The sequence below is a fragment of the Phocoena phocoena genome, chromosome 15 (assembly GCF_963924675.1).
Source record: "Phocoena phocoena chromosome 15, mPhoPho1.1, whole genome shotgun sequence".
NCBI classification, from domain to species: Eukaryota; Metazoa; Chordata; class Mammalia; order Artiodactyla; family Phocoenidae; genus Phocoena; species Phocoena phocoena.
The window spans coordinates 4,580,947-4,651,657 of record NC_089233.1 but is presented as its reverse complement, the minus strand read 5'-3'; the positions used below and the strand labels follow the sequence as shown (position 1 = coordinate 4,651,657).

Below are 70,711 nucleotides of genomic sequence, written 5' to 3'. Positions count from 1 at the left end.
TGTGAGCCACAACTACTGAGCCCATGTGCCACAACTACTGAAGCCCGTGCTCCTAGAGCCCATGCTCTGCAACAAGAGAAGCCACCGCAATGAGAAGCACGCACACTGCAACGAAGAGTAGCCCCCGCTCACTGCAACTAGAGAAGCCCGTGCGCACCAAGGAAGACCCAATGCAGCCATAAATAAATAAATAAATTTTAAAAATAATAAAACAGTCAAACTCATAAAAGCAGAGAATAGAATGGTGGTTGCCAGGGGATGGGGGAAGAGGGAAACGGGGAGGTGTTAGTCAAAGGGTGCAAAATTTCAGTTATACAAGATGAACAAGTCCTAGAGAGCTAAGTACATAGCATAGTGCCTGGAATTAACAACACTGTATTATACATGTAAAAACTTGCTAAGCGTGCAGGTCTTAAGTGTTCTTATAACAAATAATAATAGTAAGTAAACGAGGCAGGAGAAACTTTGGGGCTGATGCATATGGTTAGGGCATAGATGGTAGTGATAATTTCACAGATGTATATTTATCTCCAAGTTCATCAAGTTACGTACGCTAAATATGTCTAACTTTTTGTACGTCAATCATACTTCAATGAAATGGTTAAGAAAAAGAAAGAGGGACTTCCCTCGTGGTCCAGTGGTAAGACTCCCTGTTTCCACCACAGGGGGCACGGGTTCCATCCCTGGTCAGGGAACTAAGATCCTGCATGCTGTACTGTGCAGCCAATAATAATTAATAATAATAATAAATAAATTTTAAAAAGAGTTAAATAGGACGAGCTCCAAGGTGGGGGGAGGCACAGAGCTTCCATGCCCTCGCCTCATAGCATCTAGACACTCCGCCCTCCCGGCATGAAGGTGTGTTCACCAACCCAAATCTCCTCCAGCCTCATGGTCTCAGGTTTGTATCACACAGGCACAACTGATTAAATCACACTCTTGAACCCAATCTCTTGTCCCTGTCCTACCTCTGGAGGTTGGGGATGGTGCTGAAGGTTCCAACCCTCTACTCACGTGGGAGGTTTTTCTGGTGCTTACCTCCACCCTGCACACACCTAGGGACCCAGGTCTGAGTCACCTCATTGGCATAAACTCCGGTATGGTGGAAAAGGTCTCCTTATGAGTAACAAAAGACACTCCAATGCTCAGGAAATTCCAAAGGTGTTAGGATCTCCGGGCCAGGAACTGGACACAAAACCAGGTATATTTTTTGTTATACCACACTTCCTGCTCACGAATCCAGCAGCTGATGCCAGCTATTGGCTGGACCACTTGAAGCTGTCATTCTGAGCACCTGTCTGTGGCCGTTTCAGGTGGCCTAGGCTTCCTCACCCTGTGGCGACTGGGTTCCAAGAGCAAGAGATCCCAGGCAGACCAGCAGAGCCACTTCTGTCAGAGACATAATCCTGCCCAGGCTCAGGGGTGGGGACTGTAGATCTCATCTCTCAGTGGGAGATGTGTCAATATCAATTTGTAAGCGGGGACTGTAGGATAGGAGATCTTCCAGTGGCCAACTTGGAAAATATAACCTGCCACAAGTATGGAAACCCTATGGACACCTGTCCTTTCAGATCCAGGCCACGTCTTCCTGTGGACACGTCTGATGCATCTCCCTGGCATCGTGTTTATCTTCCAAACCACAAATGGTTTCTTTTTGTGAGCGTATTCATGGCCTTGCTATCCTGGAAGCTTCTTGAAGGCAGGGACCAGACCTTTAAGAATTTATAATGAAAGAATGAATAAATGAAGTAGCTTAGTGTAGTGACTAAGACAGAAGGCACTGGCATCCAACTACTTTGGTTCAAAGTGTCATTTGCAAGAGACATAATCTTGTACAAGTTACTGAATGTCAATATGCCTCAATATCCTCATCTGTGAAATGGGTATAATAGTACTGTCTCATCCACAAGCTGTTTTGAGACTTAGAAAGAACACAATAAAAGTATATGCAAAAAAAAAAAAAAAAGTATAGTATATGCAGTGCTTGGTAAATTGTATGTGTTCAATGATTAGTTGGGTTTTGTTCTTGTTATTAATGAGCAATTATTATTATTAATGATGATAATAACACATCCCCCTCAGTACCCATATTAGTAAAGGTGAAGGTTAATTTTATGTGTCAACTTGACTAGGCCATAGGGTGCCCAGATATTTGGTTAAACATTATTCTGGGTGTGTCTGTGAGAGTGTTTCTGGATGAGATTAACATTTGAATGAGTACATTGAATAAAGCAGAATCCACTGTAGGCTTGAGTAGAAAATGTGGGGTAAGGGAGAATTTGCTGACTGTTTTCAAGCTGAGACATCAGTTTGCTCCACTCAGACTGCAACTTACGCCATCAACTCTCCTGGTCCTTTGGCCTTTGGACTTGGACTAGAGCTACCAGCTCTCCTGAGCTTCCAGCTTCCAGCAGATGGCAGACCCAGGCACTTCTCAGCCTCCATAATTGTATGAGCCAATTCCTCATAATAAATCTCAGCCTCTTTCTTTCTCTCTCTGTCTCTCCATATTTCTCCTATTGGTTTTCTTTGAAGAACCCTAAGACAATAAACAGTACTGCATTTTTTAAAATAAATTTATTTATTTATTTATTTTTGGCTGCATTGGGTCTTTGTTGCTGTGCACTGGCTTCCTCTAGTTGCGGCGACCGGGGCTACTCTTCGTTGCGGTGCACGGGCTTCTCATTGTGGTGGCTTCTCTTGTTGGGGAGCGTGGGCTCTAGGTGCATGGGCTTCAGTAGTTGTGGCGCACAGGCTCAGTAGTTGTGGTTCGCAGGCTCTAGAGAGCAGGCTCAGTAGTTGTGGTGCACGGACTTAGTTGCTCCGCAGCATGTGGGATCTTCCTAGACCAGGGATCTAACCCATGTCCCCTGCATCGGCAGGCGGCTTCTTAACCACTGTGACACCAGGAAGTCCCTTAATGCATTTTAAAAACATTTCCAGGGAGATAAGCCAGCATGACACACCACACCTAGAAACCTTAGGAAACAAAGGAGCAAGCAGCAGCTGGCTTGGGGTCTGGAGGGGTGGGAGACGATCCTAACATCTCTCCCACCTGAATTCTGGGCAGGACTTTCACCTTCAGGCTTCTACCTGTCCAGATGTCAGGGACAAAATCGGTGAACCCTTCAAGGAGGCTGGGGCCCAAGCAAACAGCCTGCCCTTGGGTCAGAGGCCCAAGCAGGTTGGCTGGTGCTGCCTTGGTCACTCTCTGTCCAGGCTCAGCACCTGCTGGCCTGGGTGAGCCTGATGAGTTATCCTCATCTTACCCAGGAGAATCCAGAGATGATAGTAAGTAAAGCAAAAAAGAGAGGGACAGTACGTTACTTAAAGTTTTACTGGTAACCAAGAGAAGAACTGAAATCGTGATATATGCAACAAAGGGGGGAATGGTGATAGCAGTGAGCTTAATCTTTATCTATCACAGCACAAAGCCAAGATATCAGGTTGACAGTTGATCAAGCAAGAAATCGTGGTATTGGCTCGTTATTTAGAGATTGGGGAAATCGCTGCAGGAAAACTGGTAAAACTAGAAATGTACATTTAGGTTTAATGCCTTTTTCTTTCACTTGTTATATTTCACAATTAAAAAAAAAAGTGGTTGGTCCTTAGGGGCAGACTTGGGGGTAGGAGATCCAAAGAGAAGTTGGGCTGAGCACCGTGGTCTTTAGTATAAGCTTTGCTGTACTAGTTGCTGGGTTTTGTTTGTTTGTTTGTTTTGTTTTTGCGGTACGCGGGCCTCTCCCTTTGCGGAGCACAAGCTCCGGACGCGCAGGCTCGGCGGCCATGGCTCACGGGCCCAGCCGCTCCGCGGCACGTGGGATCTTCCGGGACCAGGGCACGAACCCGTGTCCCCTGCATCGGCAGGCGGACTCTCAACCACTGCACCACCAGGGAAGCCCACAGTTGCTGTTTTAACGACGTGCATGTGGCTTTACTTGCCAAAAAATTCCAATAACGTAATGAGTGATCGGTACAGCTTGTATCCTCCTCATGGTTACAGCCCTTGCTGGAATTCTGGACCCATAGAACTGAGAGCACAAGGTTCATTGTCATTGTGCGGACCAGCAAAAAAAGGTTTGGTGAGTCAGCAAAGCCACAGAGCCCATTGGTGGCGAAGCTGGGCATTCTCGGGCTCCTATTCCAGCGTTCCTTCCACTGTGCCAGGCTTTCAGCATCAAATGTCAGCAAGTCTGACATGATGAAGACAAGGCAGCCGTTTCTCTGGGCCATGGGTGCCCCTTATTGAAGGAATCTGGACCATATCCTGGGGTTTTGCTTCTTTCCATCAAGATAGCAAAGTACATCCACACCCTTGAGATCTTTTTGATTTCCTTCTTGCAATCTCTTAACAGCAAGTTTAATTTTTATTCTGATTTTGAGCTGGTATTCCATGCACATAGGATAAAATATGAAAGGAACAAGGGTAAACAGTGAAAAATCTCCTTCACAACCCTTTCCCCAGGTACCGAGACCCCTCCGCAAAGCCAGCACTGTCACCAGCTTCCTGCGTCTCCTTCCAGAGAGAGTCTGCACGTAAATAACCATGTCTATATGACAGAATTTTTCTTATTGAGGCAGATTTGTGAATTTTTTTTCTGCATTACTGTCCAGAAAAATCAGAAGACTCTTGCTGAGTTATTAGTTAAAAGAGAGGCATGGTGATAATCAAACACACCAAAGTGTTCAACATCATTTGCATTTCCACTAGGAAAAGGTAAATTAATGAGATGCTGCTAGAAACCACCAGAATGACTAAAATCAAAAAGACTGATTAAAAAAAAAAGTCAATAACACCAAGCGTTGGTGGGGATACCTTGATGATGGGAATGTGAAATGGAACAATTGCTTTGGAAAAAAAGTCACAGTTTCTTTTTTTTTCTTTCTTTTTTTTTTTGCGGTATGCGGGCCTCTCACTGTTGTGGCCTCTCCCGTTGTGGAGCACAGGCTCCGGATGCGCATGCTCAGCGGCCATGGCTCACGGGCCCAGCCGCTCCGCGGCATGTGGGGTCTTTCCTGGACCAGGGCAAGAACCCGTGTCCCCTGCATCAGCAGGCGGACTCTCAACCACTGCGCCACCAGGGAAGCCCCACAGTTTCTTTTTATTTTGAGCACAAAACTAATTTATTTCCCTTCAGCCACCCCTGTTAGCGCAAGCTGGGTTTGGTTCAACAATTGCCCACGGCGGTGAGGAATGGTGGGGGCACTGCCTTACTTCCAGCTTGAGATGATGCAAATTGTCCTCTTCTCTCTCTCACCTTCCCAAGCTGAACAGAGTGTAAAGCGTGTTTCTGTAAAGCTTGTTTCAAGTCCAGAAGCTGGCCCCGACGTGAGTGGCTAGAGGCCACCGTCCTGGAGATGGCCTAGGGAAAGCACGTGAAGCCCTCTTTCTAGGGTTTGGGCCACACATAATGCAGAACTGAGCATCCTTGTATGGACTTTCCCACTTGGGGTTTATAATTTTCATTACTATTATTCTTATGACTCATCTAATGTTCATGTCTAGTCAACCTCGTTAGGGTGAAGTCCAGTCTGCTGTGATAATTTGTAGGGACCAAGTATATCTTTTTTTTTTAAAAAAATATTTATTTATTTATTTATTTCTGGCTGTGTCTGGTCTTATTTGTGGCACACAGAATCTTTCGTTGTGGCTCGAGGGCATCGCATAGGTTCTGTAGTTGTGGCACACGTGCTCAGTAGTTACAGCACATGGGCTTAGTTGCCCCACGGCATGTGGGATTTTAGTTCCCTGACCAGGGATTGAACCTGAGTCCCCTGCATTGGAAGGTGGATTCTTAGCCACCTGGACCACCAGGGAAGTCCCAGACCAAGTATTTCCATCAGAACTGACTCGCAGACGCCAAGTGAAGCTTCTGGCGCCTCCATCAGGGGGATGGACAGTGAGACCCAGTTCTTCTGACATCCATTGCCTTCTCCACTTGAGCCAGATTCGGTCTCAGCTGCATCTCAAAGATCCTTTCCAGTTTGATTTTACTTTGGTTCTGGAGCTTCTGAACCAGGCCATCCTCAACCAACTCACTTCTCCTTTGCTGCTGAAACAAGAGGACAGAGTTTTCTCTCTCCCAATCCTGCAATAGGGTCAGACTGTGCCCAGTATCTGAAATCCCCCGCCGTTGTTGGAGAAGCTTTGAATGCACTGATTAGGATTCTTTCGGAATGAAATGGGAGGGAAGACATGTTCTTTTTGTTTACCAGTTTATTGTGGAAAGATATGATAGGGACTTCCCTGGTGGTCCAGTGGCTAAGGCTCTGTGCTCCCTATGCAGGGGGTCCAGGTTCGATCCCTGGTCAGGGAACTAGATCCCACATGCATGCCACAACTAAAGATCCTGCGTGCTGCAATGAAGATCCCGTGTGCCACAGCTAAGACCCGGCGCAGCCAAATAAATAAATATTGTAAAAAAAAAAAAACTGCCCTAAAAATAAAATCTATTTTTTTTAAAAAAAGGGTATGATAAAGGATAGAGAGGTGAACATCCAGATGGAAGAGATGTGTAGGGCAAGGTACGTGGGAAGGGGCACGGAGCTCCCATGCCCTTTCTGGGTGTTTCACCCTTGCAGCACCTCCACGTGTTTACCAACCTCTCACAGTTTCTTATAAAACAAAACACCTATCCTATGACCCAGCAATTCCACTCCTAGGTACTTATCCATGATATGTGAAAATACATGTCTAAAAAGATTTGTACAAGAATATTCTTAGCAGCTTTATTCATAACGGCCAGACTTGGTAAATGGCAAACTTAAGATTTGTGTATTTCATTGTATGTAATTTTTACTTTAAAAAAAGCAAACTATAAGCAACTGTAATTAATGATATGCACGCTGAATTGTTTAAGGGTGGAATGTCCTGATTTCTGTAACTTGTTTTGAAATGCATAACATTAGATGAATTGTTGAATGGATGAATGGTCAGATAGCAAGAAAGCAAGTATAGAAAAATGTTAACTATAGAATTTGGATGGATATATGGGCGTTCACTGTATATGCCTTTCAACTTTTCTGTGCGTTTGAAAATTTTTACAATAAAATATGGGTGGGGGAAAAAGAAAAAAAGAGAAGTATGGGTGGGAGTATACTTCATATCCAGAAGTAAGTACTTTTGTTTCATTTTTACCGACTCACTGGTATCACATCCTCGCCCTGTCATCAGAGCTGAGCTGGTCAACACAACTGCAGTACTGTTTGTCTTTCACTATCTCCAGCCAGTCACCCTGAGGGAAGTGGCCAAGAATAGGACTGTGTGCGGTTTCTGGCCGTGAAGTTTCCCTGCTCTGAAGTGGGCTGATCACACAATAGACACTATGCCTGGGGTTGGGGAGGTTGGGGGGATTGCCCTCCGCTCTGCTCCCATTTCTGCCTCTTGTGGTTTATTTCCTTCTACTGGAGGAACACATGTGCCAGTAGCTTCCTGAGACATGATGTGCGGGAATGTTCCTACTTTACCCGCCCACTGGATCCATAGTTTAGCAGTGAGTAGAATTCTTGGTGGAAGATCATTTTCCTTCAGAATCTTGAAGGTGTGGCTCCACCAGTGTAACTGTTGGGAAACCTGAAGCTGTTTTATTTCCTGTTTCCTTATGACTTGTGTTTTCTCTTTGGAAGCTTGTGGGATCTTATCTGTTCCCATTGTTCTGAAGTTTCTCAGCGATGTGTTCTGGGGTGGGGTATTTCTGTTTGCTGGGCTGGTGCTTTCCCTCTGTAAACGCCTGTCCTTCAGATCTGGGAAACTTCCTTCACTTTTTTCATAGATGTTTTCCTTCTTTGCTTTTTCTTTGTTCTTTCTTTTCTATTACAGGATATTATTAGGGTGGTTGGACCTTATGGGCTGGTTCCCTGATGTTCTCACCATTTCCTATTTTCTCTCACTCCATGTTTTTGGGTCCTCTGAGAGACTTCCTCAACTTGCTGTTGCAGCCTTTCTGCCGAGTTTTTTCAGCGGGCTTGTTTTTAATTTCTGAGGGTTTTTTGTTGTTGTTTGTTTTAATCATCTGAACGTTCCTTTTTCTAAAAATAAAAGCACTCCCTTCTTATTCATGGATGAATTATATTATCTTGAGTTATTGATAGTTTTTTGGGTTTTTTTTTTAAGTTTCCTTCTCGCTGCTCTGTTTTTGTTTTCTCCAAATTTACTTATTTTGATTTCTACCTGCCATTCTGGAGGTTTACCTCATGTCTTTTTTTTTTTTTTTTTGCGGTACACGGGCCTCTCACGGCTGTGGCCTCTCCCGTTGCAGAGCACAGGCTCCGGACACGCAGGCTCAGCGGCCATGGCTCACGGGCCCAGCCGCTCCGCGGCACGTGGGATCTTCCCGGATCGGGGCACGAACCCGTGTCCCCTGCATCGGCAGGCGGAATCTCAACCACTGCGCCACCAGGGAAGCCCCTTCCCTCATGTCTTTTAACCCATGGTTCCGTTGCTGATCAGAGGTGGGAAACTAGGGGGTAATGGGAAGGTGTAAAGGAGTGGGAGGCTTCCTGAAGACCCTCCCCTGTTTGGTCTTTCCTCCTAGACGGGACAGTTTCCCCAGAGAAGAGCTCCCACCCTCCACCCTCCTACACTGAAGTAACCTTCCAGCCGGAGCCCAGAAGGAGGGGGTTAGGGAGGTCCAAGATTCAGCCTAGGCTACTCAATCCTCTGGTCTTTGTTTTGTTTTCCAGACCCTATGCCTGGAGTTACCCACCCCTGCCCCCCATACCCTCTGGTTTACCCTCTCTAGAGAGGGACCTCCAGTCCTTTGTAGGGGAAGGCGGTCACCCTGCCTGGTGCATGATAGGAAGCCACACAGGCTGCTGGCTCTTGCTTCTCAGATCTCATCCCATCTTCCTTACTGTAGGCGCCCAACACCGCCAGTCCCAGAAGTGCCTGGGGCTGCCAGTTCCCAACCCTTTGACGAGTCTCTGCTCTCCATCTGCTGTTGATCACCTTTTCCCACTGCTGGTCTAGGTGGCTAAACCAGTCTGTCCCCTCATTCCACCTTCCACTATCTCTCGTCTTCTCCATACTTTCTGTTCTAGAATTACAAGTCTTTTTTACTGAAATTCCTTTTCTGAAATTCTAGTGGAATTTTGGATAGAAGGGACGTTAGATACAGTACTTGCAACTAATCATGTCAACCTGGAAATGAATACTGTCTGTTCATTTGCCTGTTAAGCATCTTCCCCAACAGACTGTAGGTTCCCTGATGGCAGGGATTCGTTTTGTTCATTTCACACTTTCAACATCTGGACAGTGACTGGAGCGGAATAAATGACTGACCTTGAATGAAGGACCTAAGTAGGATATATGGTTGCATACGTAACAGGTACTTGAGAAACAACTATGTAGCACATTCAGAAACACACATGGTCTGATATTTGCTTATTTAATTTTTTTAAATTGAAGTATAGTTTATTTACAATGTTGTGTTAGTTTCAGGTGTACAGCAAAGTGCTTCAGTTACATACACACACACACACACACACACACACACACATTCTTTTTCAGATTCTTTTTATTTAGTTTTAATTTTTAACTTTTTTGGACCGTTCATTGCCATGTGGAACATTGTAAATGGCCACTCAAGGCCAAACTTGGAGAAGTTTTAAATTAAGTTTTAAACTAACTCCGTGTTCATTTAAAGCTGATTTTCATATGTGGTGTGTACATTAACTTTATTATTTTATATATATTATTATTTTATATTCCTGGTCAAACTTCTCATACGATGGAATTTCACTTTATCAATCTAGAGAAATAATGAGTCACATGTTTGCTCAAAAACTCCTGTCTTATCAGAATAAAGTCCACACCCAGTCTGTAACTCAGCCTGCAGTTACCTCCAGGATTCTAGACCTGGAGCAGCACAAGTGCCTCTGCGTCAGGACTGAAGACGGCCCTGGGCCTCTAAATTCCTGGACTTTGTTCTTTCCGTGGAAAACTCTTTTCTTCTTCTTTTTTGTTTTTAATTTTTCATATTTATTTATATTTTTGGCTGCTTTGGGTCTTCATTGCTGCGCGCGGGCTTTCTCTAGTTGCGGCGAGCAGGGGCTCCTCTTCGTTGTGGTGCGCGGGCTTCTCGCTGCGGTGGCTTCTCTTGTTGCAGAGCATGAGCTCGAGGCGCGCGGGCTTCAGTAGTTGCAGCACGTGGGCTCAGCTGTTGTGGCTCGTGGGCTCTAGAGTGCAGTCTCGGTAGTTGCGGCTCACGGGCTTAGTTGCTCCGCGGCATGTGGGATCTTCCTGGACCAGGGCTAGAATCCATGTCCCCTGCATTGGCAGGCAGATTCTTAACCACTGAGCCACCAGGGAAGTCCAACTCTTTTCTTCTTATTCCATCAAGACCCATTCTACCCAGACCATCTTTCAACTCTCATCTCTTTGAGGAAAGCCTTTTTATTAGCATAACTATAGTTTTTTGCCTCCTGATAAGCACCATATTGTCCCCCACTTCTGTAACCGAGCAGGACCCTATGAGGCTTTCCCATAATAGATCCCCCACGCATGTCCTCCGCCACCTTTTGTCCGTAGAAAAACTTTAGTCAAAGAATAAATTTAATCAGAGAAGCAAGAAAATGCAGAAAGAAAGGAAAACAGTCAAACAATACAAAATAATAATACTTTAGCCATTAAACAAAGTCAAGGACCTTTAGTTCCTCCTCAAGGGCTGTAGATACTGCTCTGAGCCATGTCCTTTGAGCTGTTTTGCACAGACTGAAACTCTCACCAGGTGGAAGAAGTTAAGTTAACTGCATGCTGCCCACAAGCACGTAGACCCCAGACCAGCTGGAACCAGAAGGCTGATGATGTTGAGTCCCCGTTACCTCACCACCAACCAATCAGAAGAATGTCCATGAGCTGACCACGCCCTCCTCCTTGAACACTGTAAGACTCCTCACTACTCCCTCCAGGGAAGGACACACAGTCTTGAGGGCATTATCCTGCTGTGGGCCTGGCGAAGCAATAAGAGCTACTCTTTTCCACTTCACCTAAGATTGTGTCTCCATGTTTCTATTAGGCTGAGTTTCGGCAACACTTCCAGCACTGAGCTCAGAAGGACTGAAATCCTGGCAACTGTGTCCTTGTCTGGTTCATTTCCTATCAGTCCATTATGCAACAACAGCACTGAAATATTTGTTCAGTTAAATTGTTGACTGGAGGCCCCACCCTTTTACTTGCTCCTGATCTAAAGATAGGAAGGTAATTACACTTAGTAGTTGAGGTTTTACATAGATTCGCTGGACATTTCTATCAGCAAAGGGACCGCAGTTGCTCTACAGTCCTTGAAATCTCAACTCCTCTTTAAGGGGGATCTTTTTTTCTTGAACAACAGAAATTTATTTTCTCAAAAGTCTAGAGAAACTATGACTAGAAGTCTAGGATCAAGGTGTCAACAAGTTTGGCTTCTGAGGCCTCCCTCCTTGGGTTGCAGATGGCCACCACCTCACTGTGATCTCACGTGGTCTCCCCTCAGTCTATGTGTTGTCTGTGTCCTAATCTCCTCTTCTTGAAAGGACACCAGTCATGTTAGATTAGGGCCCACCCACAGGACCTCATTTTACCTTAATTATATCTTTAAAAATCCTATCTTGAAATACTCACATGCTGAGGCATTGAGGGTTAGAAATTCAACATATGAATTTGGGAGAGACACAGTTCAGCCCATAACAGCCCTCTTCCTTGGACTAGTATTATGTCCTCCTAACCAGCCTCTCCACACCTCCAATACCTTCTAGGGGGGATCTTTTTTTTTTTTTTTTTTTGAGCAGAGAAAGGTTTATTGCAGGGTCAAGCAAAGAGAACGGGGGGTGGCTCGTGCTCACAAACCCCGAACTCCCTGATGGTTTTGGGGGAAAAGTTTTTTTTCTTTTTTGCGGTAGGCGGGCCTCTCACTGTTGTGGCCTCTTCCGTTGCGGAGCACAGGCTCCGGACACGCAGGCTCAGCGGCCATGGCTCACGGGCCCAGCCGCTCTGCGGCACATGGAATCTTCCCGGACCGGGGCACGAACCCGCGTCCCCTGCAGCAGCAGGAAGACTCTCAACCACTGCGCCACCAGGGAAGCCCAAGGGGGAAAAGTTTTTATAGGCAAAATTTGGGGTGAGGGCTGCAGGGGGCGTGGCCTTCCTCTGATTGGTTGGCTGTGAGGTAACAGGGCAGTGTTCCAGGAATCTTGTGCTCAGCCTGAAGTTGCCATCCTCCACCTGGCTGGGGGCCTTAGTTCCCAGCCAAGTTGTCAATGACTTGCCGCGCGCAGTCTTAATTTGAATATCCGGTGGTCGTCTGGGTCAATCTTCTCGAGTCCAAAGAGATAGAGCGATAGGATAATGAGAAGGATTGAGAGGAGAAAAGCCTTGGCCTCAGTGGGCTCCTTCACAGCCAGAGAACTTGTCTCTGCCAGATCTTGCAGGCAGTGTCAGTCACCACCTAAGGGCCTCCTTGAATCTACACAGCTCAGGAGAAGTCCCAGCCACCCTTCAGAGGGGAAGCCGAAGCCCAATAGGCAGATCGAGATTCTGCCCTTTGAGTTCCCACGTTGGGCACCAGAAAAGATGCTGCAGGAAAGAGAGTGCGGGGCGAGAGGATGGTCACGTCCCAGGTCTCAGGCGAGTCCCTGGGGCGGCTGCCAAGGGTGGGTTCTTGGCTTTGTGCAGGAAGGAATTCAAGAGTGAGCCACAGTAAAGTGAAGGAAGGTTTATTCAGGGAGATACACACTCCACACACAGTGTGTGGGCCATCTCCGAAGGTGAGAGACGCCTTCAAGGGGGATCTTAATGAACAAAGAAGAGATGCCCTTTGCTCTGGAAACGTTTATTTTGAAATAATTGCAAGACAAAAATGTTTAAAAAAAATTGTATAGAAAAGGTCTGATTTCAGAAAAATTGTTATAATACTGGACAACTGAATGAGTTACAGGAAGAGAAGACCTACAAGATGAAAATATTATTGTAAATAACTCCTCCGGAAGATCCGCTCTTAAACAAGGTAAGGGGAGTGTGAACTGGTTATCATCTTGCAGAAGGGCATTGCAGCAACACGTATCAAAGCTTTAAAAAACTATTCACCTCTTTTTTTTTTTTTTTAACATTCACTTCTTTTAACCCAGTAACTCCATTTTGGGGGAATGCAGTCTAAAGAGATAAAGCTACAAAGATTCTTGTACACACATGTTCATCCCAGCATTCTTTCTCAAATAGGGAAATATCGGCTGTCTGATAATACAGAAATTGGTTAAATTAAGGCACATGCGTATAATGGAATGAAAAGTAAGCAGTCATGAAAAATGTTCTAACAATGATTCAGCATGATTTCCCAATTTTGTTTAAAAACATGTTCATTATATATATACAGATGTAACTAGGAGATATACCAAAATATTCTCACGTTAATGGTCTGCTAAGAGGACATTATCTCCAGAACTTGGTGCAAATCAGTAGGACATAGTAAACGCTCAACGCATTAAAAATAATTAAGGGGACTTCCCTGGTGGCGCAGTGGTTGAGAATCTGACTGCCAATGCAGGGGACACGGGTTCCAGCCCTGGTCTGGGAAGATCCCACATGGCGCAGAGCAACTAGGCCCGTGCGCCACAACTACTGAGCCTGCGCTCTAGAGTTGGTAAGCCACAACTGCTGAAGCCTGCGTGCCTAGAGCCCGTGCTCCGCAACAAGAGAAGCCACCGCGATGAGAAGCCAGCGCACCGCAACGAAGAGTAGCCCCCGCTCGCCGCAACTAGAGAAAGCCTGCATGCATCAACGAAGACCCAACGCAGCCAAAAATAAATAATTTAAAAAATAAAAATAATTAAGAATAACTAGAAAATGCATATGCAAAGGAGGAAAGTTCAACCTATTTTTGGCTGAATGAACATTAGTTATCTTATTAATGGTACCATGTATGGTCTTTATAGTTCTAGGTTGCGAATTTTCTAGAAGGGCCTTGTCATCACCTAAATTATGGGGATCACAAAGAACAGATGTCCACCCCTTGGGCAGCCTCCGACAGCAGTTGGTCGCGGGCTCGGGGAGCCGGCTCCTGGAAGCCGGGGCCCCCCCTCGAGGCCAACCTGGGCGGGCGGGGCGGGGCCAGGACCGCGGCCGAAGCGCACAAAGATGGCTGGCGGCCCGCCCCGCTCCCGGCTCCCGGAGTCCGGAGCCGAGCGTTCCCGAGCGTTCCCGAGCGCTCCCGAGCGTTCCCGAAGCCTAGAGAAACCCCGGGAGCCGCGCGGGCGGGAGCGGCCCCGCCCCGGAGCCTGGGAGCGGAGGCGCCGGGGCGGGGGAGGGGAGGCCGGATGTGAGTGGAGCGGCCATTTCCTGTTTCTCTGCAGTTTTCCCCAGCTTTGGGTGGTGGCTGCTGCTGGGCTCCGGCTTCCCATCGGCGGAGGGCAAGGCGGCGTGGACAGCGGCCCCGGCACCCCGCGCCCCGCCGCCCGCAGCCGCGCGCCCGCCCGCCCGCCGCGCCCCGAGCTCTCCGCTCTTCGCCTCAGTGCCCGGCCGCCGCCGCCGCGGCCCAGAGAGCGGCCCAGATGCAGGCCATCAAGTGTGTGGTGGTGGGAGACGGGTGAGTGCGCGGGCCACCCCGGGGGTCGAGGGCCGGGGCTAGGGGCCTGGCGGGCGGGCGGGCGCCGCGGGCTGGCCTGGGGCCTGGCCGGGCCTCTCCCGGGCGGGGGGCGCGGGGCGGGGGGCGTGGGCCGCCACCCTCCCCGAGACCGGACGGCGCGGGCCTGGTTCCGGCTTTTTTTTTTTTTTTTTTTTTGGTGTGTGTGTGTGTGTGTGTGTGTGGTGGTGGGGGGAGGGAGGGGATCGGCAATCGGCGGCCGGAGGGAAAGTGAACTCCACCCTCCCGCTTTCTCCCCGGCCCGCTGACCGCCCGGCAGAACTCGCCCCGGGCCACCACCCTCCCTCGTTTGCCTGTAGTTTGGGTGGGTTTAGGGAGTTGCCTTTCTTAAAAAAGGACCTCCTCTTGATTTTCCCATTAACCTCGAGTTTCATTGAGACCTTTCGTGGGTCCCGGCGGTCCCAGCTCGGTCGTAGGGGAGGAATAAGTGCACGGGCTGGTTGGGGGTGGATCCTAAACTGATTCGCCAGGGGGTGCCTTCCGCTTGTACTTAAGCCACTTTTCAGATTTTTTAAGGGACTCTCAGTTTGCTATTAAGGTGGGGAAACTTTTAGGATTTCTAGCTGCGAGGAGCTGGGTGTGCTTAAGACGGTTCCTTTCTCGGAATGTGGTGTGGTCATACATTTAAAAAAAAAAAAAGGTCATACATTTAAAAAAAAAAAAAAGAAGAAGAAAAAGCTGGCCTTCGCCTCATGCGTTAGGTTTGGGATGTAGCAGAACAGCCTCCCTGAGCCGGGCCGCCCTGTGACTCAAAACAGTTCTTTTCACTACTGTCTGTGGTGGTTCCCGGCCCTAAAGGAAGACTTGTCTTAGGCAGTTTTTTCCTCCCCTGGAAACAAGAATCTCAGTGTAATCCGAGCAAAATCGTGCGTCTCAGTATGGTTCGAGTACATGAGCATTAACAAGGAAGCTCCAAGAATTACTACCAGTTGGAGCAAAGTCAGAATGCAACTGGTACCTATTTGGAGTCTTGTAAAGTCGAACGAAGAGTTCTGGCATCCCTGTACCCTAAACTTGTTATAAGGGCTGGTTTGCTTTTATGCCTCTCGATGAATTTATGAGTTCTCGGTTTCTTTAGATCATTGTAAATCAGACATTTGACTTGTTTCTATAACTAATTCAGATCCACGAAGGACAGACAACTGATTTTTTTTAAAAGATGCCCTCTGTATGATTTGTCAGGCTCACAAATGTGAAAGATTATTGACACTTCATAGTTCTGCCTATATAATTAAAAATTGTAAGTTTCTATTTAGGAATATGTATAGCAGTTTTGTGTTTTTTTAACCCTTTAAAAGAAAGCTTTAATTTGGGGGAAAATGTTCAGTTAATTGGTTTAACAGTGAAATCACTAAATTCATTTAAATGAAGTTTTGATCCTTTTGCTACTGAATTAACTGAGCATATGTCACTGTCTTAGGAACATTTTGAATTATCTGAATTTCTTTTAAAAAATAAGAACGCGGAATCAGTAATACATACTAGTTTTTTTAAGTCATATTGCTGATAATCCATTACCTAATCCTAGAATGTAATATTCTTATTTGAAAAATTTAAAAACATAAGCACAGAAGACATATTCAGTTTACTTAATTATCCTTACAGACTGTGGACCTCTACTGTTTGCTTGGCTTGTTTATCTAGTTAAATACTTGTTGAATGCCTACCGTGGGATCTGGATCCTTCCTTCATATCCCCACCTCACCACTTATGGGGAAACCCTGAGCATATCACTCATCCCCCAAGAGAGGTGCCTCAAGGGGAAATTGTGAGATTAAACAAGATGCTGGCTATTAAGTGCCTCACAGGTGCCTGGCCCCTACTGAGTGCTTAGTGAGTGCCAGCTGCCAGTATTTTTATTATTATTGCTGTTTCTATTACTCTGAGGCACTGCTAGGCTCTGTGGGAGGAGTGTTAGGCATAAAACACGGTGACCTAGAGTTTTCTGTCAGTTTTTTAGTACTGTATTTGACATTGATGTTGACATTAGAAGTGAAGTGTACCTTTACGAAAAAAATTGAGCTGTATTACTTTATATCAGGGCTAACATGTAGCAGACATGGCTTAAGTGAAAAATCTAGATATATACTTTTTCCATCAAAAGTATTTTCCTGCTTTTATCTGAATAAACTATATTCCTGGAAATGTTTTGTTAAAAAATTGTTACAGCTGTAAGTGCGGGTCTAAATTTTGTGGCGTGAAAGTTGCTTAATGTTATGGAATTTCAGGCAGTTAGGGGCAGTTTAAGCAGGGAAGGCAAACTGGTTGAGGTTCCACAAATTGGAGGCTTCCTTATTTAAAAAATATTCTGGTTAAAGGCTCTGTCGTAACTGTATTATAATTAGCACCAATTAGCCTATATCTTCTTCTTCTTTTTTTTAGAACTTAGCTTCTGCCTCTGACGTTGTTTTTTTTTTTTAATTAATTAATTTTTGGCTGTGCTGGATCTTTGTTGCCATGCACGGGCTTTCTCTAGTTGCAGCGCACGGGGGCTACGCTTCGTTGCGGTGCGCGGGCTTCTCATTGCGGTGGCTTCTCTTGTTGCGGAGCACGGGTTCTAGGCGCGCGGCCTTCGGTAGTTGCAGCACGTGGGCTCAGTAGTTGTGGCTCGTGGGCTCTAGAGTGTGGGCTCAGTAGTTGTGGCACACGGGCTTAGCTGCTCCGAGGCATGCGGGATCTTCCTGGACCAGGGATGGAACCCATGTCCCCTGCATTGGCAGGCGGATTCTTAACCACTGCGCCACCAGGGAAGTCCCCAAGCCTATATTCTTCTAATGGATTATTTTCTATACACCAATTCAGTTGGCATTGAGTATCAAATGTGAGGTAAATTTTGATACTTTTTAATTGTGTTAATCCTTCTGTTGATCCTGATTCTGTTAGTCCTTCCTGAACATGGGGTTTGTCACTTTCATTTGGGGAACTTCTGCCCCACGATTTTCTCTCAGCTTTACTTAGGTAAGACAGCATCTCACATTTATGATCAGCCACATTTTAAATTTTGGCTGCACTGTGCGGCACGTGGAACTTCCCCAACCAGGGATCGAACCCGTGCCCTCTGGGTGGAAGCGCAGAGTCCTAACCACTGGACTGCCAGGGAGGTCCTGAACAGCCACTTTTAATCATGTGTTGTTTTGGCTTTGCTTGACTGGGAGGTTGGGGGTGAGTGACTTGAGCCCCCGCCCCCCATTTCACTCCAGGTGGCGTTAGTGGTCTCTCCAGCCCAGTGTCTGATTTAGACATTGCTGTCCAGGAATTTTTTTAGTTGAGCATGATAAATGCCTTCCATGATGTCATCTTGATAGGAATGTATACCAGTTCCTGCCTACTTCCATTGAACAAGCAGTAATGGTGTGATCCATAAGTTTAAGTTTCTGCATTGCCTTCCAAATTTATGTTTAGTATTTGAATCTGATCTTGGTTGGTAAAATTCTGTGTGATGTGTTTTTTGCTGTTGTTGTTTTAATTTCAGGTGATAATTCCAGCTAAAAGTTTGGGGTTGGGTTCAGTGAAGGAGTATCAGGAGTCCATTTTTAGAAACCTTAAAGCCACCCTTTTATAGTCTGTCTTTTGCATTAGTCAGTTAATGTCTTTGTACTTGCTACTTTTCCACCTTTGCATCATCAGGTAGCTCTAACTTAGAATTGTAGTCTTCCTAGAAAGGAGATGTTTTACCAGGGATCCTGCTACCAGGGCAGTTACCACGTGTCACCAGACGGGATTTTTTCTTCCACCATCTTAATGTGAAAAATGTCAAACATGGGAAAGTTGGAAGAATTGTGCAGTGAACACTCATATGCCCACCACTTAGATTCTGTAATCAAGAGTTTGCTCTATTTGCTTTATCACATGGTAACGTGTTCCCATTTGGGGGCAGTAGTTTAAGAGGATTTGATACAGAAGCTGATTTTGGAAGGAGAATGGGGGTGACACACAGATATAAATTCTTGGTTTTGAACTCTGCAGCTTTAGCTGACCCATATAATCAGCTACCCCAGGGTTAGGCTTGGTGGTTCTAGAATGACAGTCTGGAGTAACGGCTGCTTCAGATTTGAACTCTATCGTAGGTGGCATCTTCAGCCTTGAGTGTTCTAGTAACCTAAGTGTTGAGAATCTGAACTCTTTGACGCCTCCAATGGTGATAATGACTGGCTTTCTCTAAGTTGGTTGGAATGTCCCCTGTTGGTGGCAGAACATCAGAATTTCAGTTAGGGTTTTGTGTTTTTGTAGCACTAAATTGCTCTATTAATCCACACATTTTCTGAACTTACTCTCTGCGTAGTTATACATTTACTGAAGGGCTGGTGTCTTCAGTAAATGTATAACTGAAGTCCCCAAAACCCATTTCTTGGCATAACTTGAGGACTTTCATTCAGGGTCTTTCATTAATGCAATAAGTATAAATATATATTTGATACTTATAATTAACATTCCACTACATTCTATTAATTTGTTCTTAAGATCCTAGGTACTTTTAGGGGTTGGGGGGGAATTAGAAGGGAGTCAGAAGGAACAAAATTCCAGTTATAAATAAGTACTAGGTATGTAATGTACAACATGATAAAGGTAATTAACACTGCTGTATGTTATAGATGAAAGTTGTTAAGAGAATAAATCCTAAGAGTTCTCATCACAAGGAGAAAAAATTTTTTCTATTTCTTTAATGTTGTACCTTTAAGAGATGATAGACGTTCACTAAAGCTATTGTGGTAATCATTTCATGATGTATATAAGTTGAATCATTGTTAAACGCCTTAAACTTATATAGTGCTGTATGTAAAATATACCGCAATAAAACTGGGGAAAAAAAGATCTAGGTACTTTTAGACAGCAATACAGGCTCCTTAGTTTGGTTTACAATAGTCATTGGAGAAATCTGGTTTTTCTGTCCTACTAAGATCAATTTATCTTTTTTATTTTTTTTTAAGGCAATGCAGAATCTTCTTTTTGAGTTGCCTGGATCCCTTACTTTTTTCTTTTCTTTCTTTTTTTTTTTTTTGTCTGCTCTGGGTGGTGTGTGGCATCTCATTAGTTCCCCCATCAGGGCTCGAACCCATGCTCCCTGCAGTGGAAGCACAGAGTCTTAACCACTGGACCGCCAGGGAAGTCCATCCCTTACTTTTTTAAAAAAATTAATTAATTTATTTTATTTTTGGCTGCATTGGGTCTTGTTGCTGTGCGCGTGGTCTTTTCTCTGGTTGCAGCGAGTGGGGGCTACTCTGTTGCCGTGCGAGGGTTTCTCATTGCAGTGGCTTCTCGTTGCAGAGCAAGGGCTCTAGGCGCATGGGCTTCAGTAGTTGTGGCATGTGGGCTCAGTAGTTGTGGCTCACAGGCTTCATTGCTCTGCGGCATGTGGGATCTTCCTGCACCGGGGCTCGAACCCGTGTCCCCTGCGTTGGCAGGCACATTCTTAACCACTGCACCACCAGGGAAGCCCCATCCCTTACTTTTTTAACGTGAGGAAATTGCCAGTGTTTACAGATTTATCGATTTTTATGTGCTTTTAAGTTTTGGCTTATAGGTTTCAGGAAGTAACACTGAAGTTTACCAAAAATTTTTTAAGGAAAAGTTTTCCTTGAGGTTCTCCTAATGGAAAAATAAAGGACATAGTAGGAACATAATTTACTGGCTTTGGTCTTGATTATTTCTACAGGATAGAGCAGAAGCATAGGTTAAAAAAATGTGCTCAATTGCCGTTAGATTAAAATGTTGTGTGATGACTCACTGTCACTTAAAGCTTAAATAAATATTTTCTATCTACATTGTCAACTTTGTAACCCGTAAAGAAACTAGTAACAGTTGCGAGTATCACAAATAAGATAGTTCTTAAATTAAAAAAAAAATGTGTTTATGTGAATGTTCTTCTAGTAGACTCGTTCACTTTCTAGAGTTACAGCATCTTTCAAAGATTAAAAAGAGACCGAACCGAATAGTTAAATATATAAAATTGGAAATTCCAAAGCAAATAGTAACTTCCAGAAATGATGCAGCAGCATCCGTCAAGGCTGACCAAATAACTGCTTCTGTTCTTTCTGTGGGGAAAAGCCATGACTTGATCTAGAGCCGATGTTGACTTTGGCCTCTAGCATTTATTTGTGGAGTGTGTTTAAAAGCGGTGAGTAAATACACTAATGGGAGGTAAATAACCTTTTCTTTTTATCTGTTTTTTAAAATTAAGTAAACATTTAAATCAAAGGTTGGACATGTACTTATTTTTTAAAAAGTCAGAATTTTATACTTTACTAATTTTCTTATTGAATACAGCTTTTTAGCAAATGATGATTGGTAATAAAATTTCATTTATTATCAGGTGATGCCAGTACCTTGAATTCCTTTACAGTTAAACCTTTCAAAAGATGAAGGCTCAGCTGAAGGTGGAGTTTCAGGAAAAGAAATTTTGGAGCATTTAAAACACAGTTGGTGGTATTTATAGTGATGGCTTTGTTCTTCATGCACATAGGAGAGACTTAGGACAGGGTCTCGAAGTGAAACTGTGATATTTTAACATAACAGTTAAAACTTTTAGAGCTTCTTATTTTTGACATTAAGAGGCAATAACTATTAACATTTTTACACAGCAACATTTGTAATTTTGAAAAGAGATTCACCTATCATGGCCTTAGAGTCCACTCTCTTCCTCAGCTACCACATCCAGCCCCTGGCCAAGCCACGCTTGTTCTGCCCCACATCTCGGTAGCTCTTGGCCCACTTCTCTGCACCCTGAAACCCCCTCCACGGTCCAGGCCACCAGGGCTGGTTCCTGGAACACAGTGGCAGCTGCTTCCTTGTTTTCAGCCTCCAGTTTCAACTTCGTTGGTCCTCTTTCCACACCGTCATCAGAGGCTTCTTCTGAAAATGCAAATCTAATGGTTTCTCGGCAACAAAAATCTTCTGTTACTTCCCAAGTAGCATCAAGTTCCAGGCCCTTAACGAGAAGAGAAGACAACTTCTTCAGATTTCCCTCTGCCACTTGCCCCTTCCTTCCTCGTCCTTCAGTTTTACCGGGCTTCTTGTAGTCTGGGTCTCGCCACGTGCTGTTGCGTTTGCCTAGAATGTTCCTCCTTGCTGTGTCCCCACTCATCAGTCTCAATGACATTGCTGCCGCCTCTGCCCCCAAGACTAGGTTAGATCCCTTTGCTGTCCATCTCCAGAGCATCTTTAGTAACACTTATCACACCTATAATTTTGTGTAATGACTGCATTTTTCAGTTTTTAGTTTAGTAACTGCATAAGTTCCATGAGATCTTGTTCGTTGCAGTGTCTTTAGCACCTAGTGTACTTCTGGCATAGCACCCAATTTGTTGGTATAGATTGAAATTGCATTAATGCTCACAGTAGTTTGGTGATGGAGTTGGTAGTTTTGTATCCATCTTACAATTGAGAAAACTGAGGCATAAGGAAGTTGAAACTTAAACAATTCCAGCCAGTAAGTGGTAGAGTTGGCTATGGGTCGCACATCTGGGACAGTGACTTCAGATATCTCAGACTCCTACTCATTCAGGTTTTTTTTTTTTTTTTTTTTTTTTTAACATTCTAAGCTTTTAACAAAATGTATGGCCAATGAGTCATTTCTGTTTAGAAAGCCTTTAGGAGTTGGACGCTAACTCCTGATGATGTCATGTTTGACTATGAGGTCTTTGGGGTGAGGGAGTTCCAGCTTTTGTTAGGCCTTGATAATGTTATGAGTGCAACAAGTATTGGCAAGACTGCCTGGACCTATATGTAATCTGCTCTTGTTGAGAGGTTTTTGCTAAGAGTGCAAGGAAAATAGAAAAGCACTTAACTTCTTTATTGTGAGTCCTAATTTATAGTAGTAGTTGAGATTGAACAACAAAATCTTACGACTCAGAACTCCAGTGTATCTCGTGACCTTGGTGAGCCAACAGAGGACAGCAGGGAGATGGGCCCGTGTAAGGAGCATTTATTTGGTGAGCCCTTGGGAGGCCAGGGACTCTGAGAAGCCCCTGAAGCCACCCTGTGAATGTTGTAAAATTTAGAGAATGTGTGTTGGCTACTGGTGCAGTGGTCGTCTTAATTTTTAGGTGATACCCCCCTGAAAAATTTTCCAAGTGGTTGGGAGACTTTCATCACCGCCCTGGCACCCTGTATCTGCTTCCAGTTGTGCGGGAGGCCCTCTTGTCTCTGGAGTATTTCTACACTCTTCTGTTACTTCTCCTCTTTGCAGCTGTTTGGGAAGTTTACTCCAGCGTCCCTGAGCCATTAATTAATATGTCTGGAACGTAATGTGTTAGCTGCTCTAAAAGTTTATGGTGGGACTTCCTTGGTGGCGTAGTGGTTGCGAGTCCGCCTGCCGATGCAGGGGACGCGGGTTCATGCCCCAGTCCGGGAAGATCCCACATGCTGCGGAGCGGCTGGGCCCGTGAGCCATGGCCGCTGAGCCTGCGCATCCGGAGCCTGTGCTCCGCAACGGGAGAGGCCACAACAGTGAGAGGCCTGCGTACCAGGAAAAAAAAAAGTTTATGGTGGATGTGAGGATGTGGCAAGGTGGCACGTGAATGCAGATGAATTAAAGTGAGAGCAGTTGTGTGTGGTGGTTGGTAACTAAGCACTCTCTTTAGAGAACAGCTGTCACTGATGGCCAGAGGGAAGGCTTTAGGAAGGGGGTGGGATTTGAGCTGCCACTCGGAGGCAGCAAAATATATTAGCAACAAAATGGAAGCTGGAGAGGAAAGCTATGTTTGCATATTAGTATTCATCAAAATAATTTGGGGATAGATTTGCAGATTCTTGGATGAAAGCCTTCTAGAGATCTTCACAGAAGAGACTTTCAGTTTAAAAATACTTTTCCCGGGGACATCCCTCATGGTGCAGTGGTTAAGAATCTGCCTGCCAATGCAGGGGACACGGGTTCCATCCCTGATCCGGGAAGATCCCACATGCTGCGGAGCAGCTAAGCCCGTGCGCCACAACTACTGAAGTCCACGCGCCTGGAGCCCGTGCTCCGCCACAAGAGAAGTCACCAGAATGCCCATGCACTGCAACGAAAAGTAGCCCCTGCTTGCCCCAACTAGAGAAAGCCCGTGCGCAGCAACGAAGACCCAACACAGCCATCAATCAATCGATTTAAAATACTGTTCCTGTTCAACCTTGTGCTTATTAACAAGTATTTCCTGACTACTAGTGCTAATACCTAAAGCAAAAGCAGAGTATGACGCCTCTGGACTCTGCCTTTCTGAGTAGTTCTAGTTTGTTTACTTTAAATTTCAGGCTAAAACTATGTGTAGTGTTAAATAAAAGGTTATAGAAACTCTTTAGGGCTAAGTACTTGATGTATACTTCTTGATTTTTCTGTAAGTTATTTTCACCGAATAATGAAATCTCAGACTGCATTCATGTGGACTAAGCAACTTACACCCTGTTTTTCTCTCTTTAGAGCCGTAGGTAAAACTTGCCTCCTGATCAGTTATACGACCAATGCCTTTCCTGGAGAGTATATCCCCACTGTGTAAGTATCCTGAGTTAAACTGGAAGTTAACTTGTCTGTGATACTTGCTTTGGATTCTATTGACCTTTGTTCTGCTCTTTCTTTTTTTTTTTTTTTTTTTTGTTCTGCTCTTTCTTAATCCTTATGCAAACAGATGTGATTAATTTTCCTTTCAGTCACTGAGGTCTCATTATAAGGTATTTGGACTTTTAAAAAATACTTAATGCGGGGGCTTCCCTGGTGGCGCAGTGGTTGAGAATCTGCCTGCTAATGCAGGGGACACGGGTTCGAGCCCTGATCCGGGAAGATCCCACATGCCGTGGAGCAACTAGGCCCGTGAGCCACAACTACTGAGCCTGCGCATCTGGAGCCTGTGCTCTGCAACAAGAGAGGCCGCGATAGTGAGAGGCCCGCGCACCGAGATGAAGAGTGGCCCCCGCTTGCCACAACTAGAGAAAGCCCTCGTACAGAAACGAAGACCCAACACAGCCAAAAACAAATTAAAAAAAAAAAGTAACAAATGTTCAAGTACAATTGGTGTCTTTAAAAAAAAAAAATCTAACGTCAAGTTTCTGCACAGTGATGAAGCACACAGCTTTCCTAATTGGTTTTTAGATATTCAGGAAGTGAAAGTTAAACCAACTGTGAAGTACAGAGACTGGATAATATAAGAGTTTTGGATAAGTTTGGCTTTCTGGGCTCTGTGTGAAGGGTCAAGGAACTGGAGCAAAATACTCCATTATGTTTTAATTGGCCTTTTCTGGCGAGTAATTCAACGGTTACATGTCACTGTTGAGTTATTGGGCTTTGGAATTGAAACCAGGGTGTGTGTGCGTGGTGGGGTGTAGAGTGGGGGGACGGATGGGAGGACGGAATCAGCTACTGAGCTGTTTATTCCCTGTTGGCAGCAGAACTGGGCGGGGGTGGAAAAGTGCTTTTCTGATGATGGGGTTACCAGGGAGCCTCGTAACGCACCGCCCTGCTGCTGGGAGCTCTGTCCTCATGGCTGCGGTGCTGGTGGAGAGGAAACACCTCACTTCCCGCTGTGCTCACCCCCCCAGTCACAACAGGCACATCTCGGTGTCCTGTGTGTGTTTTAATGTAAGTGGGATCACACTCCTGAATTTATGGTGGGGACTTTCTTAATCTCCACATGTAGCTAGAGCTAAATCATTCACAGCTGTTACTGACTAAAGTGCTGTAGCGGACTTAACCACTGGTCACTTGGCATTGCAAACGGCTGGCTAAATATCATTGCACATGTCTTTGTGCACATGTGATAGATAATTAGAGGAACTGTGGCAAAGCAAAGGAACGGACACTTTACGCTTTGATAGATGCTACACAGTTGCTGTCCCACAGGCTGTCACTTTGAGCAGCTGTGACTGAAACATCCCCTTCATACATACTGTGGTTAACATGAGTTAAAAAAAAAAGTGACCTCATCATTTGCATTTCTGGTCACCGGTGAGGTTAAAATCTTTTGAATGTTTACTGTCCATGTATAATATTCTTCTGTGAATTGCCTTTTGAAATCCCTTGCTTGTTTTTCCACTAAAAATTCTTCTTACTGTTGGAACTGTGTGTATGAGAAATATTTATCCCTCTGTCATTTGTCTTTGAACTTTGTTATGGTGTCTTCTGCTTTTTTATGTAAACATGGCATCCTGCCTTTTCCCTGAGTTTAATGTCTTATTAAAAATGTTCTGTAGGATTTTTGTAGCTGAAGTTTTTATTTTTCATTCATTTAGAGTTTATTTTTTGGTATGGTATGAGGCAGGAACCTGATTCTTCTTCACAGGTTGAAAAGAAAAAAAGTCCCAGTACCGTTTATTGAATAATCTATCATCTTCCCACTGAAGCAGAAATACAGCATATGAGACCTTTTCTTTATGAAAGCTGGTTTGGTCATTAACTTTTATAAATCACAATGGAACTTACTCAGACCATGACTTTGCTGTCACAGTGTAGTGTAGTAAGATCCTAAGTTTTAGTCTTAAGTATGCAAAAATTAATTCTGGAATTCTATTTTAAAGGCTGATGTGTTGTATACTGCTTGGCACTTACCCTGGTTTACCTTGTGATGCCAGATTTTAATGAGCTACTTCATGGTACTCGCCGTAATTTTTTAATGTCAACCTTATTTTCCCCCTGTCAGCCTATAGGCCTTCTAGGCTTCCTCTTCTTATAGATAAACTAATTTGTGTGTAGCAGCCTCAAATTAATTTAAATACCTGTGTGAACTCACTTTGAAAGTGTTACACAATAGCTTCTCAGATCCAGTTTGCTTTGCATTACCCTGCACTTTGGTCGCAAGGTGGATGACCAAGGCTCAGCTTGGGGGGGTGGTAGTGTTCTGGAAACACTGCCAGTGCAGCCGTCCTGGTGTGTCCCGTAACTGAGAATGACTCACACGTGTACATGGAAAAGTCAACACGTGGGGTTTGAAAGAGGGATTAATTTTATACTTTATTTCTTCCTAGGGAGAAAAACTTTAATGCTGTCTTCATTAAAGGCAAGCAGGTTTTTATTGCTGACAGCGATTTGTTTTGGTTAAATTTAGTAGCTTGTTCCTGTTTCTCGGGTGTTTTTCTCAAGTGCTGCCTTTGTTTCCCTTACACTCCAGTTCCCGTTTTCCCTCTGCTTCTCAGCCCTTGGGAGCCTCACCTCGCACCTGCAGGCTGGGCTGGGCACCTGCTGGCCTGGCCGCCTCTGGGCCTGCCTCAGCCTCCTCAGCTTTCTGCCCCTGCGACCCCAGCCTGGGCACCACTCAGCTCCCAGGTCTGTGCCTTGTGTTCCACAGCTAGAGACTAACCATTTTCACTCTGTTCCACAGCTTTGACAACTATTCTGCCAATGTTATGGTGGATGGAAAACCGGTGAATCTGGGCTTGTGGGATACAGCTGGACAAGAAGATTATGACCGATTACGTCCCCTATCCTATCCTCAAACGGTAAGGAGCATGACTGATTTTTAGTTTGTCCTTTACAATTCCTGATTAATTAATTCATATCACCTCTGGATTTGCTTATATTGCCATCTTTTGGGTATATCGAGTAATAACAAATAACGTTAAATTAGTTCAATAGTGAATATCCGCCTGGATGCAAACCACGGTTTTGCTTGTTTTTATTTTTTGAGCATTACCAGTTATTAACTACGGCGCTGTGCGTTTTACATTCTTCTGTGTAGTTTTAGGACAGCCGTCTGAAATAGGTATTGTTTTGTTTTGGCTAAATAGTTTTAAGAGCAGTTAGTTTCTAGATGAGTTTGCTTTGTGACAGTTTTGTACCACAGAATCAAATTAAGCAGTGAAGGTTAAGGTTTCTTTAGATCAAGTTAGTAACTAATCTTACAGGTTTAAGGCTGTTTTTCTATAAAATACATGTTCATTTTTTGCAGCTTTAGTACCTAAATCTTCTCAATGTAGATTGAGGTTTTAGCTTTATAAAAATGTGTCCACTGTGTCCAGTCAGAAAATTGTTAGATTGGGTTTGCTTGCCTATCAGCTAGTAGCTCGTCTCTTTACCAGAGCTAATTTTATGGAGCCGTAGCTGGTGGACACGTGGTCAGAAGCCACTTTTCTCTCAATAAGCAGTTGTCTTACTTGTATCATTTGCTTCTTGTTACATGTCTGTTCTTTGTTTTAAAAGTGCTTTTTAAAACAGCTTTGGAGAGTTAGTGACTAACTGGCCAGGGCAGTTTGCACAGAGGCAGTTGAGCGAATTCCTCGGGTTCAAGTTCTGCCCTCCCCTTCCTCGCCCTGTGACCGGGCAGGTTTCTTCACCTCTAGGCCTGCCCCGTTCCTCGCAGGGCTGGATGAGTATAGATGTAGAGCGTAGAGCACGTAGAACAGCCCCAGGCGTGTCGCTGCTGTTGGGACGACTCCTTGTGTTTGTGTAGCTGTGCTGGTAGATGTGGGGAGGCCCTCAGTTCCGAGCTGCATCCAGAGGAGAGGAAGATGCAGGACTCGCTCTCAGCAAGCTGGGCAGCCAGAGGGGTTGGGGTCAGGGAAACATCCCGGAGAAGACAGGCCTCTGCCCTTCCACTGATTTAATTATCACTTTGTTCTGGGGGGGAGTGTGAGTGAAAAGAAGTAATTAGTTCTAGTCTACCCAAATCTTGTTTTTCTGCTTTTGAAATATGGCTTTTTCCAAGCAAAACTTACTGTCTTTTCCATTTGCTTTCTGCTAGAGGAATTGCCAGGTTTCTTTCTTTCTTTCTTTCTTTTTTTGGTCCCGTGGCATGTGGGATCTTAGTTCCCGACCAGGGGTTGAACTTGCACCCCTGCATTGCAAGTGTGGAGTCTTAACCACTGGACTGCCAGGGAAGTCCAGGCACAGTTTCTTTGAGCTGTAGATTTTTGCTGATTGTCCTTGCGCTGAATTCTGGGAAGAGTGCTAAACAAAGACCAAAACCATAAAATGGGAGGCTTGAATTGGCTGGCTTCTCAGTTAATCTCCAGGTAAAAGTTAACTGTGATTATGTATTAAAAATCAGCCCATAGGGCTTCCCTGGTGGCACAGTGGTTGAGAGTCCGCCTGCCGATGCAGGGGATGCAGGTTCGTGCCCCAGTCCGGGAAGATCCTACATGCCGCGGAGTGGCTGGGCCTGTGAGCCATGGCCGCTGAGCCTGCGCATCTGGAGCCTGTGCCCTGCAACGGGAGGGGCCACAACAGTGAGAGGCCCACGTACCACACACACACACACACACACACACACACACACAAAATCAGCCCATAGTCACCAAATGGTTTGAATTCTTCAGTATTTTTCAGTAGAATAGTTTAGGAAACTGTTCCATCCCCGGTGGATGCTTGCTGAGTCCAGGTTTCAAAGGCATCTGCGTTGAGTGGTAGAGTAGGAGTCCCCAGTCAACTGGGTACATCTGGGAGGGCGGCGTGTCACTACTGAGAAATGAGAACCATCTGCTGTGATTCGGGGGGTCCAGGGCAGGGTGCGGCTTCTTCCTTTGAGGCGGTCACTCGCAGTAAGTGCAAGGTGACTTGGCAAGATCCCCACTTTACATGCTGAAGAACACCTAGATAAGTGACACATTGAATCAGGCTGTAGTGTGTGAGGCCTGAAGTCCAAGTGGGTGTTGTCCTTTCGGGGCCAGGACTTGAACTTTTCACATCCCATCTGGGGAAGGCAGTGGACCTGCACCGCAGTGTGTAACCCACCCCTCACCAGCTTAGGGGCAAAGAGGGGCGGGCACCCAACTAGCAGTTAAAGCTGTGCCTGCCTGGACTCCTTTGGAGACGAGAGGGTTATCTTGGCTACTGAGGGCCACCCCGAGTGCTGAGATGCTGGGGCCTGGAGGGTCTCCTTCCTTGGGCCATGCTGTCCTGCCAGGAGGAGCAGACCCTGGAAGTGACAGGCTGGCACCTGGATTTCTTCTTGGCAAAGAGAAACCTCTGAACTTTGTATTAAATGAAACCCGGTCTCTGGTTTGCAGGCTGTTTCTGTGGCTCATCCATGACACTGCCCTGACCCATGCCTGAAGGGCCAGCTGGATGATTTCATACAGAGATCTCCCCACTCTCTAGGTCTTCATGACCTACAAAGAGACGTGTATTTCCTGTGGTCATTTAATCCTGGCATCCTCTGTGTGGCTGAGTTAAAACTGTTTAAACCATTAGCTTCCACTTGGTTCTCCAAAAGGTGGTGGGCACGGGGTCATCATTCGGAGCAGTGAGGTCCAGCTCCCTCATTCTCCTGGGAGAGGCTGGTCCATCTGCGGACGGGCAGGAGCGCTGAGGGCTGCTGTCATTTCCTGTGAGGGAGATGGGGCTGCGGCACAGGAGTCAAGGTCGGTGGAGGCCCAGGGGCGTCTGGTGTGGGGAGGACAGGCCGCCACGGAGGGAGAGTAGCCTTCAGACCAAAGGGGAGATGGGCCTGAGACCCAAGACAGCAGCTCAGGAGGAATGACACCGCTCCAGGACACGGGAGTGACCCTATGAGGAGGGCTGAGGACAGACGGACAGCACGTCAGGTCGGAGAGCAGAGGTGGGAGGGACTGGACGCCTGACGGTTAGTCGTCAGAAGCGCTAGAGGCGTTTTCTTCGAGCCGAGTTTGGGCTGGGGGCAGAAGGAAGAGGAAGGAACAGGCAGACGGTGTCACGTTAATGTGGGACAGAAAGCATGTTCTTCTCCATCAGAAAGATGTTCTGAAAGATGCAAAAGGGTAGAACAGATGTGGTTAAAGGATATTTTGAAGCTGAGTTTTTGTAGCCAATCCCCATGAGTCCCTGTATCACAGTGAAGCTTTGGCATCACTTCAAGGTCTCGGGAGGACCAGGCTTCAAAAATAGCCCATAGATTAAATCAGGATAGTTAGAGAGACTTTAACATTCGCTTTAAATTGTAAATCGGAGAAGCTTGAGTGAGGTGAAATTAAAATAGTTGTCTCGCCTGTCTTTCTCTCGATTCTAGAATTCCAGGTTCTCTGTTGCTGAAGAGCAAGCCTTCAGTTCTTACTGGAACAGAGGAGTGAATTGAAAGCACAGTGATACACGCTGGAAGTGCGGTCCCTTCTGGGCGGCCCCTCCATGCACACGGGGGGCGGGAGCAGCGCTGTCCTTTCAGTAGAGCGGGTCCCTGAATTTGAGCCGCACTCCCGTGAGGTCACAGCCCTCACACCCGGCCGCCTTGCTGGACGGCGTCTCAGCCGAGAGGCCTGCCGTGCAGACGGCCGCGCCTCCTGTTGGCTCCAGCTGGGCTCCTGTCTGAGAACTTGGCCGGAGAGCTTTGAGAGGTGTGTCGTTGCTGATGGACGCCCTTGCTGAGGGTGGGACACCCCTCTGGCATGTCCTTGCTGAGCAGAAGCCATGGGCTTCATGCTGGGGAAGGAACCTCCCTGTGCCACCACAGGTTGAAGCGCGCCTCGGTCTCCACCGTCTCTGACCTTCACAGAGTGATGGAGCGAGTCAGCAGCGCCTGGCGTTATAGACCCGCTAGATCATCATCTGCTTTTAGATCCCTTGGGAGGGTTGAGACAAAATTCAGATGAAGAATAGGTAACTGGTTATATTGATTTTTCTTCTCGCTTTTTACTAAACTCAAACAAAGTTCTCATGCATTACTAGGTCGGAGAAACGTATGGTAAGGATATACCCTCCAGGGGCAAAGACAAGCCGATTGCCGTATGTAAAACTTTCAGTCGACTTCAGTTTCAAGCTTTATCTGTTCTCTCGTTTCACTTAGTTTTCCTAGGATTTCCTATTGAGCCTCACGTTCCTTGAGTGTTTTATATTTAACACACTCAAGGTTGGGGTTTTGCCTGACAGTTTACCTGCTGGCTTGAATCAGAGCAGTGTGTGAACTGCTTTCCTCCCCCTCCCAGGGGACAGGAGGGACTGTCGTGCAAGGGCCTCTGTCCAGGCTGGTTGGGAAAGGAGTGCGGAGGCTCTACCTTGCAGCTCACGTGGCCCGAGTGCTTGGCGGGAGCGGGACTAACCACGCTGCGGGCCCTCCTTCCTCCCGCTTTGGTGTCCGGTGCAGGGCCTGTCGGGCGAGGCTGCGTGGCGCTGGTGAGCTAACCCACCCCTGCTTTGAGATGTTGTGATCAGCCCAGGTGCCGAGATGCTGTGGTGATTCTTGGACGAGCTTGTGCATGTGCTAGCATTTTCAGTGTCGTTTACGAAAAGCTGTTGTGTGGGATGTTTCTTCCCTTTCAGGTACAAGATAGCAGCTGGATGATCGCAAGTGTTAACTTGGGAATTGTGTGCATTTCACAGAGTAGCCTAATTGCCTTTTTCCAGGAAAGTGTTTCATAAATCTAGCATTTTAGAAACTCGTAGGCATTTTTTAACATGGGTAAATATTTAAATTTCACTTTTTCTTTTTTGGCCACGCCTCGTGGCACGCGGAATCTTCGTTCCCTGGACCAGGGATCAGACCTTTCCCCCCCTGCAGTGGAAGCGCAGAGTTGTAACCACTGGACTGCCAGGGAAGTCCCAAATTTCACTTTTTACACAACAGGGTGCAAGTTTTCCGGAGGCCCTCCTTGGGTCTGAGAAGCTCTGACAGCTGGCAAGACGCCCCTTACATACCAGATCGTCCTCCCTCCCAGAGGGACGTGCCTGTTCAGCGAAGTCTTGAGACCCGGCTTTGTGCCTGGGACTCTGACGGCAGTTCTTTAAGAAGCAGTTTAATTGGAACCCAGTGACCATCTAAAAATGTTTGTACTTAAGATTCTGATGGGAGCGTAATGAAAAGCATACCATTTGAGGATAACAGTTTTTAATTTGAATCTGCTTTTGACGGACTGAAACCAAGTTTTATAGAAATATTGCCATTAGTACCTGACACTCGTTCTTGTCCCCGTGTAGTAACAGAGCATTAAGTTAGTTCCCAGTGGGAGTTGGGAAGGATGGAAAAGAGGCCTCCCAGGGGTCTAAATTTGATGTCTCTGTAGCCTCGAGTAACTTACAGCATATTTCGTCCTCCACTCCCCTTCTCACTGGTAACTGGTGCTTCACATGCTGGTTCTGGTCTGGGAGCGTCTGACTACACTGCAGGCGTGTCAGGGAGAAGGCGTATGCCCTGGCCCCATGCTTCCCTCCCAGCTGCACTCAGGAAGCAAAGTGCATTCCTCACTGTAAGACCATTTTCTAAACACCTTCCTGTTTTCTTTTTATAGGATGTATTCTTGATTTGCTTTTCTCTTGTGAGTCCTGCATCATTTGAAAATGTTCGTGCAAAGGTAAGTGGGATTTTTTTAGGAAAATATTTTGTTACATAATGTCACTCTCAGGAAGAAACATTAAAAAATAAAATACCATTTACTGATAGAAACTTTCAGTTATTTAAGTTGATTTTAGTAATTCTACTACTTAGTTAATTTTTTACATAAGTCATCAGTTTTTTAGGTACATGACTTGAGTATGCAGAGTTCTAAAGTCTCAAGGTCTGATTCAGAAGTGCCGTGTTCCTGGTTAAAATAATGAAGCACTTCGGAGTCGGTCTAATAAAAATAATGACCATACTTTCTACTCTGGCATCTTTCATGAACGTAGTGAAAATGACGGGTGAGAGGCCCTTCAGTTGGGATCGGGGACGTGTCTGGTGGGGGTAATGGCGGCAGAGCTGAGACCTGGGTCCAGATAGTTTTATTCTCATCCTTGAATACGTAAGGGATTTTGAGATGACCTAAGAACCTGGCCTGTTTTACCAAAAACAAAAACAAAGTAGTTGGGTGGGGGGGTGCGGGGGTCGTCCTTCCTCTTTCCTCTCTTACGGACAAGTAGAGCTGTCAGAAGGGGCTTGAGTCCTGGGCTCCAGGCTGGCTAGGCGCACACCGCAGCCAGTCGGTGGTTCTGGAGGGTGTGAGCTAGGCAAGGGGACGCGGTGACCAAGTGGGTGGTTGATGCGGTTGGGCCACCTGTGTGGATGCAGTTCAGGCGAGGGCGGTTCCGAAGGAGAGGCTGACTGCCTCCTCTGCTGGTGCCTAGTGGTACCCTGAAGTGCGACACCACTGTCCCAACACTCCTATCATCCTGGTGGGGACGAAACTTGATCTGAGGGATGATAAAGACACGATTGAGAAACTGAAGGAGAAGAAGCTGACACCCATCACCTACCCGCAGGGCTTGGCCATGGCCAAGGAGATCGGTATGGAACCCCCCATTGTCATGTCTGCTTTGCCCACGTTTTTATTTTCGTGATGGAGGCTGCAGTCCCGCCTGGGGAAGTGGACTCGGGGTCTGGCTTGCCTTTCGGGACCCCGCAGAGCAGGGTCCTCGGTGCCGTGTCAGGGTGGGGGGCGCCCCCGTTCTGATCTGAGGGTGAGGCTGTGTTTCCCACAGGTGCCGTCAAATACCTGGAGTGCTCGGCGCTCACGCAGCGAGGTCTTAAGACGGTGTTTGATGAAGCTATCCGGGCGGTTCTCTGCCCACCCCCCGTCAAGAAGAGGAAGAGAAAATGCCTGCTGTTGTGAATGTCCGGGCCCCTCCCGCCTGTCCCCGTCCCCCAGGACCCTTTGTACGCTTTGCTCAAACGGTGGAGCCTTCGCACTCAATGCCAAGTTTTTGTTACAGATTAGTTTTTCCATAAAACCGTTTTGAACCAATCAGTAATTTCTAGGTTTTGTTTGTTTAAAGTGTAAGAGTTCAAACTTTCACATCCTATTAAAGTTTAGCCCTAAGATGACGAGCTTCCTTAAAGCCTTATTTCTCAAAGCCCCTATTCTTGCTCAGATTAAGAGTTGCCAAAATACCTTGTGAACTAAGTTGCATTGTTGGGCTAAGAACACTAAGCACTAAACCGTTCAAAGACCTTTGTCTGGAAGAGACTAGCTTCTGAGGCAGGAGATGCAGACGCTCGCTAATGGGTTTCAGACGCGAAGAGCAGTACAGCCTCCTTCCTGAAACGTTGCCATTTAATGCATCCTGATTTACCAGCCCACGTTCACTACCTAACACTGTACTGTACATCATAATGAACGAGTGTAACAGCTCAGCTCTTTGGATCAGTCTTTTTGATTTTGTAGTGAGATTTTTAAAACAAATTAGTGTATTAGCTTTTGTGAGATTTTGAACAGAGCTTTTACTCCTGTGTTCCCTCCGATGAAGCATTCTGCTCTGGCCGTGGGTGCACTGGGTGGAGTGTGTGGAACACTTGTGATCAGAGGATGAAGACAGTATTTTAACAAAATATGGAGATTAATTTACACTACATTGTATACGTAATAATTAAACTATTAAAAGTGTCACGGGTAAACGTTTTAAAAGGTTAATTTCTGTCAAATGTAGTAGATGACGAAGAAAGGCCGGTATTATCAGTAAGTGTTTTCTTAAGCTTTTCCTTTTCCTTAAACGTGCCCATCCCTCCTGAAATTGGGCATTTAATCCATCTTTGACCTCATCATTCTCATAGTTGCTAACTTAGTGCTTTTCTTATAGAACCCCTTCTTAATGAGCAATATGCCTCCTTGTATTATAAAATCGTTCTGAATATGCATTAGAAAATTTTTTTTGTAGATTAGTAAAAGTGCATTCCTGTTTTCATGTTACCTTATCCAAAGCTAGTAAGTGCTTTCCTTGGTTTTCTAGTAACTAGGTGTAAAAATCCTATGTTGCAGCTTTACAGTTTTTAAAATACTTAGATATTCTTAAACTGTAAACGCTGCCAGATCACCGACACTGCCCCTGGACTAATAACACTGACCGCCTCTTGCCTCAGCGTGCACACGCCTCCTGTCCTTGCCCTAACGATGCTCCTTGGGGGTCTGTGAGGTTCTGTCAACCCCGTGCTCGTGCTAACGAAGCTCTGTACAACTTACCCACTGGCAAGAATACGAGCTTGGACCTTTCAACCACTAGAACAAAATTTTTTAAATTGACAGTTGCAGAATTGTGGAGTGTTTTTACATCGGTCTTTTGCTAATGCGATTAGCAGTATGTTTTGCATGTGTGACTTAATAAATCCTTGAATCACGACTGGTAATACTGGAGTTCTTGAGAGCTTGGGGAACCGCCTGCTGGGGTATGTGCTTGTTTGCCTCCCTGTAAAACCCTGGGTCGTTGGATGTTCATTTCCAACGCATGTTTTCGTGGTGGGGGGACAGGGAGCGGTCCCTCTACGGGGAGAAGACGGAGGAGCCAGCAAACAAAGAGGGGGCGTTGAGTGACGTTCGGTTTGAGACCTGGCGAATGTTGGCGAGACTCATGTGATATCCACGCGGGGATGTGGGTCCGCATCTCGGACCAGAGCTCTGGGCTGAAGACGCACGTGTTGGAACCCGAGCTGGCAGCCTGGTAAGGTGGGGACTGACGATATGACTTTAAGACCCTTTCTGGAGCCTAAACTTATACTATCAACAGTTCATGTTAGAAGCAGTTTTTTAAATTCTTTTTTATTGCTTGGAAGAGTTTTTTTTTTTTTTAAACCAAAGGTAAACAATGCAGTTTTAAGACCAAATCTAAAGATCTGTTACAAAAACAGCAGTCTTCCCCCTTCACGCCCTCCCCAGAGGCACCCATTTGAGTTCTCTTAGGTAATTCTTCGTACTTGTCTTCACATGTCTAAAGCATGTGCTTGCTTTTTTCTCTTTTACTTACCAGATCACTGGTTTATCATAAAAGGATGTAACTCGGGAACAGCCAGACGGAAGAGATGTAGAGGGCAAGGTATGGAGGAAGGGCTGGGCGCTTCCCTGGGTGCACGGCTCTCCCCACATCTCCATGTGTTCCCCAACCCGGAAGCTGTCCAAACCAGGTCCCTTCGAATTTTCTGGAGGCTTCAGTTCAGTCACTGGCCATTGGTGACCGATTGAGCTGTCAGCCCCTCTCCTCCCCGGGGCTCAGGCTGAGCTGGGTGCTCCGCTGGATCTTCAGTTCCAGCCACCGGTGACGACGTCCCCTCCCTGGTGGGGATGCAGTAGCTCTTAACCAGCCGTAACCCCAGCCTCAACACACCTTTCCCACCCCTTCAGTACAGTCGTTTGGGTTGGCGCTGATATTCAGTGTCTGCATTACCACTGCCACGTAAACGCTCAGGGCTGGGCCATGTAGTAACAGAATCTGCCTTTCCTGCACAACTTTGGTTTCTTCTGGAGTACTAGTTTATTTGCTTTGTTTTCTGTGTACTTGATTAGCTTAACTGACTTTTCCATCTGTTGTCTGAATCTCTCAGGATGTTTGGATGTAGCATGTGTTTCATCAGGTTTCATTTCCCTGAAGGCACAGAGCCCTCTGACCACCACTTCTCTTACGTGTTGATCTTTTATTTTCTACATCTTAACTCCTTGTTTCCTAATTTACTTTCTCACCCGATGGACACATTCTCCAAGAGTTTCCTGAGAAGTATGTGGGTCATCTATGTTTTTGAGCACTTGTATCTTTGAAAATAACTTCATTCGAACCTGATACTTTTTGGCTGGGTCTGAAATTCCAGGCTGGAAATACCTTCTCTTCGGCTTCTCGAAGGCAGATCTCCCCGTCTTGGCTGTTTGCACTGCAGGGGGCGGTACGTTTATCTCCACGTCTTGCGGGGTCTGCCCTGCGTCTTCATGTCCTGGGTGGATCTTTGTCTCGCGTACCCTGTGCTTGGTGGGCTTGTTCGTCTGGAAGCTTGTCTCCCGTTATTCAGGTGTCCCTTTCCCAGCTGCTTTTGATTTCACTTTTTATACTTTTCATGTCCAGGAGTTCTTTTTTCCCTAAATACTATTTTTCAGCCTTGTGGATCAGTTTTGTGGTTGCAGCACTCTTTCTGTTCCTCAGCTGTATGTAGCTTCTCCCGTGTCTCTTTTGGTCCTTTGTTCCCCAAGTGTCTGGCAATCCCTGGCTCGTGCTTGAACACTGAAAATTAAAAAGCAGACCGGACACTGAGCACATAGGTGGGTCACACCAGGGCGGTGTGGTTCAAGGTGCTGGGATCGCTTTCCTTCCTGCCGCTAGGAACGTACAGGAATTATGTTTAGCAACGAAACTTGTAGCAGTTGGATGTTACCACAGCATTTCAGTCAGAGACCTTTGCGGGTTTTCAAAAACTAAGGTGGTATGGCTGTGACAGCTACTAGGCCCTGAGGGGGCAGGTATCCCTAGAGGTCTGATTTCCTTGGAGCACCTTCTTGAAGGTTCTGGGAGCCAAGTGGGAGGAGTTGTTCTACTGCGCTGGTGTCCAGCGCTCCCTCTACCCTGAAGCAAGCGAGGAGCCAGATTTCTTCCAGCCGTCACTCTGGCCGGTCCCCCGCTGTCTGCTTCCCCGGGTCCGAGGTACCTGGGGCATCTGGTTTGTAGACCGGATTTATTCTTGTCTTTCCTTCCCCACTTCACCCAGGAGTCCGCTTACCTCTGGCCATCTCATTGTTCCTGTCTCTTCTTCCCCCCTATGCTTGTGGGTTTATGCTTTCTAAAGGAATCCCATTACTCTCATTTTACAGGGTTTGGATCGGGGGTGGAGTGCAGCCAGACGCCTGGGCAATCTTCAGTCTTTAGCCAGACCTCCAGGAAAACTTAAGACTCCATTTTGTTGTTTACAGAGGACAGAAAAAAGATGTTTAAAACAGGACTGTTGTAAAACTACCCAGTAAAACAGACCTTCCCAGAAACACCCACTTGGAAGAGTTCATGGCTGTGCAGGCACTCATGATACGTAAGTGCTTTTTTTTTTTTTTTTTAACTCACTCTGAATCCACTGGCCGACCTCTGCGAATACCCCACGAGAACTGGGCCATCACCCTGAGGCTGGTGAAGCAAGCAGCGTGAACAGGGCACGGGGCACCCGGAGGCCAGGAGCTGCAGTCTCTGCTCGCCTCCCTGACCTGCTTTCGTCTGATTCCCAGTCGGAGCTCAGGGCTGACCCTCGCTTAGTGCCACCCATGACAGACCCCAGTCTGCACCCTCGCAACTGATACTGAGTTTGTGCAGGCGGGAAAGTCCAGTTTGCAGAATACGCTGTGCACCTGTGTGCCAACTCGTAAGGCAGGACCCTGTCCCTGAAAAGGTGGCCTGAGGGGCGGGCGCCTACAGATCCATTAGGGCCTTAAACCTGGCTGTGGGACTCCTGGGAATCAGCAGGCCTACAAGAAAGGGCGTGACACCCACTCAGTCTCGGGTGGGGGGGGGGCGTCACCTCAGTGCTCTCCTGGCTCCTGACTGTGTGAATATTGTGGTCAGAAGTATTTCTCAAATTACTCAGTCATTTAGGAGACCACTGAAATCCGATCATTGGCATCGTGGGAATCACTCAGATGTCCACGGCCCGAGCAGCTCCCCGTTGCCCTGGTTACGCGACCTCCACACTGGAGCCTCCCTGGGTCGGACAGGAAACACAAGCAGCCCTGTCGGACACCACGCTGTCCAGGGCTCTCATCAGGATATCGGGCATGTGGTCTGTTAGCATCTTCGGGCCGATGAGTATTTTGCTGAATTCCGATTCGTGTGACCATTTCACACTATACCGAGCAGCAGGATAGCAGGAAAACCTGAAAGAGGAAAAGCCGAGCATCTCTTCAAGTCTCACCCCCGTGAGTCTCCCTTCACCGCTGGTGGGTGACTGACGTCAGGCCCGCCGCACTCACCTCCCTGAAGTGCCCACTTCCTCCAGGTGGATGATCCTGCCGGGAGGGTAGAGAGGTGGGTACTTGGTGGGGGACTCGAGCGGGGAGTCGCTGGAGAAGCTGTAGGCCGGGGACCCGTGCGCCAGCAGGCTCCGCTCCCCGAGGAGAGGCTGCGTCAGGTCGCCCCCCTCCAGCTCCGTCGGCAGGTCCTCAGGGTGCCCTCCAAACAGCTCGTACCAGCACGCGCGCAGCAGGATCTTGTACTGAGGGCGAGACCGAGAAGACGGCATGCGTGTGACTCCGTGAGGCTTTCGCGGTCCCCGGAGACCTCCTGCGACCCGTGAGCTGGTGGCGGCAACCCCACAGCACTTAGGGGCCTGGCTGCTTTGTTTTTCAACATGGACCTTAAGAGTGTGGAGGTCAGGGGCCCAAACCCAGGTTTCTCTGGGGCGGTGACGCCATCACACTTGAAGCAATATTTAAAAACCAAATTCAGGCAGATTTTGAGGAAAAATTACCCTTAATTCTTTTTAGGCAATTCTGTAAACCAGTTTTACCCTTTACCCTTAAAGACATTAGATACAAATTTTTTTTTTTAATTTGGGGGGAGTGTAGCTGATAAGGAGGAAGTTTATTTTTAAATTAAAAATTTTTTTCTAATTAGCAACAAAAACACAAAAAAATCACAAAACAAAGATGTTAAGTGAAAAATCATCTCTAGTCCCGTTATCTAAATAAAACCACATTTTGGTGTATTTTTTTGGTCAAAACTATATATACCTCGTCACCTACCCCTGCCTTGGATTACATTCTAAGAAGCATTTTTAATCCTTCCGTTTTCAAAAAAAACTCTTCAAAACATCATGGATATTTTTCTCTACTGGTAAATACAAACGCATTTATATTTGTAACAACTATAATATTCCACAGCCCAGCAGTACCAGCGCCTTCTAGACTCTGTATCTGGCAGCCTTGTTTTCTAAGCTTTGGGACCAAAACCATCAGAACGCTGTTAGTCATGACAGGACTAAGTATGACAAAAAGCCCACAGATCACCCAACCCAGCAGGGATGGTTCTAGTATAGAATGTTCTAGTTGCAGCTTCCCTGCGCATGGTTTAGCCATTCGCTTCTCAGGCGGCCTCTGCAGAACAGCAGCCAACAGTCTGTGCCGGGGGTAGAAGAGCTTCTAGCAGCGTCAGTGCCCTGCGCCATGAGGCTCTGAATTTAGAAACGTCCTCTCGAGGCCACAAACAGCCTGGTGGGGAGGCCCTAACCCCTGCAGGTCCTCTTCCGCACCCCCCACCCCCGAGCTACCTTGGGCTTGTTGCAGTGAGCAATCACCCGCAAGATTCTCCTCTTCAGATCTTCCAAGTTGGTCACACTTAACCTGTTGAGCGAAAGACCAGACCGAGGCTCAGAACCCTGCCTTTCCCGCCAGCCCAAGCCCAGACAGGACAGCCAGCAGACTCACCTGGGAATCACATCCTTGCCCAGAACAAGCGACACGATGAAGGTCTTAGAGTATTCATAAAGGGATTTGCTGAAATGAAAAAAAAAAAGTGATTATATTGCCCACAGAAGGCTTCCAAGAGAAAGCAAGTAACTGTACCAAGTTAGGAAGAGGTCAGTGTTCACAGAACGCCACTCTATTCTCCACCCTCTAAAGGGGAAGAGAAATAAGAGATTCCAGGTAGAGCAACTCACTGGCCAGATTCTCTTGAAAAAGTAAAAGGCATGGGGATTTGCGTTACTAGATGTCAGCACTGGGTAGGCAACTAAGGTACTTAACCCAGTGTGGCGTCAGCAGAGTCAGACGAAGCCAGGGGAAAAGTGAGCATAGACGCCTCCCACAGGGGAAGGATGGGCTTTTAATAAACAGTGCTGAGATAAAGCACTCAAGGTGTGAGCGGGAAGATGAAACTGGATCTCTACCTCATGCTGTACACAAAAAAAAACCCCGAATTAAACATAGATTAAAGACCTAGGTAAAGGTGAAAGGTCAGACTAAAAGGCTTTTAAAAGATACGATAGGAGACTAGCTCCACGTCCTTGGGACAGAGAAACATTTCTTAAAACGAAAACCTGGGACTTCCCTGGTAGTGCAGTGGTTAAGAATCCACCTGCCAATGCAGGGGACACAGGTTCGATCCTGGTCTGGGAAGATCCCACGTGCCGCACAACAACTAAGCCTGTGCGCCACACCTACTGAGCCTGTGCTCTAGAGCCCGTGAGCCACAACTACTGGAGCCGGTGCTCCACAACGAGAAGCCACTGCAGTGAGAAGCCCATGCACCGCAATGAAGAGTAGCCCCCGCTCGCTGCAACTAGAGATAGCCTGCACGCAGCAATGAAGACCCAACACAGCCAAAAATAATGACAAATTAGTCCATGTTAAAGTTAAGAACTGATAAAGACTTGACTCAGACACATCAAGGAGTATATTTACAACACATACTTAGAACCAACAAAGAAGTGATGTACTGAATATATATACAAACCAGTGAGAAAAAAAATACAATAGAAAAGTGGGCAAAGGGAACTTCATGAGAGTAGAAATTCAATAAAAATATGAAGAGACTCAACTTCATCATGGAAATGCAAATTAAACAATGAAACATCACTGCGTGCCCATCAGATTGGCAAAAATGTTCCAATTGGACACTATTAAGTGTTAGAATGTGGAGGGGTATGCACGCTGCCGGTAAGGCGTGAATGGGTGCAGCCACAACACGCAAAGCGCAAGCATGTACACGCGCCATGACCCAGCACGTCTGTGACAGCCCGATGTCCGTCGCCAGCAGAACAGATAATTTGTGATATGTGATGAAACAGAACGAGAATTTACACAATAACGTCTCAGACATCAATGTGCGGAAAAAAAACAAAGTATAATTCCCTTTCTCTGAATTTCAAAGTCATGCAAATCCAGACTATGTAGAGACATGTATACAGGTGGGAAAACTACTTTTTCAAGCCAGGGAAGGGACTTCCCTGGCGGCCCAGTGGTTAGGACTCTGTGCTTCACTGCAGGGGGCGTGGGCTCGGTCCCTGGTTGGGGAGCTAAGATCCTGCAAGGCCGTGTGGTGTAGCCAAGAATTGAAAAACAATTTTGTTTTTAAATTAAAAAAAAAAGCAAGGGAAGAATTTTCACGAAGATCAGGACAGTGATTCCCTGTGAACAGGAAAGGAGAGGACACACAGGGACTCTTCTAAGGCACTGGCAATGTTCATTTCTCCACTTGGGTGGGTGCAGAGGTATGTGACGATTTTTACATCAGCTTTATTGAGGTGTAATTTACAACAGTAAAATCACACCCATTTTAAGTCTACAATTTGATGACTCTTGACAAATGTATATAATTGTTTAGCAACCACCTCAATCAAGACGTAGAGCATTTCCATCACCCCCCGGGCTCCCTGTGTCCTTCTGCAATACCCCATCCCCAACCCCAGGCAACCACTGATCTGCTTTTTGTTGTTATAGTTTTGTCTTTTCTAAAATGTCATACAGGGACTTCCCTGGTGGTGCAGTGGTTAAGAATCCGCCTGCCAGTGCAGAGGACACAGGTTCAAGCCCTGGTCCGGGAAGATCCCACATGCCACAGAGCAACTAAGCCCATGAGCCACAACTACTGAGCCCGCGTGCCACAACAACTGAAGCCCGTGCACCTAGAGGCCACGCTCTGCAACAAGAGAAGCCACCACAACTAGAGAAAGCCCGCACACAGCAACGAAGACCCAACACAGCCAAAAATAAGTAAATAAAATAAATTTATTAAAAAAAAATTTTTTTTAAATGTCATATAAGTGAAATCACACAGTAAGGTCTCTTGTGTCAGGTTTCTTTCACACAGCAAAATGCATCCAAGTTGTATGGACTTTTGCTTATTACTCTAAAAAACATGTTTTATCTTTGTTTCACTGAATAAAAACAATCAGTTATTTTAAAAAGTCACTTTCGTGTCTTATATGTATAAATATGTGTTTTAATATTAAAAGAGCTTTAAAAAATTTTAAAGGTACACATTTATGTATAAAGATATTGATAGATTTATAATAATGAAAAAATGAAAAGAATGTAAATATCAGTATGGGAATAAATAAAAGTGGTGTAACCAGATGATAGAAAACTAAGTTAATTTAAAAACATGTTCTCAAAGAATAGTTAAGGATATAATGTATATAGAGTATTAGAAAAACACATATCCACACACAAAGAGCTGGAAGAAAGCAAACCTGAATAGTTACAGTGATGATTTCTGGGTAGATCCTGATCTCTTCACTTATTTATATTTTTCAAAAATTCTACGATGGATACAAATTTAATTTTTACCCCTTTCATTTTTTATTTCTTTTTTTTAATGGTCGTACAGATTTCTTCTATCATCAGGCCAAAGATTATACAGGATTAAGTATGTTGAATCAGAAAAGAAAAATAATTTTCAAACTCAAAAACTGAATTAGTAACCAAATTCAGTGAAGTTGCAGGATACAAAATTAACATACAGAAACTGTTGCGTTTCTATATACTAATAATAAACTATCAGAAAGAGAAATTACGAAAACAATCCCATTTATAATTACATCAAAAAGAATAGGACTTCGCTGGTGGTCCTGTGGTTAAGAATCCGCTTTCCAATGCAGGGGACGCGAGCTGATCCCTGGTCAGGGAACTAAGATCCCACATGCCGCAGGGCAACTAAGCCCGCACCGCAACTACTGAGCCCGTGTGCTCTAGAGCCCATGCACCACAACTAGAGAGAAGCCCATGCACCACAACAACTCAGACCCAATGCGAACAAATAAATGTTGAAAAAAAAAAAGAATAAAGTACCTAGGAATAAATTTAACCAAGGAGGTGAAAGACCTGCACAGTGAAAACTAGAAGCCACTGATGAAAGAAACTGAAGAAGACACAAATAAATGGAATGGTATTCTGTGCTTATGAATTAAAAGAATTATTACTAAAATGTCCATATTACCCAAAGAAATCTACAGATTCAATGTAATCCTAATCAAAATTCCAATGGCATTTCTCAAGAAATAGAACAAACAACACTAAAATTCATTTGGAAGCACAAGAGACCCCAAATAGCCCTAAGCAATCTTGAGAAAGAAAAACAAAGCTGGAGAATATCGTGATCCTTGATTTCATAATATAATACAAAGCTAGAGTAATCAGTATGATGATTAGTATAAATACAGACACACAGATCAACGGAACAGAACAGGGAGCCCAGAAATAAGCCCGTGCACTTACGGTGAATTAATTAAGAAGGGAGCTGAGAATACACAGTGGGGAGAAGACAGTCTCTTCGATAAATGATGTTGGGAAAACTGGACCACTATCTCACCATACACAAAAGTTAGTTCAAAATGGGTTAAAGACATTTAAATGTAAGACCCGAAATCAGAATACACCTAGAAGAAGACATAGGCAGTAAGCTCCTTGACATTGGTCTTGGTGATGATTTTTTGGATTTGACACCAAAAACAAAGGCAACAAAAGCGTAATCAAATGGGACTACATCTAACTAAAAAGCTTTTGCACAGCAAAGGAAACCACTGACAAAACGAAAAGGCGACTTACTGAATGGAAGAAAGTATTTGCAAATCATATACCTGGTAAGAGGTTAAAACCAAAATACATAAAGAATTCATACAACTCAATAGCAATAAGACAATCTGATGGGGACTTCCCTGGCGGTCCAGTGGTTGAAACGCCGAGCTTCCACTGCAGGGGGCGTGTGACCCCTGCAGGGTTCAACCCCTGGTCCGGGAACTAGGATCCCACATGTCGCGTGTCCAAAAGAAAAGGGCAGACGATCTAAGTAGACATTTTTCCAAAGAAGACACACAGATGGCCAACAGGTACGTGAAAAGATGCTCAACATCACTAATCATCAGGGAAATGCAAATCAAATGAAAATGCAAAGCTCGAGATGGTACCTCGCACCTGTCAGAATGGCTATTATCCTAAAAAGATAAACCAAATAACAAGCACTGGCCAGATGTGGAGGAAAGGGAATGCTTGTGCATTGCTGGTGGGGATGTAAACTGCTGCAGCCACTACAAAAGAACAGTATGAAAAGAGAAAAAAAAAAAACAGTATGGAGGTTCCTCAAAAAATTAAAAATAGAACTACCATATGATGATCCAGCAATTCCACTTCTAGGTATTTATCCAAAGAAAATGAAGACGCTGACTTGAAAGATACCTGCACCCCCATGTTTACTGCAGCATTATTTACAATAGCCAAGACATGGAAAAAACCTAAGTGTCCGCTAACGGATGAATGGACAAAGACGTGTGTGTGTGTGTGATGGAATATTATTCAGCCATAAAAGGTAGCGAAATCTTGCCATTTGTGGATGGACAACAGCCTGGATGGACCTTAAGAGCATTACGCTAAGTGAAATAAGAGACAGAAAGGCAAATACCATGTGATCTCACTTATATGTGAAAACTGAAAAAACAAACCAAGCTCACAGATACAGAGAACAGACTGGGGGCTGCCAGAGGCGGGGGGTGGGAGGGGAGGCAGTGAAATGGGAGAAAGGAGTCCAAAGGTACAAGCTTCCGATTATAAAATAAATAAGTTATTGGGTTGTACATACAGCATGGCGACTGCAGTTCATCATGTGATGAGCTGTGTACGTGAAAGCTGCTAGGAAAGTAAATCTTAAAAGTTCTCACAAGGAAAAATGATTCTGTGACTCTCTGTTAACTAGACTTATTGTGATCATTTCACAGCATATACAAATATCGAATCGTTACATTGTACATCTGAAACTAATATAATTATACCTCAGTTTAAAAAAATCAAATCAAAGCTATGGTTAGAGAGACCTATGAAAAGCTATCCAGTCTTTTTTCAACCAAACAGGGCTTTGAAACAAACTTCTCCTGAGGATGAGAAATTGTTAACTAACTTGCAGATAAAGAGACCAGTTCTGACCATAAGACTTGTGAGTAGCACCTCCTTACAGGAAAGAAAACAAAGAAGTACCTCAGCAGCCCCCTGGGCGGGGAGAAGGCGTAACACCTGACTCGGGGGTACGGGCTTCTGAGCATGATGGTCAGCAGGGCCGCGGCGCCTGCCCCCAGGCTGTGCCCCACGATGACCAGCCGGTATTCCTAGGGGGCAAATGCAGAATGAGTAAAGGTTAGGAAAACAAATAGCTAATGGCAGAGAAAACGAAAGAAAAGAAGAATTAAAACCTCACAGGTGCAATGCTGAACGCCTGGCTCAAAATCCCGTCGTTGATGAGTCGTCGGTAAACGTATCTGGCGGCTTGAGAAATCCCCTGAAAGTGCAGACACAGAGGTGGCCGGTGACTGTCAGACAGGGCAGGCCTACACGGGGTCTCCTATCGGTGACGCTGTCCCCCCAGACAGGAAAGGCATCCTGGGATCAGCCGGCACATCTACCGCTCACTGCTGTATTCCTGGCACCTGGCACAGAGCTTGGCAAGAAGCAGGGGCTCAAAAAATATTTCCATGAGTGAATAGGTGACGTCAGGAACATCTTTCCACGTCAGTGGACGTTTCTAAGGCTTCTTCAGCTGCAAGGCACTATGCTGCGTGGACTTCCCACAATTTACTTTAGCCAAGTCCCCATGGTCCGTCACATTTAGATTATAAATGGCTGGTCTTTTACAAGTATGTTAAAATGTAAAGTTCTGAATCAGTGACAGTGACTAAGCAGCCCCTGTTCCTGCAAAAGCAGAACTAAAACCGTCGGAAGTTGAGTTCTAGGAAGGTCAGGCTTTGGTTTAATTTCAAAAAATAGAATGTAAAACTTCCTAACAAATACAGCTATCTCACGAAACAGACTTCTTGAAAATTAAGTAGTTCCCATCGAGGAGAGACAACCCTGTCAACCAAAAGCATTTTCGGAGTGCTTCCTGCATGACAACACAGGACGGGCCTGGCCACCGGCCCCGGCAGCCTAACCTCCAACAGGATGAAGTGGGAGAAATTCCACATAAGATGGGAGGCTGTTTTGCTCCTCTCTGAAGCTGCTGCAAATTCCTGATTCAGTAGCTCTACAACCCTGTGAGCAGAATGCGGAACCTGGCCTCGAATATGACAAACCGGGAGGTCTGGAGGGTTAACATGCTGTGCACAGTCTGACGGCACTTCTGGACAAACCACCAGCTCTCCCTCTCCTCCCCCTCCTACCACACGATGCTGTCGACTTCCGCCAACATTTGTTAGGCCCCTACCCGCGTGTCTGGTTCTGGGCAGCCAGAGCCGCTCGGCATCTGGACCACAACTCGGCCGGCTGTGAGTCTCCCTGGCACAAGTGTTTCAGGTGAAACGCCAAGACCGTTTTCAGCTACACAGCTTTGAACTCCAACCATCGTGGACAGCATCAGAGCCAAAAATCGGTACCGAGGCCAAGAGCAGAGAACAGTCCGTGCCCTTAGGCCCTGAGCAGCTGTCTTCCCGGGGGGGAGGGCAAGAGCTGTGTCACTGAACGAAACAGTGCTGGAGGAACAGTGCTGGAGGAGGCCTCCTCTGAGAGCCGGCCAGGCCTGCGGGTCGCAGCTTGGAGGCACAAAGCCTTGGTCTGCGGCCCAAATTCTTCTAAGACCAGAGCCACAGCCGAGCCCACAGGGCTCTGAGGGTATTCTGTGCTTGGCTAGTTGATGCGTCTCTATAATAAGTTTTAAGTTTCTTATTTGTTTTTCTTTATGCACACCCAGTAATAGTTAAACTGGACTTGTCGGTGAATTGAGGTATGAAAAGACAGCTAAGGGATAAAGGAAAAAAGTTCACATTCCCAGGACTGTCAAGCTCCTAAGTGGCGGCAGAACAAAAGCCAAAAGCCTCCACGCTGGCTCTTCCCTGAAGTGTCCAGGCACAGAAAAAAACAAAACCCCCAAAAACAACAACAAAAAAAAAACCTGGAAGGAAAAAAGTTGTCCAGACAGGACACTGGGGTTCAATTACCAGCACCGCACTCCGGCAATAACACGTGCTTTTATAAAAAGTAAGCATTCCAGCCTAGGTAGCTCAGCTGGGAGAGCATCAGACCTTTTTTTTTTTGCGGTACGCGGGCCTCTCACCGCTGTGGCCTCTCCCGTTGAGGAGCACAGGCTCCAGACGCGCAGGCTCAGCGGCCATGGCTCACGGGCCCGGCCGCTCCGCGGCATGTGGGATCTTCCCGGACCGGGGCACGAACCCGTGTCCCCTGCATCGGCAGGCGGACTCCCAACCACTGCGCCACCAGGGAAGCCCCAGACTTTTAATCTGAGGGCCCAGGGTTCATGTCCCTGTCCAGGCACCAAGAATAAATAAACAGAATTTTTAAAAAATTAAGCATTCTATTTAAAAAACTATTACTACAGAAGTAATGCATGTTTTGGTTAAAAACCACACGAAGTGTATAAAAATAGTGGAAGGCCACTGCCCTCCGCCCCCGACATCCTTCTCCCCAGAAGCAGCCGCTGTAACCTTTAGGGAAGGAATCATCCCAGACTTTCCCTCAAATGTTAAAACGCTCAGCTCTACAACCTCGTTAGTCATCAGGAAAATGCGAATCAAAACCACAGTGAGATACCCACTTCACAGCCACTAGAACGGCTATGTTCAAAAAAAAAAAAAAAAAAAAAAAGAGGTCTTCCCTGGTGGTGCAGTGGTTGAGAGTCCACCTGCCGATGCAGGGGACGCGGGTTCGTGCCCCGGTCCGGGAGGATCCCACGTGCCGCGGAGCCACTGGGCCCGTGAGCCATGGCCGCTGAGCCTGCGCGTCCGGAGCCTGTGCTCCGCAACGGGAGAGGCCACAACAGTGAGAGGCCCGCGTACCGCAAAAAAAAAAAAACACAACAAAACACAAAAGTAACCTCTCAGGGCTGTGGTGAGAAGTTGTGCTGGACAGCACCTGGCACAGAGCAGCGTTAACGCGGGAGACCCCGAACTGAAAATACTCCAGCGCCTTCGAGGTTCCCCTTGACAGAACATTCCAGACCACACGGCCTCAGCTCCTACCTTGTGTGCCCAGCAGTCCTGCACCTCACACTCGAGGTCGACCGGCTCGCTCTCCGCTGACAGGTCCGTAAGGATGTCCTGGAAACAGTGCGTGGGAAGAGGCCGTCAGCTGGGCTGGGCTAGATGAGGGTGGCTGCGTGGGACAGTCCCCCGGGTCAGGCTGTTGAGAATTGGACCCCAGGTGCCTGAACTCGGGAGAGATGCCAGGTGGCCAGGAAGCTCCTGAGGAACCCACGGCGCAATCAGACATGAAGACTGGGGAAGGGACACGTCTAAGACGCACCCTCTGCCCCCACTCCCTGCACACAGCATCTAAGCACCCACGAAGCACAGAGCCCTGGGCCAGGGCGTTGAGCAAAGCATGGTTCCCGTCCTCCATGGGCCCAGTCAACGGCTGGTTGAAACCTAAGGGAGGGTAAGAGACACGTCACACAGAGCAGAGGAGGGGTGAGCGCTGCAGGGCATGGGGGGCTTCCTGGAGGAGGTGGCCTGAGCCAGAGCCTGATGGAAAAGCTGGTTTTCAGGAAGCAGAGGAGAGAAGAGAGGCCGGCATCCTCACCCAGGGGAGCAGCAGGACCCAGGGCAGAGGCATCTGAGCACGGGAAGAGGGCAGTGGGCTGGGCTCACAGGCACTTGACTCTGGAGGCATCGAGGGGCCGCGGGCAGAGCCTGGGAGGCTGGTGTGTCCCTGGGACCCGGGGAGGCCCACCTGCGGGGGAAGGGGCCCCAAAGGTGGCTCTGGCGCTGCCAGGGCTGGGAACTGTGCGCCACAGTGCCGAAAAAGCCTCAACAAGAACCAGGAACCGTGTATAAAACGCAACAGGAACTGCCTGAGGTTTGCGAGCAGTGGCAGGTCTGACCATGTTCTAGAAAGAGTCCTCTGGACAGTACAAAGGACAGACTGGGAAGACGCGAGACGACAGACAGGGACCGAGGTAGAGGACCCGTCGCTGGCCCAGGAAAGAGAGGCCTGGGACTAGAACCAGGGCTGCGGTGCTGGGAGTGGAAGAGACGGGCCAGAGAGGGGCCGGGCAGGACCACACGCGACAGACTGGGCAGGAAGCGAGGAGAGAGCCAGAGACAACTTCAGCTGTGCGGCTTCTTGGTGGGCAAGGGGGCGCCACATGGTTACTGGGGTGGGTGGTGCCGACGGGAGAGGAGACCCGGGAGTGGGGGCCCGGGCAGACCCAGATGGCTCCTGGCGAGGCAGGGGCAAGGTTGGCGGGGGGCGGGGGGGAAGCAGAAGAGGGTGGAGTCTCGTTTCATTTCCTGGGTCAGGAGAAAAGAGAGAACCAGGAAATGAGACTGAGGAACGGCCAAGAAGAGACCAAAAAGCACAACACAGGAGAGAAGAATGTCGCCAGGTGTCTTCGTGGGGCAGAGACCGAGCAGGACGGGAGGGGGCCGCTGGGTGGGGCTGGGCAGTGCTCACTCCCACGGCACCGGGGGAGCAGCGGCCAGGGGAGCCGGGGGCAGGTGCATCGGGCTGGCTGAGACCCCCAACGGGAACTGGGGAGGTGGGGTGGGGGGGTACCTAAGAGTGGGCTGACTTTGGACTGCATGACTTAACCTACTGTTCTTTCTGGCTTTGGGTGCAGAAAATTCAAGGGGAGGGTCACCCGGGTTGGGGGCCCAGGGAATCCAGTGGGCACCCTCCTGGGAGTAGGGGAGCCCAGCCCAGCCAGCGTCTAAGTTTCCAGTATTTCTTGGTTAAAAGGAAATGGCTTTATCTGCTTTTTCAAAGGGAATATTTGACAGCCCTGGACTCGCCTCCCTGTTTTCCACGCCCGGTGTTTCCCCGTGTCTGATGCTGTCGCTTACGAAGGTTTCCCCTCAATTCCAGGAAAGCTGGGTCTCCTGGAGTCCGAGCTGCTGACTGCCCGCCCCCAGCCCCCTGGGCCAGCGCGCCAGGCTCCGTACCTGGAGAGACATGGTTCCCCTCACAGCCACCACCACCGACTCCTTCCTGTGGTCCAGGGCCACTAAGAAGGGGAGCTCGTACACCTGGGAGAGAGGAAGGAGCATTAGCACAGGTGTCTGCGGACACGGCCGGGCCAGCCCGCAGCGTGTAACACACGCGCTTCCGAGCACGGCGCGGAGGGGCGCGCTGATCCCCACCTCTGCTCATTCTCAGTAGACAGTGTGACTTCTAGATTCTCAGTGATGAAAGGCTCTCCAAAGCCAAGCCCCTTTTACCCTCGGGGGCAGGGGACAGAGCCATCTCAGCGGGCAAGACCAGAGCCTCCACTCTGGGTCAGTGCAAGCAGCGGGTGACAGGCTCTGGGCACCGTAAGCACCCACTTGCATCAGCACCGACCGCGGGTCCAGCGGTAACCCTAGGCTCCTGCCTTCGCATCTGCAGAGGCTCCTGAAGGAGCAGCGAGAGGGTCTGGGTTAGGCAGACCTGCCTCAGGAACTCTGCTCCACCCCATCCCTGCCGTGGGACCCCAAGCAAATGTCTGAAGTTCTCTTCGACCCCATTTCCTCATCTTTAAGGAGGACACCACGGTGTGCGGTCCTCCAGCTGGTGTGACACCACGGGGACGGCCACCTGTGCGTGGTGAACGGTCGTGCATGTGGAGCCAGCAGGGGAGGACAGACTGCCGACTTTACCGCCCTGGTTTCCGCAGGAGAGGGACTTCTACTGATGACCTTGTGGGGGGCTCCTTGAAAGAGCCCAAAGAGCAGTCACGAGCCTTCTGTGGAAAATCACCTCCTTTAAACCCCATCCGCTTTCTGTCATCACCACGCAGTGACAGAGCGGCACAGGGCTCACGGGCTCCTGCGCTTTGAAGGTACCAGATTCACTGCGGACATGCAAACAAGATCCTGGACGTTCTGATCTCCGTGGGGTGGGGTGTGACTTTTACACCTCCCAGGTGAGTCTCAAATGCAGCAGTTTGGGAGCCAGGGGGGTCAAGAACAGGACACCAGTGGTTGTCTGAATCGTCTGTGCGCTGGAACCGTGGGGGGCTCCTGAGCTGGGGTCCCATCGCCACAGATTCTGACTTCATTCATGTGGGGTCTGGCCTGGGCTTCTGAGTTTTGAAAGCTCCCCAGGAGATCCCAGTAGACAGCAGATGTGAGAGCCGCTGCGCTTGGCGGCAGGTTCTGGGCTTCCGGTGCCTGTGAGGACCGTGTGGGGAGCCACGAAGCCATGCAGGACGGGTCCCTGACGCCACACAGACTGGCTTCCGCAGGTTCACTAGCCAGCCCTGCGATGCCGGGACCCTCCCGAGTGTGAGACCCGATGCACTGCACTCATAGGATGGAGCTCAGACCCAGAGACTAGGATTGATCAACCCCGGTGACCTGTGTGGGATTAATGCCAAGTGCAACTCATCGTTCTTCACTAAAAATGGGCTCAGGTGAAACACAGCACAGTCTCTCTGATGGAGACCTTCTGCCCCATCTTACGTTAAACCTGTGGGGGCTTCAAGAGCGTTTGTGAACCTCGAAGATAGCGCGCTAGACTTGGGGTGAGTATGTGTCTGTGTCTCGGCACATTTTTCCGGGGGAATAGTTTATAACGTCCACCAGAATCTCAAAGGACTCCAAGACCCAGAAGAAGTTAGGAGGCACTGCTCACTCTACCTTGTCGTGAAAGCTGACGTGAATGAAATCCCGGTACTGCAGCCCCGTCGTCTGCAGGATGGAGCCAAAGTGACAGTTGAGCTGATCACCTCCAACCAAGTCATAATCGGTTGTCCGGCTTCTGCAACTAAAACGGGGGCAGAGGCGTTACTGTGCCAACCAGAGCCACGTACCGAGGAAGACCCCACCCTGCCGTCCCGTTTCCTAGCAAACCTGAGGGCACCCACTGCAAGCCTGCACAGCTCAGTCTGGCGAACCTATAGTGGCCTTTAAATGACACTTCTGTGTACACGTCTTACGACAGTCTGACTTATTTATTAATGCTTTACGTACTCAAAAAATAAACCAACAAGGATGGGAGAGACCCTAAAATCACCAGGAATGGGACAAGCCGGCATCAGGTATCTCCTGATATGATGTACTAAGAAGCACGCACGCTCCGCGTGGAGCATTCCTGCCAAAGATGTGTAACTTGAACCTAATCGTGAAGAAGTCACCAGACGAATGCAAAGTGAGGGCCAGCCTACAAAGTACCCAGACTGTCCTTTTCAAAATGTCGATATTGCGAAAGACTTAAAAAAAAAAAAAAGACTGAGGAACCGTTCCAAACTGGAGGAGACTCAGGAGACATGACAGCTAAATGCAATCCACGCTCCTGGACTGGAAGAAAATGTGCTACGAGGGGTACTACTGGAACAACGGGAAAACTTGGAATAGCTAATGATTAGTGATAAACTTCCTGAATTTTCTAACTGTACTGTAATTTATGGCAAAGAAAGACCTCGTTCTTAAGAAATACAAGCTGAAGTAATTCGAGGGAGAGGGGCATGATGCCCGCGACTGAATCTCCAGCGGTTCTGGGGGGAAAAGCACGTATTTATGGAGAGAGTGATACAGCCCACGTGACAAAATTGAGTCACCACTGGTCGTGGGCGTTCTTAGCACTGCTCTTGCGGTTTGGGAAATATTTCAAAATAGGAAGTTTTTTTTTTAAACAGGGAAATGGGATTATTTTTAGAAAATAAAGTACGGACACCATAGCAAGCAACATCCGGGGCGGAATGAGGGCGGACGCCTCAGACGGTGCCGACCTACCAGTCGCCACCGATCCTGCACAGCCCTGTGAAAGGGTTTCTGTAGATGTAGAGAGGCCACCCGTAGGCAGCTGCGGCAAACTGCATATAGTGATGGCAGTTTTCTAATTCTGCGTCCAAATCAGCTTCCTGGAAGAGAAGAAGAAAAGCCTTTTGTGTAGGGGAGCCCATCAAGGAGAGGACCAACACACTATGATCTTTCTTGTTTTAATCTGATTTTCATTTTATACTGGAGTGTAGTTGGTTTACCATGTTGTGTTAGTTTCAGGTGTACAGCAAAGTGATTCAGTTATACATATACCTATATCTATTCCTTTTCAGATTCTTTTCCCATATAGGTTATTACAAGACGTTGAGTTCCCTTTGCTACAAAGTAGGTCCTTGTGGATTATCTATTTGATAAGCAGTAGAACACACTATGATCTTAAACCTGAACTCAAATTCCTGATTCTTCCCTTTCTTTCTTCAGGGAATAGACCTCTCGGAGGACTTCCACTGGGAAAACGGGTCCTTAAACACAGACAGATGAACCCCTCATTTTAGGAGAATGCAGAAGTTAGCAGCGAAAATCCCTAATGACTTTTCTGACTCCTGGTGAAATAAGCCCAGGACTTCCTGCTGGATGCAGGTGCAGACGCCCCTGCAACAAATGGGCTTCTGGGAACTAGGTGCAGAGATAAGACACACAATCCGTATGCAATTTTCTCTTTCAAAAGCACAGAAGTCTGTGGCGGGAAAGCAATCGTCAAGCAAAGCTGAACTGTCTCTGTTCCCCAGACCCAGAGAAGAGAGCAAACACACTCTGGGAGAACCAGGTCCCACCCCAGAGGGAATTTTCGATATGCAGACAACAGCCAATTTCCTAAAAGAGAATCTCAGGAAAAAAAAAAAAAAAATACAATGGGTGGTGAACGGGCCAGGAGTGGGCTCCCTCTACCTGAACTCCAGGTGATGAGGAGATGCCTCGCCGGACAGGTGACAAACCACAACTAGCAAAAGCCACAAATCAGATTCCAATCAACTGCTCCTGAAACGGTTGCTTTTTTTTTTTTTAATTTACAAGTAGGTGTAAATGTCAAAACGGTACAGCTCAACGGAGACGTGGGCTTACCTGGGAGGGCCCTGGGGAATGGCTGACCACCTCGTCAGGCTCCTGGTTGTTCCTGATGCTGTCCTGTTGCTGGTGGAGGAGAGCGAGCCCTGCTGCAATGTCGCTGGGCACCAGGTCTGTGTCCTGGGTGGGAAACCATAGCGGCTTATCATAAACCCAGTGGGAATGGCCCACGAGCTCCCGAGGGCCCAGTTTTACGCAGTTCACACGCACACACGTGCACATACACATACAGTTACGTGTGAAAAGGTGTTTTGAAAACTATTTCCCTTTCAGGACTCCTGCATGTGAGCTTCGTGTCTCTCACTATCCTGCCCTCACACAAACCTGCTCGAGAACACAAATATTGTACTGATCTCTGTTCTCAGGTTCCACGTCAAGGGAGTCGGCTATTTTTAATCTACTTCACATCGCCTGTGAAATGGGTGAGTAAATGGGTAAATTCGCCCTCTTTGGAGTAACGTCTGATTTTGGCCCAGGTTTACACTCTTACCGAGAAGGTTTTGTTGAAACAGTCCACGGCAGAGATGTATGAGACTGGACTTATACCCACTGGGCAGAACGAGCCTCAAAAAGACCCTCAAACTAGGAAAGCAACCGAGTGAGTGTCCAGAGCCTGATCCGACCCTCTCCTTCACGAGGGACACGGAGCAGACGGGAGTCCACGAGAAACCAGGTACTGGCCACGCGGCCACCTGAGCCATCGGTTCTGCCCACGATGCAGGTTAAGACGTCCTCTAAGAGTAGCCAGGTTCTCTTCCTCCTTCTTTCGACAATCTTAAGACCGGGCTGAAGTGCTCCTTTGAAATTATTTAGGGGGACACACTTCTCTCATCCCTATGTGGAGGCTGCTGGTTACGGAGCCAGCCTCGAACAGGGCAGGCCTGGACACCACAGAGAGGTGAGAAAAAGACTGGCGGGCGGGCACAACGTCAAGAGAACTCCTCTCTCTCACTTGGCTGCAGTACTGAACATAAGAGGAGTTTATCAGAGATCATTATAAGAGAAATTGGATGTGAAAGAAAAACAAATGTCTCCAAATCACTGAAGAAACGGCTCTAGAACCATGACACCCTTCTGCATTGCAACTGTCTTTAAAAAGAGAATCATCTATCATTCCCATCATGCCGTAAAGTTGTAAGAAACCAGGGTCCGATACTACCTCGGAGGCACGACACTGCCGTGACCTGGCATCTGCTGAGAACCAGCTGGACAAAGAATGTAGAAAACGACTGGCAAAGGATTCTCAAAATGTACAGGTTCCACTACTTAGTTCCTTGAGAACTAATTCAAAATCTTAACTGTGTAACAGATGGGCGTCAACGCAAGGATGCGCCGACCAGGGAGGGCGTAGGGTCTGTGAGCACAGGGCCCTGGGTCCCTGCTCCCTGGAGCTCTCGGGCGCTCACCCCAGGGCACACCTCCACCCGCCGCACCCACAGGGGACTCACTCTCAGGAGGTGTTTTATGTCAACAGGGAGACAACAGGGTTCAAAATGCGGAGAACTCATCTTCTCAAAAGAAGTGTTTACTTAGATAGAAGAAAGAGACCAGAGCAGACCCCGTCGGCTTACTGAAAAGTAGGTTGAGAAAAGCTCTGCCGTACTCGAAAAAGCAACTCGAGTACGGTCGTCTTTGCCAACGCAGCAGCACAGGAACTTGATTCTCGTTTCCCACACGCTTGTAGCTGCCGTCTTGAGGCCATTAAGTAACTGGCTGGACTCATGACTATCCAGGTGATGGGGGCCCGCAGGGGGATACGGAGCCATCTTCCCCCCCAGCGGGTCAAAGACGATGACAATGGTGACCACGGTGGAGGCGATGATGATCCAGCTGCGACACAGAGAGAGGAAAAGGCTTGGGGGCTGCAGCCCTGAAGGGACCCATGGGGTCACTCTCTGCATCTATACAACTTGAGGCTCTTGTTACTAAGGAAGACGGGGTCTCCCAGAACCTGGCGGAGGCGGGCAACTTGTTTCTTCTAGAAAGTTCCTTATGAGCCCGTGGCCAACCCAGGCCCGACAAAGATCAGAGCCCCAAAAGCCACAAAAGGAAAGGGGGAAGTGTCTGGTGGGCAGAGCCTCGGCCTGGGCCTGGAAGTCCCTGACCTTGACCTAGGCCTACTCCCCAGGGTCTCGGGGTTCCCCTCAGTAAAACCAAAGGAGGCTTCCTGTGCCACGGGATACCCTCACAGGTCTTTCATTCATATGTTTCAATACTTCTAGGCTGTCCACCATGCGCAAGGCGCCCTGGGCCCATGAGCACGTGTGCTCCTGGAAGGTGGCCCAGGAAGGGCCGCCACGGCCTCTCCCGAGAGGCTCAGCAGGGCAGCGGGAGTCTCCATCCCCTTATTTACAGCATGAGGGGATGTGACTAGATCATCTGTAAGATTTTTAGTCTGGAAAGGGCATAAACCTTATTCTAGCAGATTATTTCCTGCAGCAGTTCCAGAGACTACATATTTCTTCAGGTCCTACTTTTAGTTTTTGCCCTATTTTGGTCTTCAGGTCTCTTCCTTCTTGTAAGGGAAGGGAGGGAATGCAGAAAAATGAGAACCGGTAAGAAAGGAAACTACATCAATAAATGCATAATGGGAGATGAACTATTCCTCGTGTATGAACAAGTGCCTCTGCATTTTTATGATTTACTCAGAAAGATCCCTTTCTGGGCTTCCCTGGTGGCGCAGTGGGTGAGAGTCCGCCTGCCGATGCAGGGGACGTGGGTTCGTGCCCCGGTCCGGGAGGATCCCACATGCCGCGGAGCGGCTGGGCCCGCGCATCTGGAGCCTGTGCTCCGCAACGGGAGAGGCCACAACAGTGAGAGGCCCACGTACCACAAAAAAAAAAAAAAAAAAAAGATCCCTTTCTGACTATATTAGGAAGCCTGCATGACACTGGGCCACCTCAGTTATTCACAAGGTATTTGATTACCTCCATCTTGAGTACATTTTGGACGAGAAATTGCAGAAGACTGGAGACCTCACCTGACCGCGACAGTCGCAATGATGCCATTCCCCACCGTCCTGTCACACTGAACACCGTCCTCTATCCAGGCGGCCCCCAGGGACGCCCAGACCATCTCTGGCAGAAAGAGTGCCAGGCGCACGTAGAGCAGCTTAGACATGGATTTCCGTGGTCCAGGATTACAAATGGTCCCTGAAACACAGAAAATGTTCAAACTGGTCACTTGCCCCTTCAGAGATGAGTAGTTGCCCTTCCACAAATAAACAGCTATCACAGCACACATATGTGTCCCATAGGCTCACCCACCACCTGACTTTTCTGCCTGTACTTGGGCAACAATGCCGAAGTTTGAGAGCAAGAGACAAAGTGAGGGATGGGAAACATGACAAAAAGCCTCAGATTCATTTCTTAGACTTACCAGCGTTTAAAAACACTTCTGGGTTCTAACTAGAGTGACAATAAAATCACTGTCCAAATTGGGATACTTTTGAGAGCAAAGGGAGGCTCTATTAATAATGCTGGGACAACCAACATAAAACAGAACTGTCACCAGCAAACAGAGGTGTACAGTCACCCGGGTTCTCACAGCCAGGAAAATCCAGGCACCGCCTGAAACAGCATGGGCCCGTTATTCTTTAATCCTCCCAATGACTGTGACACAGTCATCATCCCATTTTACAAATGAGGAAGCTGAGGCTCAGAGGGCTTAGTAACCACTTTCTAAAACATAACCCAGATTCGCATGCTGCAGTCTCTCTGCCTCACCAATGATCCGTGGTCCTCACTTTTGGGAAGCGAACAATTCTGATGTGTGAGACCACTTGCAGAAGCCCACCACTTAGACACAACATTTAAAACTGAGTTTGGGGCTTCCCTAGTGGCGCAGTGGTTAAGAATCCACCTGCCAATACAGGGCACACGGGTTTGAGCCCTGGCCCGGGAAGATCCCACATGCTGCGGAGCAACTAAGCCCGTGCGCCACAACTACTGAGCCCACGAGCCACACCTACCGAAGCCCGAGCACCTAGAGCCCGTGCTCTGCAACAAGAGAAGCCACGACAATGAGAAGCCTGAGCACCGCAATGAAGAGTAACCCCCACTTGCCGCAACTAGAGAAAGTCCGCGTGCAGCCACGAAGACACAATGCAGTCAAAAACAAAAAGAAACAAATAAATTTATAAAAATAAATAAATAAATAAATAAAACTGTTTGTAAAACAAATCCAAGTATCATTAGAGGCCTGTGTACTTTAATTCTTGGTGTAAATCAACTCTCTCCCTTTGGGAAAAAGTTGTGATAAACACCAATTTAAGCAACATAAAAATGCCCCATGATTAAAACAAAAACAGTGACTGAAAAAGAATCTAAGATCTAAAAAATAACTGGATAAGGAAATAGCTTTTAAATTCCAAAAGCTACCTTCCATTAGAATGAATTACTCAGAGTCGTATTTTAAAACATTAGACACTATCCGGCCTTGTTTTTGGCACAAAGACACAATGTTCTAAGATAACTGAAACAGCACGCCCTCTCTCTCCCTGAGGGACAAATAGTGCAGGTATGTAAAAATCAGTCGTGTATCTGGGGTGTATTATTATATAGCAATAGTCAACCAGCAGAGAGAAACAAGAAACAGCACCTGCCCACATCCTACCTCCTGGAGGGCTAGGATTCCAAAGAAGAGGCTGCTGGAGCAGGGAGGCTCCAGCCCGGGACACTGCCCGGATGAAGCAAACTCAGAGGTAAGGAAGCAGGAGACGGAGCTCTGGTGAAGGGTCCAGAGAAGACGTGAGAGACTGAAAAAGCCTTTTTATGTTTACGCTTTGCCTAGAAAAGCATTTTTATTTTACTCAGACCTTTATTTTCCCCTCGACGTAAAGAGCTGCCGGTGTGGAACTGGCGCTGCAGCGAGCACCACAAGGCTGGCGCCCCAGAATGAACGAGCGTGGCTACGGCCCCGATCGTAATATCCCTGACGCCGTCTCAGGAAGGAACCCCGTTGCCCTTCACATGGCTGAGCCAATGACATGAGAGCCACACAAGGAAGGCCTGTGTCACAGAATCTCGGGACTTGACACCTCTAGCCACTGCAGTGATTTCCTCCGGAACGAGAGGAGCTCTTGAGACACAAACGCCAAGGCAATGCAAGATGTCCCAGAATACAAACCAAACACAGCGAAGGGCAGACCTTGGAAGTTGAGGACGTTCTCTCAAAACACCATAGTTGCGAGGGTGGATCTTCCCTAATTAAACCTCCCACATGGTCAAAACAGTAGGATTTCATCAGGGAGGTTCTCAAATCAAAACTAGAAACTACCACGATATCAAGATTCTACAGTGAAGACCAAGAAAGAGGTAACTACACAAGCATCGGTTTTCTGGATAAAGATGACTGAATTCTCTTTGCTCCAAATGCTCCCTTACAATGTGCGCTGTTTCGTTTAGAGGTGTTATCAACCAAAAGCTTCAGAAACAGGGCCTTTCCGTTCAAATGACAGATTAACTATTGAGATGACTTACGAAACAGAAGGGGTGACGGGAGTTATCCATGTATCAGTAATAAGGTTTACCAAGGGGTTCACGGTTATTCAAAGATACACCTGAAGTTTATGACTTGTAAAAGACTCTGATTCTGTGCAGGCAATGCAGGTAAAGGGCGAAAAGTTCAAAGCGCTCAAGTGGGTATAAAGTAAATGTTAAGCCTCCCTCCCACCACTGAATCCCAGCCCTCGGTCACCTTCCCTCAAGGTAAACTAGTCACTCGTGTACCCACCCCAGAGAGTCCACACATAAACCAAACAGGTAAGTTTATCCCTTTACAAGAAAGAAACAAACTACATACAGTGTCCCGTACCTTAGCATATTGGAACTCACTCCTTGTCCATTCACAAAGCATTTCACATTCTTTTTAACAGGTACGCAGGAGACCATCATACGAACGAGTGACACTTACACCGGCGGCCTATTGACAGGCACCGAGTTTCTTCCAATCTTCCATGCCTACGAGCAACACGGTGGCAAACTTCAAGTATTTTGCACACGTGCAAATACACAGGGAAGAAACCGACTGATACCCACATGTACACAACACACACAGCCAAATTAGGCTTCCAAGAGATTCAACAAATCTACATGCCCACCAACAAAATGAGCTGCCTGAGCAGAAGGGAGGTTCTGGGGAAGGCGCTCCCTGCTCCAGGAAAGACCCAGAAGCAACAGTCTCACAGCTGCACAGATTCACCAACCCAGTGTATCATCTTGATGAATTTTCCTTACTGTGATTGAGGCTGAATGTTTTTTTATATATGTAAAAATCTCTTTTACTTATTTTATTGTTCACCATATTTACCCATTTTTGCGCTATTGGTCTTTTTCTTATTTATCGTGGAGCCCTTCTATATTAAGGAGATTGGCTCTACGTCTCATCTATTACAATATTTTTTCCCATTTGTCTTTTTTTTTCTTTGAAAAAGTAAGAGAAAAACTTTATTTCAAACAGGTTCAGTGGTATGCACGCTACAGCAAAGGCTGGTTGTAACAGCAGTTTCACTTCAAACCTGAACTGATACACAAATGTGACACCGTTAAGCAATGATCAATTACCGCTAAAATGTGGATTAAATCCACCAATATGCCAATTCTGACATTTATTATAGATTCTATTATTTATTTTAGTAGTAGAGGTTAATTTTCATCAGAAGAAAATGAAAACAACCTTATGGCTTCTACTAAGGTAATGAGCTGTATCCCCAGTACTGCTTTGAAATTATACCCCTAGGTTGTTAAGAGAAATTCTGACTTCATCCAAATGTATTACTTCACTGATAATCTTCAGTCATCATCTACTGTCGGCTAGATGGTTATTCCTCTTCTTATTTGACCCTAACCATCATCTGTCTTTTTTTTAACTTTATGGTATTCTTCACTGAAATTTACATAATATTTAAAATAAAGCATACGATGTTATTGATTTGTAACAAATTGGCAATTAAACTAACATGTTTTTATAAAGTACCGTCTTCAGTTCAGTTGTGGTATCTTTAGCTACAAGTATCAGAAACTCAAACTGGTTTAAAAACAAACAGGGTGCTTCCCTGGTGGTGCAGTGGTTAAGAATCCGCCTGCCAATGCAGGGGACACGGGTTCGAGCTCTGGTCCAGGAAGATCCCACATGCTGCGGAGCAACTAAGCGCTTACCGTGCGCCACAACTACTGAGCCTGCGCTCCAGAGCCCACAAGTCACAACTACTGAGCCCACGTGCCACAACTACTGAAGCCCATGTGTCTAGAGCCTGTGCTCCGCAACGAGAAGCCACCGCAATGAGAAGCCAAGAGTAGCCCCCGCTCGCCACAACTAGAGAAAGCCCGCATACGGCAATGAAGACCCAACACAGCCAAAAATAAGTGAATAAAATAAATAAATTAAAAAAAATAAGAACAAGCAGGACCTGTCTTGACTCAAGCGGCTGGAAGTGCAGGGCCAGGACTGGCACCAGGGCGTCCTCTGCTTCTCAGCCCTGCTCTCCTCTGTATTCAGCTCCTCCTGGGCTGTGAGTGGAGGAGAGTCAGCAGGAACTCAGCAGCTCACTCGTGCACAGCGCCATCCAGAAGGAAAACCATATGCTCCTTCCGGATCTTTCCCAGAGGAGCAGGGAAGGACTTCCCTGGAACTTCCCAGGAAACTCCCTGAATTTCACTGGCCCGAATCAGGGCACGTGTCCAGTCCTGAACCAACCACCCGTCCTGCACCGGGCACAGGGCCGGTTTCTGTGAGGGGTGGGGGGAGGTCCTGTCTGGAGGAGGCTGCTGCGTAAGTAACCCACCCAGAACACCCCACACGACCGACAGAGGTTTGCCGAACTCTGACGTGTGGCGGTGCCTGCGAGGAGAAGCCTGAGGCATGCGGCCATCCATCCACCGCAGGGGTGTGACTGTGCCCTGACACCACCCAAAATATCCGACGAAAAACATTTCAGGAGAAAAAGCCTTGTACTTAACCCACTATTACAGTTGTAAACCTGGTGTGCTAAACAGAATGTGCTGTGGACAGACAGGGAAACTAAATTAGATACCCTGTACCTGAAACAACACCATCTTTCAGAAAATCTGAGCTCAGCACGGACCTCAGAGTGCCAAATCCTCATCGTACACGTTTCAGCTCCTTCCTTTCCTTCAGCATCAGTACCAGTGACCATCCAGACTTGGGGTCCGACAGAGACCAAAGAACTGGGACCGTCTTTGATCCAGACCCCACGCATTCACGTTTTCAGAGGTAAACTAAAATACTCAGCGCTCTCTTTCCTACGTTACTGCAGTGCGTGGGCATGCGCCATGCTTCTTGGTCATCCGAACCCTAAGGGCTTTTTCTCGTGAAACACTCTGCCACTGACATTTCTCTCTGTATTTCTCCCCACGAACTACCATCTATTAAGTTTCAGTCTATCGTTCCACCCTATCGAGATCTTGATTCCATCACCCAGGGTATCAGCTAGTTACTCCCTCCCAGCTTTATCATCATCATCTACAATCTGTAAGCCTCCCTCCTACATCCCGATTCAAGCAGTGATAGAACGCGTTGGATGGTAGCATGCCACGCAGCCCTGCCCTTGACGGATGAGTTTTCATTTACTGATGCATTTCTTTATCAGCCACAAGAGTGCTCAGCTCATCCTACAAACCACAGTCATCGACAGCGATGGTTTCCAGCGTTTTCAGACATTCTCAGCTAAATGACTGTCTGCAGAAAATGGTAACATATAGAAAAAAACTATCAAGAAGAGATATAACTCTTACAACTCATTAATACAGGACAAAGAACCCAATTTAAAATTGGGCAAAGAATCTTAACAGACATTTCTTTAAAAATAATATAAAAATGGCCACTGAGCATATGAAAAGATGCTCAATATCATTTGTCATCAAGAAAACGAAATCAAAACCACAATGAGGGCTTCCCTGGTGGCGCAGTGGTTGACGGTCCCCCTGCCGATGCAGGGGACGTGGGTTCGTGCCCCGGTCCGGGAAGATCCCACATGCCACGGAGCGGCTGGGCCCGTGAGCCATGGCCGCTGAGCCTGCGCGTCCGGAGCCTGTGCTCTGCAACGGGAGAGGCCACAACAGTGAGAGGCCCGCGTACCGCAAAAAAAAAAAAAAAACAAACAAAAAAACAACACAATGAGATAGCATTTCATGTCTACCAGGATGGCTACGATCAAAAAGTCAGATAATGAGTATTGGTGAAGATGTGGAGAAACTGGAACCCTTATAAAGTGCTGGTGGGAAAGAAAAATGGTGCAACTGCTTGGAAAACAGTCTGGCTGTTCCTCAGGAAGTTAAACAGATTTACCATGTGACCTAGCACTACCACCCCTAGGTACATATCCAAGAGAAAAAAAAAACATAAGGGTATATAAAACATGTACGCGAAAGCTGAAAGCAGCATTATCTGTAACAGCCAAAAAGTGGAAACAACCCCAATGTCCACCAGCTGACAAATGGATAAGTAAACTGTGGTATACACGTTCAGTGCAATATTGATCAGCCATAAAAAGGAATGAAGTGCTGACGCATGCTCTAACACGGATGAACCTTGAAAACGTTATCCCAAGTTTAAGAAGCCAGACCGAAAGGCCACATCGTGGATGAGTCCACCTATATGATGTCCAGAACAGGCAAATCTACAGACCGGAAGTAGAGTAGCGGATGCCTAGGGCTGAGGGAGTTGGGGAGAAATGAGGAGTAATTGCTAGTGGGCACAGGAAATCCTTTTTGGGGTGATGAAATGTTCTGAAATTGATAGCGGGGAGGGTTGCACGACTCTCTGAATATACGAAAAATCACGGAATTGTACACTTAAATGGATGAATTGTATGGTATGTGAAGTGTATCTCAAAAAGGCGATTAAAAAAGAAGAGGTGTTGGGAATTCCCTGGTGGTCCAGTGGTTAGGACTCCCCCACTGCAGGGGGCCCGGGTTCCATCCCTCGTCTGGGAACTAAGATCCCGCAAGGCTGCACAGCCAAAACAAGAAGAAGAGGAAGAAGCGGTGTCAAACAGAAGAGACTGGTGTTTACCTTTCATGCTGACACACACGATGGCTGACACAGTGCATATGATAACTGCCAGCAGAATGATGAGCACGATCAGGTAACTGCTGAGCAGGACGCCACCAGGACAGTCCAGCTTCCCTCTGTGCATGAGATACAGCGTCAGGATGCCGATCCACCTGCCGAGACACAGGTAGCGTCAGAAATGGAATCCAAGGAGCCGCTTTGAAAAACACCATGGAAGGAAGTAAATGGAGTTAATACTTTCCAAAACAAGGCGAGGTTCACTTTGGAACTGAATCTTCCTCAATAAAATATTTACTAAGTCAATTAAAGAGCATGGCTTTTTTTTTTTATTTTTAATGAGTTTTATACTTTCTATGCTTACATCGTTTTTATTCTGTGCCTGTTGTAATTCATGTAAAGCCATAAGCAAGCAGATATAATGTGAACTGCTGGAAAGCTGCCCCATCCTGACTCCAAGATATGCACCTGGTAAACAAAGTATACACTTGTTCAGTCATCAGCAAGAGAATTTTTACTTCTGTGGATTAACAAGAAACTGACAAACGCACATCGTAATCTGCTGGGTGTAGTACAAAAACAAGGGGATGGGAAGCAAGCTATGGAAAGATGTTCTGTGGTGAACACTGATCAACTTGAAAGGACAAGGATTGCAGACTCATAAGTATATTTTGTAATTCGGGACAGAACAATGAAAGGCAGCACCAAACAATGCCACGGGATAGTGTTCTTCACTAGAGTTATTTCAGAATCCGGCAGGGAACCATTTCGCAAGAACGCGGTATTAGAGATTCAAGGCCAGAAGAGGAACTGGACTAGATAACTTTTTACGCTTTTGTCAGTTTTGTGATATTACATCCTTGTCTAGAAATAATAACGGGAAATGATCTCAGAAAGACTGGCCCTAAAAACTATGAAACAACTAAAAGCAGCTCATAATTTCATGTTTTTAAATTCCTCTCCCCTTAAGAATCTACTTTTTAATAACGATGATATTACTCTTCGCTCAGACCCTCCGGGACTGACTTTCAGGCACCCAATTCCACTTCCCACGGATTCCACATTTTGAAAGACTAGAGAGAAAATGCCAGTCCTGTGTGCTCGTCGAGGGATTCAGCCACAACCGGCTCAGGAACGGCACGAACGGTATTGTTGCCATTCCTGCGTTTGGCAGACAAGATGCAGTGCGTTTCCATGCAGAACGCTGGAGTGATGCTGATGGCTGTTCCCGGCTCGAGGCAGGAGGTCCCGAGGCCACGGCTTTGGGCGGCAGCGCAGCCCCGGCGGCTCCCAGGCCCGGGTCTCGACGCCCCGGAGGAGTGCCCGTGCCCTGCAGCGCCGACGTCCCGCCGGCGGGCCCACCCCATGACGCCGGGCACGGCGCCCCCGCTCTGGGCCGCCGTATGCCGTCTGGAAATGGGGAGAGCAGCGGCACCCACCTCCTCGGGCGGTGGAGAGGACCAGGTACAAGAACGCAGGGCAGGCGACACCGTTCCTGCCCTCGACCGCCTCGGCCCCGCTCCCTCCTCCGTCCCGGCCGCCCGCTGCCCGCAGAGCCCGCCCTCACCACAGCACTCGCACGAACAGCTCGAAGACCCCCGGGAAGACCAAGTCGTCGCTGGCGATGGCCCAGCGCCGGCCGAACAGCACCATTCCCGGCATGGCGAAGAACCCGCCGCCCGGGCTCGGGCCGGCTCGCCGCGAGCGCGCTGCCACTCGGAGCCCCGAGCCTTCCGATCTCCACCGCCGAACCGCGACTCCGCGCAGGCGCACGCTGGGGCGGGTGCGGGGGGGAAGTGGGGGGGGAGAAAGAGCGAGAGGCCGAGACCGGCGCACGCGCACTGAGCCCCACGCAGCGGCCGCTGGGCCTCTGCGCCTGCGCAGATGAGCTGACCCGGAAGACGCAGGTGGGCCTCGTAGGGTCTTCGCAGGTGTGAATTTTGTAGATAAGGAGTCTTCCTGACCCGAAGGGTTAGCTAGCCCAGAGACACCCAGCAGTCAGTGGCGGATCTGGAGTTCATACCCAGGTCTGTGGGGCTGCAAGCCTATAACGAAGTTGCCCCCAGCCCCGACCGATCCTGGGGTCAGGAGTGCCTCTTTAGGACCATTCCCTGGTTCAGGGCCTGAAGCCACACGGCAGCTTTGTGCTGGGGAGTGGGGAATAGCCTGATCTGCCCTCCTTCCTCCCGAGCAGGTCATAGGTTCTGACCACTTCTCAGCCCCTCCACTCGCCTCCACCCTGGCCCGAGCCCCCTTCATCGTGTACCTAACCCGGTCTCCCCACTGCTCTCCCCCACTCTGCCACCCCACCTACGGTGCATTCTCCCTACAGCAGCTGGGGTGACCTTGTTGAACCGTCAAACCAGGCCCATCAGCTTAGGATCTTGCAAAGCTGCACTCCAAACCCCTAGAGAAGCTTTTCCTTGGTAGTTACACAGCATAAGTCTGTAAATGCGTGATCATCTGCCTTCCCGGGTTAGGGTTACTACTTTCTCCCTCCTTCACTCCACTGCCTGCCACCTTTTTCCCCCTGAAATACATCAAGCTTATTCTCGCCCCAAGGTTTTCAAAGTCCCTGTGTCCTTTGCCAGGGACGCTCCTCCTGCAGGTATTTCTTTCCCTGTCACTCTCTCACTCATTCAGCCCTCAGCTCAAGTGTCACTGCCTCAAGAGCCTTCCCCGGCCACTTTATCTAAAACAGCCCACCCATCGGTTCCCGTTCCTTTGCCCAGCTTTAGTTTCCTTCACAGCTCTTAATCACTCCCTGACATTGTATCACGTGTGTTACCGCTCTCCTCCCACCTTGAGTGTGTTAAGTTGCCTGAGCCTGGAAACCTTGTCCATCTTGTTCACTGCAATGCACATAATAGAGCACATTAAATGCACTTATTAAATACTTGATTAATGCACAAACAAACATCAAATGTCAAAATTTTCCAAGTCTGAAGAACCTTCAGTGGTCTTCTAAAGGGCAGAATTTCAGAGTTAAAAATAATAATGTTAAAAAAAGTAATAATAATAATAATAATGAAACTGTATTGACGGTTGTGAAAATGATACAGGGAATTGTAAACAAGGAAGTTATGAGATTTTTATAGAAAAAGAGAATCATTCAATCATTCATAAAATAAATATTTATTGGGCACTTGGTGTGGCCAGAAGTGACTTAATCAGAGAGGTCAGGGAAGACTTCCCTGAAGAAGATATTAAAATGAGATCTGGAGGAAGAGTAGCAATTAAGGTGAAAAAGGGTGATTCAGAAGTTAGAATGTTGTGCCTTCTTTTTTTTTTTCCAGTTTAAATAAAAGAGGGAATTTATTAGAAGAATACAGTTTCTTATGGGGACTCCAACAGCAGAAGTGGGTTAAGAGCTAGAAGGAAGCCTTTCTGGAGGACAGGTCATGTTGTAACCACAAATGTTTACTTCTGGGTTTTGCAAGAACATGAATAGAATATCCTAGAGGTCAGTCCTCCCTGCATAGTGCATAAGGGACTAGAATGTGGCTTCATTTCTGCTGGCTTTTTGATCCTTATATTCCTTTATGCTGGCTTCAAACATGTCAAGCACATGTTGGCAGATGTCTATTCATGAGCTCAGTCAGGCCTCTCTGAAAGGGCTCAACAGCTGGAAGGGCACCTCGAGTCTGTATGTGCAAATTAATTTTGCTCTCTGAAGGATGGGTTGTAGTGTAACCACAAAATTCCACTTCCGGGTTCTTCATGATCATGTAACGAAGAGAATTTCCCAGGATATGGTCCTCCTCGTGCAATACAAATGTCACACAGTGTCTATCTGTCCCAGCTGCCTGGACCATTTCCAGGGCTGTCTTCCTCTCGTCTTCAGCCATTGGGGTCTTCAATCCAGCCCAAAATAAATTAATTTAAAAAAAGAGTAAACAAATTTTTTCAAGGTAAATGTATTTTTTTAAATTAATTTATTTTTGGCTGTGTTGGGTCCTCGTTGCTGTGTGCGAGCTTTCTCTAATTGTGGCGAGCAGGGGCTACTCTTCGTTGTGGTGCATGGGCTTCTCATTGCAGTGGCTTCTCTTGTGGCAGAGCACTGGCTCTACGCGCACCGCCTTCAGTAGTTGCGGCACACGGGCTCATTAGTTGTGGCTCGTGGGCTCTAGAGCACGGGCTCAGTAGTTGTGGCACAGGGGCTTCGTTGCCCCGTGGCACGTGGGATCTTCCTGGACCAAGGCTCAAACCCGTGTCCCCTGCACTGGCAGGCGGATTCTTAACCACTGCGCCGCCAGGGAATTCCCTGTATTTTGTATAGTTCTAATCACTACAGGTATATTCTGCTATTTCCACGTTAACAGTATTCCATTGATTGAATTAGAGCTATTGTATTTATTTATTTTTTAGTATTTGTTTTATTTGGTTGCACCAGGTCTTAGTTGCGGAAGGCAGGCTCCTTAGTTGCGGCACGTGGGCTCCTTAGTTGTGGCATGTAAACTCTTAGTTGCGGCACGCACGTGGGATCTAGTTCCCTGACCAGGGATCGAACCCAGGCCCCCTGCATCAGGAGCGTGGAGTCTTATCCACTGTGCCACCAGGGGAGTCCTGAATTGGAGCTATTTTAAAACAATATATTGTGCCATCATGTGGGTATGTCATACAAAGCACAGACAGCCCCTTATTTTACAGTTTTTTTTCAATTTTCTATTAAAAATAGCTATTTTAAAAGTTTTTAAAAATCAACGTTAAAAAATAACTATTTTTTGTTACTTCCAAATGAGATATCCAAGTCAAAGCATAGCTCTTGAAAAAGTGAATGACCCATCATGACTTCTAAATGATGAAAAATTTCAAATACAGAGATGTCTGATACCTAAGGACCCACCATCCGATTTGACAAGGGATAACATCCTGCCATATTTGCTTCATCTTGAATTTGGTGGTGGTGGGGGGGAGATCTTTGATATCCTTCCCTGCTTGTTCTTTCAGGTTAATTTCACTATGTATCTGCAAATAACAGCAGGTATTCTTCAGCGATTTCTTGGCATTTCATTTTACCTTCATATTAACTTGAAGAAACTGATCTTTATTCTGTGTTTCAAACTGATTCACATCTTCCTCTATTTCTCCCTTTAGGGCTGGATTTTCTTTGAGTAAACCCCTATGTTCTGAATAGGATTAATATCCTTGGATTTAATGTTTGCTCTATTGTCTGTGTCAGATGGGGGTTGGGATGGGGGCTTTTAGCCAGGTGATCTTTCCATCAGTTGGATAGTTGTTTCTCTGAGCATTCTTTAAAGTCCTGAGATCTTCAGTTCTCAGAACTTGAAGTAAACACATCACTTAGTTTTAGGGCACACCAGTTTTCCTATTACAGAACTATTTATTGTCTTAGAAAACTTATGAGTAAATAGGTTCTGTATTTCCATTCCATTTTGGTAACGGGGTCAGTATAGAGTGTTTGCCTGAAGACTCACTTTTTAAGTACCCAAGGTCACCCTAGGTCAGAAATCTGGAATATTATGTTCTGGTAGTATAAAGAAGTATCCTTGTCATTGTTTAAAAGGACTAGTGCTATACTATGCTGCAACTTGCTTTTAAATTGCAAGGACAAGTTGTTCGTGGGAACTGTTTCAGAACTGGAAGAGAATGCCCTGCCCAGCTCCTGCACAAGACTCTACACTGCAAAGGCTAAACCAGATCAGTTGGCAGCGGAGGGAGCGGTGGTTACTGGGCAGAGTGCAGGTTCCTTGGAGTTTCTACATTCAGCCACTGCATGGTGAAGCACACAGGAGAAAAACCCACATGGAAGCCCAATCCAATCAGCCCTCATCAGACCTCACTGACAGCAGGTTTTAC

At 47.1% G+C, this 70,711-nt stretch overlaps 2 protein-coding genes across 4 annotated transcripts; one reads left to right on the top strand and one right to left on the bottom strand.

The window, feature by feature from the left end:
- Positions 1-14,318: 14,318 nt before the first annotated feature.
- RAC1 (Rac family small GTPase 1) lies at positions 14,319-34,210 on the top strand. 2 transcript variants are annotated; one of them, XM_065892959.1, is made up of 7 exons: positions 14,521-14,555; positions 24,007-24,078; positions 26,894-27,011; positions 31,147-31,203; positions 32,703-32,765; positions 33,514-33,673; positions 33,868-33,998. In XM_065892959.1, the coding sequence occupies exons 1-7, from the start codon at positions 14,521-14,523 to the stop codon at positions 33,996-33,998; spliced, it is 636 nt and encodes a 211-aa protein (XP_065749031.1). The 2 variants fall into 2 exon arrangements, with proteins under 2 accessions (XP_065749032.1, XP_065749031.1); XM_065892960.1 differs by lacking the exon at positions 31,147-31,203 and having other exon boundaries at positions 14,319-14,555; positions 33,868-34,210.
- Positions 34,211-38,788: 4,578 nt separating this feature from the next.
- On the bottom strand, positions 38,789-66,553 carry DAGLB (diacylglycerol lipase beta). Of its 2 annotated transcripts, XM_065892477.1 has the most exons (15): positions 66,459-66,553; positions 64,895-65,046; positions 57,843-58,014; positions 56,434-56,692; positions 54,860-54,982; positions 53,750-53,877; positions 52,655-52,781; positions 50,981-51,064; positions 49,061-49,138; positions 46,291-46,371; positions 46,074-46,201; positions 40,536-40,604; positions 40,379-40,451; positions 39,084-39,325; positions 38,789-38,987 (listed from the first exon to the last, which is right to left on the bottom strand). In XM_065892477.1, exons 1-15 carry the CDS (start codon positions 66,551-66,553, stop codon positions 38,789-38,791), a joined length of 2,010 nt encoding a protein of 669 aa, XP_065748549.1. The 2 variants fall into 2 exon arrangements, with proteins under 2 accessions (XP_065748549.1, XP_065748550.1); XM_065892478.1 differs by lacking the exons at positions 53,750-53,877; positions 56,434-56,692.
- Between the last annotated feature and the right edge of the window lie 4,158 nt (positions 66,554-70,711).

Bases quoted from the DNA above. Each gene is read 5' to 3' on its own strand.
- RAC1 (XM_065892959.1), top strand. From the start codon at position 14,521: ATGCAGGCCATCAAGTGTGTGGTGGTGGGAGACGG. The intron at 14,556-24,006 runs GTGAGTGCGCGG...TTCTCTCTTTAG, and splicing joins TGTGTGGTGGTGGGAGACGG to AGCCGTAGGTAAAACTTGCC. The intron at 33,674-33,867 runs GTATGGAACCCC...TGTTTCCCACAG, and splicing joins GGCCATGGCCAAGGAGATCG to GTGCCGTCAAATACCTGGAG.
- DAGLB (XM_065892477.1), bottom strand. From the start codon at position 66,553: ATGCCGGGAATGGTGCTGTTCGGCCGGCGCTGGGCCATCGCCAGCGAC. The intron at 53,878-54,859 runs GTAAGCCCACGT...CTTCTCTTCCAG, and splicing joins ATTCCCCAGGGCCCTCCCAG to GAAGCTGATTTGGACGCAGA. The intron at 46,202-46,290 runs GTGAGGTTTTAA...TTTGCCCCCTAG, and splicing joins AGGCGTTCAGCATTGCACCT to GAATACCGGCTGGTCATCGT.